The sequence below is a fragment of the Rhinoderma darwinii genome, chromosome 12, assembly GCF_050947455.1.
Source record: "Rhinoderma darwinii isolate aRhiDar2 chromosome 12, aRhiDar2.hap1, whole genome shotgun sequence".
In the NCBI taxonomy this organism is placed as follows: domain Eukaryota; kingdom Metazoa; phylum Chordata; class Amphibia; order Anura; family Rhinodermatidae; genus Rhinoderma; species Rhinoderma darwinii.
This window is the reverse complement of record NC_134698.1, coordinates 31,645,128-31,717,216: the sequence shown is the minus strand read 5'-3', so window position 1 is coordinate 31,717,216 and position 72,089 is coordinate 31,645,128.

The window sequence follows — 72,089 nt, the reverse complement described above, 5'->3', positions numbered from 1 at the left end:
ATATTAGCAGTTTTTAATCTTAATGCTGGGACAATGGGGACCCTGAGGCCTCTGGGAACTATCTTGTTCTTTAAATAGTTTTCCAGACTCTGGATCTCCCACCAACTTCTAGTGTAGTCTTTATGCAATCTATTAAGGTTTTTAAAGGTAGATTTAAGAGACGCACCCTGAACTGTATACACCAGTTCACATTCAGAGAAAACACTTTTAGCCTCACTCATCCACCCTTCTGTGTTTAAATCTGAGAGTGCAAAGGCTGCCATACCCAGATAAAACAAAATAATTGACTGTATAAATTAAATATAGTTTCACTGTATAGTTAGATAGAATCTAATTGTGCTCCCACAATATAAAGAATTTTAATTATAAGGTTCACTGAATGACAACTGAGTAAAAAGATATCTTTAATAGTAACTAGTTTAAAAACAGGGGTAACACACCACTGTGACATAAGCCCCACCGTGAAAATTTAAAAAATGTATTAAACAAAGAACCACTGAGTTATTATGATACCTATATCTCTGTGTATAAACGATATTTGTAGGAATCAGCATATACCCAGGGCACAACAGTAGTACAAGCCCTAATTGAAGCATAGGTGTCCGACAATTCCGGATCTCCTAACGCTGGGTTTCACACAATATATTGTCCCCAATGCACACATTCCTTAGACATTAGACGACCCTACGCGTTTCAGATACTCATCCTCAGGGGTCCGTATCTTGGTAACTCTGGCCTCATCACCAGCGATATTAGTATTCAACAGCGGATATTCCGCTGTGCGTCACGGGAAGATGCACGTATCGATGTCAATGGCATACTCCATTGCAGGCGCTAGGTTACTATAAACGCTAAACTCCACCCATCGTATTCAGCGGCAAAACATGAATTGACCAATCACAACACCCACCCAATTCGTGACACCTGCCCATGTGACCCCCCGCCGTCAGCTGACAGCCCGGGGTCATCATCGGCCGCATCAAGCCGAACGCGCAGGCGCAGTGGAAGCCAAGGACGTGTCGCCCGGACTGCCAAACACGAGGAGGTAAGCGCTAAGAGATAATGTATTATAAGTATATCTTGCGGCACAGTGTACCACCGCAAGTGGGCAACCTCACAAAGCAACTCAAGAGTAAAAAACACATATGAGGTGGATGAAATTGCTGAAGTCCCTATTCCTTAGAAAAACTGACAGAACGATCTCTTTGTATGTTGGCTAATTAGTATAGCCATCTCAAATAAGTAATGCACAAATGCAGATAAACACTCACCCACCCCAAGGTAAACCACCTATAGGGGGATGGTATCACACATTTTAGATAAAACATGTATAATTAGTCTGCTCATTTAGACCTGCTGGCTGTATACATTCAAGTCTATGGATCCACTGCGCTTCCTTCCGTAAAATCAGGTTATCCCAGTCCCCTCCTCTTTTGTGAGGACATATTGTTTAACCATAATTGTTACACCATTTTAAAGGATAACCCCACAGCACTATTCAAGAAGGAGTTGCTGAGCATTCTGAGTGATGCAAAGAGCAGATCCTTGATTAGTGCAGGAGAGTTTGGGTTCTTGTACCCACAATTTCCTGTTATGGCGTGTTTCTATAGCCTGCCCAAAATCCACAAAGGGTATCCTCCCTTACGTGGCAGACCCATTGTTTCAGGCATTAACAATTTAACTCAAAATGTGAGTACTTATGTTGATCAGGTGTTGCGCCCCTTTGTCTTAAGTCTTACATCATATGTACGTGACACCATGGATGTCTTGAAACAAATTGATGGTATTTCTCTGGAGAAAGATACAATCCTGGCTAGTCTGGATGTTGAGGCTTTGTATTCATCTATACCTCACAAATGTGGCTATAAAGCGATTGAGTACTATTTGGGATCAAGAGGTACACAGTTTGCTGCTCATAACCAATTTGTTTTGCAGTTATTACAGTTTGTTCTTGAAAAAAATATATTTATTTTTGAAGATAAGATCTTTCATCAGCAATGTGGAACTGCAATGGGGAGTCCTGCTGCTCCCACCTATGCAAATCTATTTCTTGGCTGGTGGGAGGAGACAATTGTTTTTGGTGACAATTTTGTCAATTGGACTTCATCCGTTGGATTATGGATTAGATATATTGATGACGTGCTTATTCTCTGGAACTCTACAGCAGATGAGTTCCATAGGTTCGTAGCAGCCCTCAACAAAAATGATGTAGGACTTAGGTTCACATGTGAGATCAGTGAGAAAGAACTGTCTTTTTTAGACTTGAAAATCACAAAAACGGAAGGAGGTACAATCCGCACAAAGGTACATCGGAAAGAAACAGCAACTAATAGTTTTTTGCAATGGAATAGCTGTCATCCTTATTCCCTCAAACGTGGCATTCCGAAAGGCCAATTTATGAGAGTACGTAGGAACTGTAGCTCTATGGGTGATTTTGAGTGCCAGGCCAAGGAACTCAAAATAAGATTGAAGGATAGAGGCTTCCCCGAGAGTGTCATTAGAAAGGCCTATGAGGGAGCTAGGGATGCAGATAGGCAATGTCTTCTGGTCCCTAAAAAACGGAAAGAGGAACAAGTTACCAGACTCATAGGCACCTATGACTCAAAACAGAATGACATTATGCAGATACTGAATAGGTATTGGCGTATTCTCAGTTCTGATATAGATCTAGCAGACCAGATCACACAGAGGCCTTCTGTCACGTATCGGAGAGGGAAAAATATAAGGGATAGAGTCATGCACAGCTGTTTTGACCCCATTTCACCTAGGGGTACATGGCTGGATAGACAAATACCAGGCACTTTTAGATGTGGTAGTTGTAAAGCCTGTGATTTCATTCTTAAAGGGAATAGCTTTACCTGTGTTGTCACACAAAAACAATACACTATTCGGGACTATGTCAATTGTAAGACAGCTGGAGTAGTTTACCTTATTACATGCCCATGCCCCCTAAACTATGTGGGTAAAACAGCACGACAATTTCGTCGTCGTATTAGGGAGCATGTTGGAGATATTATTCATGGTAGGGACACCCCAATATCTAAGCACGTGCATGCAAAACACCAAGGCCAGGCAGCAGTGTTAAAATTTCAAGCAATTGAACTTGTCAGACCCCCCAAAAGAGGAGGGGACTGGGATAACCTGATTTTACGGAAGGAAGCGCAGTGGATCCATAGACTGGAATGTATACAGCCAGCAGGTCTAAATGAGCAGACTAATTATACATGTTTTATCTAAAATGTGTGATACCATCCCCCTATAGGTGGTTTACCTTGGGGTGGGTGAGTGTTTATCTGCATTTGTGCATTACTTATTTGAGATGGCTATACTAATTAGCCAACATACAAAGAGATCGTTCTGTCAGTTTTTCTAAGGAATAGGGACTTCAGCAATTTCATCCACCTCATATGTGTTTTTTACTCTTGAGTTGCTTTGTGAGGTTGCCCACTTGCGGTGGTACACTGTGCCGCAAGATATACTTATAATACATTATCTCTTAGCGCTTACCTCCTCGTGTTTGGCAGTCCGGGCGACACGTCCTTGGCTTCCACTGCGCCTGCGCGTTCGGCTTGATGCGGCCGATGATGACCCCGGGCTGTCAGCTGACGGCGGGGGGTCACATGGGCAGGTGTCACGAATTGGGTGGGTGTTGTGATTGGTCAATTCATGTTTTGCCGCTGAATACGATGGGTGGAGTTTAGCGTTTATAGTAACCTAGCGCCTGCAATGGAGTATGCCGTTGACATCGATACGTGCATCTTCCCGTGACGCACAGCGGAATATCCGCTGTTGAATACTAATATCGCTGGTGATGAGGCCAGAGTTACCAAGATACGGACCCCTGAGGATGAGTATCTGAAACGCGTAGGGTCGTCTAATGTCTAAGGAATGTGTGCATTGGGGACAATATATTGTGTGAAACCCAGCGTTAGGAGATCCGGAATTGTCGGACACCTATGCTTCAATTAGGGCTTGTACTACTGTTGTGCCCTGGGTATATGCTGATTCCTACAAATATCGTTTATACACAGAGATATAGGTATCATAATAACTCAGTGGTTCTTTGTTTAATACATTTTTTAAATTTTCACGGTGGGGCTTATGTCACAGTGGTGTGTTACCCCTGTTTTTAAACTAGTTACTATTAAAGATATCTTTTTACTCAGTTGTCATTCAGTGAACCTTATAATTAAAATTCTTTATATTGTGGGAGCACAATTAGATTCTATCTAACTATACAGTGAAACTATATTTAATTTATACAGTCAATTATTTTGTTTTATCTGGGTATGGCAGCCTTTGCACTCTCAGATTTAAACACAGAAGGGTGGATGAGTGAGGCTAAAAGTGTTTTCTCTGAATGTGAACTGGTGTATACAGTTCAGGGTGCGTCTCTTAAATCTACCTTTAAAAACCTTAATAGATTGCATAAAGACTACACTAGAAGTTGGTGGGAGATCCAGAGTCTGGAAAACTATTTAAAGAACAAGATAGTTCCCAGAGGCCTCAGGGTCCCCATTGTCCCAGCATTAAGATTAAAAACTGCTAATATAAAAGAAAGGTGGGAACAGGAGATTACAGGGAGTTCACTTAGGCTGATGCAGATTCTGGTAGAGGAGGAAAAAATTCAGTTCGACTTTATTAGTGCTGAGCTTAAAAAAGAGATTGAGGCAGCCAAGTCCTTGGTAGATACCCCTGGTTTTGATAAACGGGATAAAATTCTTCAACAAACTTTAGAGAGATTCACCAATCATCTTAAGGAACGCAAACACTTCCAATTCCAGAGAGATCTACAGGAATTTAGGGAGAAAAAAGCGTATGATTTTGTCCATACACAACAACAACAATATCAACAGACCAATAGGGGGCCGAGGGAATCTGACCCTTCCACATCAGAGAGTGAAACCACAGACTCTGAAAGAGTGGGCCCATTTTTCGGTGGTAGCGGTGGGAAACAAAAATTTAGGGGAGGAGTTAGAGGTAGAAATAGAGGCCGTGGTAGAGCCTCTTCTAACAGTGGCAATAATTTTTTAGCCAACAATCCTCCCATTTCCCGCTATATGCTGAGGGGACAAAAGGATTAATGAAGGGAAAAAATATGGATAGACTACAAATCATTAACCTATCTGAATACAAATTGAGCACATCAGAGAACACATTATTAGAGAAAGGACTTTCCTTTGTCCCCACAGTTAAATTTGACTCTTTCTCGTGGATAAAAGATCTTAATTTATTTGCTCGTAAACTCAAATGGATCAAATTTTTCAAACACCACAATAGAAAAAAATGTATGGAACTAGGGTTGGAAGAGTCTGATATGGAAGGCCTTGCAGCCTTGGAGGGGTTATTAGAGGACTCTGGAAGAGCTCCAGGTCTAGGTCCCTTTACCAACCTAAAAATGAAGAGTAGAAAGCTGCCACCTATAGGAGATTTTACCAATGTGGATTTATTTGTGGATATGGTGGGAGATGAGATTAAAAATCTTAGTCAGGATAGTAGGGGCATGGATAACAATTTGTCCTGGTCCGAACGACTAGCTCTGACCACTCTAGAGAAAAAACAGAACATCGTTTTAAAAGCATCTGATAAAGGTGGGAACATTGTGGTCATGAGTAGGGATGATTATAAAAAAATGTGTGAGGACATATTGTTTAACCATAATTGTTACACCATTTTAAAGGATAACCCCACAGCACTATTCAAGAAGGAGTTGCTGAGCATTCTGAGTGATGCAAAGAGCAGATCCTTGATTAGTGCAGGAGAGTTTGGGTTCTTGTACCCACAATTTCCTGTTATGGCGTGTTTCTATAGCCTGCCCAAAATCCACAAAGGGTATCCTCCCTTACGTGGCAGACCCATTGTTTCAGGCATTAACAATTTAACTCAAAATGTGAGTACTTATGTTGATCAGGTGTTGCGCCCCTTTGTCTTAAGTCTTACATCATATGTACGTGACAGCATGGATGTCTTGAAACAAATTGATGGTATTTCTCTGGAGAAAGATACAATCCTGGCTAGTCTGGATGTTGAGGCTTTGTATTCATCTATACCTCACAAATGTGGCTATAAAGCGATTGAGTACTATTTGGGATCAAGAGGTACACAGTTTGCTGCTCATAACCAATTTGTTTTGCAGTTATTACAGTTTGTTCTTGAAAAAAATATATTTATTTTTGAAGATAAGATCTTTCATCAGCAATGTGGAACTGCAATGGGGAGTCCTGCTGCTCCCACCTATGCAAATCTATTTCTTGGCTGGTGGGAGGAGACAATTGTTTTTGGTGACAATTTTGTCAATTGGACTTCATCCGTTGGATTATGGATTAGATATATTGATGACGTGCTTATTCTCTGGAACTCTACAGCAGATGAGTTCCATAGGTTCGTAGCAGCCCTCAACAAAAATGATGTAGGACTTAGGTTCACATGTGAGATCAGTGAGAAAGAACTGTCTTTTTTAGACTTGAAAATCACAAAAACGGAAGGAGGTACAATCCGCACAAAGGTACATCGGAAAGAAACAGCAACTAATAGTTTTTTGCAATGGAATAGCTGTCATCCTTATTCCCTCAAACGTGGCATTCCGAAAGGCCAATTTATGAGAGTACGTAGGAACTGTAGCTCTATGGGTGATTTTGAGTGCCAGGCCAAGGAACTCAAAATAAGATTGAAGGATAGAGGCTTCCCCGAGAGTGTCATTAGAAAGGCCTATGAGGGAGCTAGGGATGCAGATAGGCAATGTCTTCTGGTCCCTAAAAAACGGAAAGAGGAACAAGTTACCAGACTCATAGGCACCTATGACTCAAAACAGAATGACATTATGCAGATACTGAATAGGTATTGGCGTATTCTCAGTTCTGATATAGATCTAGCAGACCAGATCACACAGAGGCCTTCTGTCACGTATCGGAGAGGGAAAAATATAAGGGATAGAGTCATGCACAGCTGTTTTGACCCCATTTCACCTAGGGGTACATGGCTGGATAGACAAATACCAGGCACTTTTAGATGTGGTAGTTGTAATTCTGTGATTTCATTCTTAAAGGGAATAGCTTTACCAGTGTTGTCACACAAAAACAATACACTATTCGGGACTATGTCAATTGTAAGACAGCTGGAGTAGTTTACCTTATTACATGCCCATGCCCCCTAAACTATGTGGGTAAAACAGCACGACAATTTCGTCGTCGTATTAGGGAGCATGTTGGAGATATTATTCATGGTAGGGACACCCCAATATCTAAGCACGTGCATGCAAAACACCAAGGCCAGGCAGCAGTGTTAAAATTTCAAGCAATTGAACTTGTCAGACCCCCCAAAAGAGGAGGGGACTGGGATAACCTGATTTTACGGAAGGAAGCGCAGTGGATCCATAGACTGGAATGTATACAGCCAGCAGGTCTAAATGAGCAGACTAATTATACATGTTTTATCTAAAATGTGTGATACCATCCCCCTATAGGTGGTTTACCTTGGGGTGGGTGAGTGTTTATCTGCATTTGTGCATTACTTATTTGAGATGGCTATACTAATTAGCCAACATACAAAGAGATCGTTCTGTCAGTTTTTCTAAGGAATAGGGACTTCAGCAATTTCATCCACCTCATATGTGTTTTTTACTCTTGAGTTGCTTTGTGAGGTTGCCCACTTGCGGTGGTACACTGTGCCGCAAGATATACTTATAATACATTATCTCTTAGCGCTTACCTCCTCGTGTTTGGCAGTCCGGGCGACACGTCCTTGGCTTCCACTGCGCCTGCGCGTTCGGCTTGATGCGGCCGATGATGACCCCGGGCTGTCAGCTGACGGCGGGGGGTCACATGGGCAGGTGTCACGAATTGGGTGGGTGTTGTGATTGGTCAATTCATGTTTTGCCGCTGAATACGATGGGTGGAGTTTAGCGTTTATAGTAACCTAGCGCCTGCAATGGAGTATGCCGTTGACATCGATACGTGCATCTTCCCGTGACGCACAGCGGAATATCCGCTGTTGAATACTAATATCGCTGGTGATGAGGCCAGAGTTACCAAGATACGGACCCCTGAGGATGAGTATCTGAAACGCGTAGGGTCGTCTAATGTCTAAGGAATGTGTGCATTGGGGACAATATATTGTGTGAAACCCAGCGTTAGGAGATCCGGAATTGTCGGACACCTATGCTTCAATTAGGGCTTGTACTACTGTTGTGCCCTGGGTATATGCTGATTCCTACAAATATCGTTTATACACAGAGATATAGGTATCATAATAACTCAGCGGTTCTTTGTTTAATACATTTTTTAAATTTTCACGGTGGGGCTTATGTCACAGTGGTGTGTTACCCCTGTTTTTAAACTAGTTACTATTAAAGATATCTTTTTACTCAGTTGTCATTCAGTGAACCCTACGTGACAGAGCAAAGAAAAATTATGAAGGAAGATAAATCGCTATGTGTAACACGGCGGAGCAGCTAGTAGGATTGGATGACAGTAGGAATGTAAAAAAGGGGGGCATAATGCCAATGAGTGGAGAGTGTGAGTTTAAATATTTGAACACCATATAATGGTTGTCATTGGATATGACTGGGATAAACATATCCATATACCAAGTGGATGATGATCAAATAATAAAAAGAAGGAGGCAGGAATCAAAATACTAGGTTGTATGTCAGTGGGGAGGAATCCTCCAGCTCACCTGACACAATGGGACGTGTCATTTACCCGATACTAAGGCGAAATTTGTGCACACCGAAGACAGAATTACAACTTCCGGTTTGCGTTCCAGTGGTCTTACTAACCGTGGAACGCAATCAGCGCTGGATTCTACTACCCCCCGTCTTTTCGTTGTATGTCAGTATCAGTGATAACATGAACACTTCGTAAACAATTATATAATATACCCAGCGCTGGATTCTACTACCCCCCGTCTTTTCGTTACTAGTTTGACAAAAATGTCAATATGTGCATATTGTGCAAATGGAGGGGTCATCCGTGATCTGAGACGTAAGGAAGAGAAAGGGCAAGTGGCTGAGCTGATTCTATATACATTTTCATCAGACAAGTCCTCAAGGATTTGTAGGGTCCTACGTTCGTTGGAATCTTAACACGGAGTCATTATTCGAGACCGTCGATTCCTCGCAACACGTGGCTTTCATCGCCAACTGTGGGTTCTTTCCCCTGTGGCAGATGTTCTTTCTGTATATATATGCCCAAGACAAAGGATTTTAATAATCCCCTAGACGGTCATAACTATACCATCAGACATTTTATTAATTTTCAGAGTAGTGGCGTTGTATATGCCGCCAGATGCCCTTGCCCCAAATTGTATGTTGGCAAGACCATCCAACAACTCAGGAGAAGGATCTCTGAACATGTCAGTACCATCAATACGAAAGAGGACACTCCCCTCTCCAGACATGTGAGATCCTTCCATGAGGGCGATCCTAAGGCCCTCCAATTTTGGGGCATCACCCAGGTAAAACTGGGTCCTAGGGCTGGCAACCTAGACAAGAGGCTTTTACAGGAGGAAGCCCGTTGGATACACAAGCTGAATTCCCTCAGCCCCAACAGACTCAATGAAGGCTTTACCTTCATGGGCTTTTTGTAGAAATTTACCTTTGTATTATGACATTACTGTCAGACTGACAGTTTACAAAATACAGTAACTACAAATTATATATATACACCATGTCCAAAACTTCTGATGTATATCTACATATATTATATAATTGTTTACGAAGTGTTCATGTTATCACTGATACTGACATACAACCTAGTATTTTGATTCCTGCCTCCTTCTTTTTATTATTTGATCATCATCCACTTGGTATATGGATATGTTTATCCCAGTCATATCCAATGACAACCATTATATGGTGTTCAAATATTTAAACTCACACTCTCCACTCATTGGCATTATGCCCCCCTTTTTCACATTCCTACTGTCATCCAATCCTACTAGATGCTCCGCCGTGTTACACATAGCGATTTATCTTCATTCATAATTTTTCTTTGCTCTGTCATGTAGGCACTGATGTGCTGCGTTTAAGGCATATTAATATATAGCACTTCTATTAGTAATTAAACTTTTACAAGTTATCTCCACCTTTCATACTTACGATTTGTATGGCAGACGGCGGCGGCATTTGCAGTCATTCGTTTAGACTGCTACACGCATGCGCGTGATGCATGCGATGATTGGACTCCGTTCTGTTGCATCTCATTGGCCGCTTACTATGTCAATCATTTGACATGGAGGCCTGTCATATGGGATGAGCCATGATTGGTGCGGAGGAGTGATGACGCTTTCATGTGCAGTAAGCACAAGTTTATATAAGGAGGAGGAAAACAAACGCGCGCTCAGTAGCCCCGAATTATCCCCTGAGGACGCTGCTTGTGCAGCGAAACATGTCGGGGGGGCTATCGCTATTATAATATTCACTGACGGCTCAGCGATCCTTTTCACTTCAGTGTGACTGCATGAATAAACGGCAGTCTGCAGCTGCCGAATTAGCCTGTCACACTGTTTGTAGCGATGTGCTATATACACTCATTCGACCTCCTATGATATGCTGGCCGTCCTTTGAAAACAATTTTAACTTCTGCTTGTTGTATGTCCTTTATTTAGATACACTAATAAAAGTTATATTTTAATTGATACAATCTTAACAGTGGTTGGGAAATTGGGACTTTTGTGCTTAGGCACATTATTTGTTGCTGTTAATATATCCCTGCCAACCACTAGGGGTCTCCCTTTGTCTCTCTCCGGGCCCTATATCTAAACCTACAGTGTGGTAGGCTTATATACAGGGCCCAGCAGACAGGATCACGCATGGGCCATGTATCTAAGCCTACCATGTGATTGGCTTAGATACAGGGCCCAGCAGACAGGATCACACATGGGCCCTGTATCTAAGCCTACCATGTGATTGGCTTAGATACAGGGCCCAGCAGACAGCATCACACAATCTGTGATCCTGTCTCATGGGCCCCCTAAGCCTGCTACATCGTAGGCTTAGGGGTTGTGCAGTCCCTAAACATTGATGGCCTATACTCAGGATAGGCCATCAATAGCTGATGTGTCGGGGTCCATCTCCCAGGACCCGCAAATCAGCTGTTTTGAAGGGGCCGCAGCACTCGTACGAGAGCTGCTTCCCCTTCATTTCACTACTCGCTCACACTGTGAATCGCCGACACCGATTCACAGTGTGACCGGAATGAAGTGACCAGAATGAAGGGGAGCAGCTCTCGTACGAGTGCTGCGGCCCCTTCAAAACAGCTGATTGGCGGGTCCCGGGAGTCGGACCCCGCCAGTCAGGGCTAATCTTACCTTCCACTTCAGCCGCGGCGGTAGTTCTGTCGTCTCGATGCTGTGCGCGGCGCATAGCGTTGTGACGTCATGCGCTGCGCACAGCACTTGACGTCAGGACCTCCGCTGGGATCCGGAACCAGGAAGGTAAGTACAGTCTGTTACTATAGTAACAGGGGCCCGTGGCCCGAGTTACCATAGTAACTTTTTATTGATGTGGTGTGGGCCCCCCTGGCTTCGGGGCCCGGTCACAATTGCGACCGCTGCGGCCCCTATAGCTACGCCAGTGTACACGCTCCAAATCAACTTGGTGCCTGCATTAAAGACAGCTGTCTTAAATGGTCACGTGTATAAAAGACTCCTGTCCACAGACTCAATTAATCAGTCTGACTCTAACCTCTACAACATGGGCAAGACCAAAGAGCTTTCTAAGGATGTCAGGGACAAGATCATAGACCTGCACAAGGCTGGAATGGGCTACAAAACCATAAGTAAGACGCTGGGTGAGAAGGAGACAACTGTTGGTGCAATAGTAAGAAAATGGAAGACATACAAAATGACTGTCAATCGACATCGATCTGGGGCTCCATGCAAAATCTCACCTCGTGGGGTATCCTTGATCCTGAGGAAGGTGAGAGCTCAGCCGAAAACTACACGGGGGGAACTTGTTAATGATCTCAAGGCAGCTGGGACCACAGTCACCAAGAAAACCATTGGTAACACCTTACACCGTAATGGATTAAAATCCTGCAGTGCCCACAAGGTCCCCCTGCTCAAGAAGGCACATGTACAGGCCCGTCTGAAGTTTGCAAATGAACATCTGGATGATTCTGAGAGTGATTGGGAGAAGGTGCTGTGGTCAGATGAGACTAAAATTGAGCTCTTTGGCATTAACTCAACTCGCCGTGTTTGGAGGAAGAGAAATGCTGCCTATGACCCAAAGAACACCGTCCCCACTGTCAAGCATGGAGGTGGAAACATTATGTTTTGGGGGTGTTTCTCTGCTAAGGGCACAGGACTACTTCACCGCATCAATGGGAGAATGGATGGAGCCATGTACCGTCAAATCCTGAGTGACAACCTCCTTCCCTCCACTAGGACATTAAAAATGGCTCGTGGCTGGGTCTTCCAGCACGACAATGACCCGAAACATACACCCAAGGCAACAAAGGAGTGGCTCAAAAAGAAGCACATTAAGGTCATGGAGTGGCCTAGCCAGTCTCCAGACCTTAATCCCATCAAAAACTTATGGAGGGAGCTGAAGATCTGAGTTGCCAAGCGACAGCCTCGAAATCTTAATGATTTACAGATGATCTGCAAAGAGGAGCGGGCCAAAATTCCATCTAACATGTGTGCAAACCTCATCATCAACTACAAAAAATGTCTGACTGCTGTGCTTGCCAACAAGGGTTTTGCCACCAAGTATTAAGTCTTGTTTGCCAAAGTGATCAAATACTTATTTCTCTGTGCACAATGCAAATAAATATATATAATTTTGACAATGTGATTTTTTTTTTTTTTTTTATATATAATCTATCTCTCACTGCTAAAATTAACCTAGCCTAAAAATTCTAGACTGTTCATGTCTTTGACAGTGGGCAAACTTACAAAATCAGCAAGGGATCAAATACTTATTTCCTTCACTGTATAATAGCACTATACACTGCACTCCTGAATATAATAGTACTATACACTGTGCTCCTGAATATAATAGTACTATACACTGTGCTCCTGAATATAATAGTATTATACACTGTACTCCTGAATATAATAGTACTATACACTGTGCTCCTGAATATAATAGTATTATACACTGTGCTCCTGAATATAATAGCACTATACACTGCACTCCTGAATATAATAGTACTATACACCGTGATCCTGAATATAATAGTACTATACACTGCACTCCTGAATATAATATTACTATACACTGTGCTCCTGAATATAATAGTACTATACACTGCGCCCCTTAATATAATAGTATTATACACTGTACTACTGAATATAATATTATATTCAGGGGCGCAGTGTATAATACTATTATATTCAGGAGCATAGTGTATAGTAATATTATATTCAGGGGCACAGTGTATAGCACTATTATATTCAGGAGCACAGTGTATAATACTATTATATTCAGGAGTACAGTGTTTAGTAATATATTCAGGAGTACAGTGTATAGTACTATTATATTCAGGAGTACAGTGTATAGTACTATTATATTCAGGGGCACAGTGTATAGCACTATTATATTCAGGAGCACAGTGTATAGTACTATTATATTCAGGAGTACAGTGTATAGTACTATAATCATTGTATGATACTATTATAGTTAGAAGCATAGAGTGTGGCATCATGAGAGCAGGGAGATTTGACAGCTCCCTGCTCTGTAAACTTATTCCGATGCCGCGACGTAAAAAGTCTATGGCATCGGAATAAGGCCCGTTAGTCACCGACGTAGAAACACGATGGGCCGGTCACTAACGGGTTAAACAGCAACTCCCAGCATATCCTAACCATTGTTCAGGCTATACTGGGAGCTGTCGTTTTATGATGTACAAATTTATATGGCAGGGGTTTAACTGAATTTGCAAATGATCTCTGTACTGAACTGTATTTGTTCTGGTGCTGTATATATGTACTGAGCTTGGTTCTGGGGCTGTATATATGTATTGAGCTTGGTTCTAGTGCTGTATATATGTACTGAGCTTGGTTCTGGGGCTGTATATATGTGCTGAGCTTGGTTCTGGGTATGTATATATTTACCTTCTCTTTAGGTAAAAGTATATGTTAAATCTACTTTTACCTAAAGAGAAGGTAAATATATACATTAAAAAGTAAATCCAAAAAACCATGGAGGAATCTCAGTTTTTTCCAATTCACCCTTTACATGGTGCCAATAAAAACTATAATTCCTCCTGCAAAAAAATAATCCTTCACACACCACTCCTTTGACGTAAAAATAAAAAAGTTATAAAGCTCCTGACCACTTCAGTGTCTCAAAGTATTCTGCTTTCTTTCTTCTATATGGCTCATTCCGCTGTTATAGCTAAATTAAAACCGTGCCAGGTCTGTGGCCGCCTAAACAGAAATCTGCAAATACATACAGTACAGCATCCTCGGAGTTCGGGGGGGGGGGGGGGGGGCAGACCTGAATATGTGCCCGGGGCCCATGGTACCCTTAATCCGCCCCTGCTAGTGATAAATGTGTCCCCCTGGCCTGTACGTTACATACTGGTGATAACTGTGTCCCCTAGGGCTGTACGTTACATACTAGTAATAATTGTGTGTCCCTAGGCCTGTAAGTTACATACTAGTGATAAATGTGTCCCCTAGGCCTCTACGTTACATACTTGTGATAAATGTGTACCCTTGGCCTGTACGTTACATACAAGTGATAAATGTGTCACCCTGGCCTGTACGTTACATACTAGTGATAAATGAGTCCCCTTGGCCTGTACGTTACATACTAGTGATAAATGTGTCCCCTAGGCCTGTACATTACATACTAGTGATAAATGTCTTTCCCTGGCCTGTACGTTACATACTAGTGATAAATGCGTCCCCTAGGCCTGTAGGTTACATACTAGTGATAAATGTGTCCCCCTGGCCTGTACGTTACATACTGATGATAAATGTGTCCCCTAGGCCTGTACGTTGCATACTAGTAATAATTGTGTCCCCCTAGGCCTGTACGTTACATACTAATGATAAATGTGTCCCCTAGGTTTCTACGTTACATACTAGTGATAAATGTGTACCCTAGGCCTGTACGTTACATACTAGTGATAAGTGTGTCCCCTAGGCGTGTACGTTACATACAAGTGATAAATGTATCACCCTGGCCTGTATGTTACATACTAGTGATAAATGTGTCAACTAGGCGTGTACGTTACATACTAGTGAAAAATGTGTCCCCCTGGCCTGTACGTTACAAACTAGTGATAAATTTGTCCCCCTAAGGCCTGTACGTTACATACCAGTAATAAATGTGTCTCCTAGGCCTGTACGATACATACCAGTGATAAATGTGTCCCCTAGGCCTGTACATTACATACTAGTGATAAATGTGTCCCCCTAGGCCTGTACGTTACATACAAGTGACAAATGTGTCACCCTGGCCTGTACGTTACATACTAGAGATAAATGTGTCACACTGACCTGTACGTTACATACTAGTGAAAAATTTGTCAACTAGGCGTGTACGTTACATACTAGTGATGAATGTGTCCCCTAGGCCTGTACGTTACATACTAGTGATAAATGTGACACCTATGCCTGTAAGTTACATACTGGTGATGAATGTGTCCCCTAGGCCTGTATGTTACATACTAGTGATAAATGTGTCCCCTAGGCCTATACGTTATATACTAGTGATTAATGTGTCCCTCTAGGCCTGTACGTTACATACTAGTGATAAATGTGTCCCCTAGACCTGTACGTTACATGCTAGTGATAAATGTGTTGCCCTGGCCTGTACGTTACATACTAGTGAAAAATGTGTCCCCCTGGCCTGTACGTTACATACTAGTGATAAATGTTTCCCCTAGGCCTGTACATTACATACTAGTGATAAATGTCTTTCCCTGGCCTGTACGTTACATACTAGTGATAAATGCGTCCCCTAGGCCTGTAGGTTACATACTAGTGATAAATGTGTCCCCCTGGCCTGTACGTTACATACTGATGATAAATGTGTCCCCTAGGCCTGTACGTTGCATACTAGTAATAATTGTGTCCCCCTAGGCCTGTACGTTACATACTAATGATAAATGTGTCCCCTAGGTTTCTACGTTACATACTAGTGATAAATGTGTACCCTAGGCCTGTACGTTACATACTAGTGATAAGTGTGTCCCCTAGGCCTGTACATTACATACAAGTGATAAATGTATCACCATGGCCTGTATGTTACATACTAGTGATAAATGTGTCAACTAGGCGTGTACGTTACATACTAGTGATGAATGTGTTGACCTGGCCTGTACGTTACATACCAGTGATAAATGTGTCCCCTAGGCCTGTACGTTACATACAAGTGATAAATGTGTCACCCTGGCCTGTACGTTACATACTAGTAATAAATGTGTCACACTGACCTGTACGTTACATACTAGTGATAAATGTGTCAACTAAGCGTGTACGTTACATACTAGTGATGAATGTGTCCCCTAGGCCTGTACGTTACATACTAGTGATAAATGTGACACCTAGGCCTGTACGTTACATACTGGTGATGAATGTGTCCCCTAGGCCTGTACGTTATATACCAGTGATAAATGTATCCCCCTGGCCTGTATGTTACATACTAGTGATAAATGTATCCCCCTGGCCTGTACGTTCCATACTAGTGATAAATGTGTCCCCTAGGCCTGTACGTTACATACTACTGATAAATGTGTCCCCTAGGCCTGTACGATACATACTAGTGATAAATGTGTCCCCCTAGGCCTGTACGTTACATACAAGTGATAAATGTGTCACCCTGGCCTGTCCGTTACATACTAGTAATAAATGTGTCAACTAGGCGTGTACGTTACATACTAGTGATGAATGTGTCCCCTAGGCCTGTACGTTACATACTAGTGATAAATGTGTCCCCTAGGCCTGTATGTTACATACTGGTGATGAATGTGTCTCCTAAGCCTGTACGTTACATACTAGTGATAAATGTGTCCCCTAGGCCTGTACGTTACATACTAGTGATAAATGTGTCCCCTAGACCTGTACGTTACATACTAGTGATTAATGTGTCCCCCTAAGCTTGTACGTTACATACTAGTGATAAATGTGTCCCCTAGGACTGTACGTTACATGCTAGTGATTAATGTGTTGCCCTGGCCTGTACATTACATACTAGTGAAAAATCTGTCCCCCTGGCCTGTACTTTACATACTAGTGATAAATGTTTTTCTCTGGCCTGTACGTTACATACTGGTGATAATGTGTCCCCTAGGTTTGTATGTTACATACTAGTGATAAATGTCTTTCACTGGCCTGTATGTTACATATTGGTGATAATGTGTCCCCTAGGTTTGTATGTTACATACTAGTGATAAATGTGGGCCCCTGGCCTGTATGTTACATACTAGTGATAAATGTGTCCCCTAGGCCTGTACGTTACATACTGGTGATAAATGTGTCCTCTAAACCCGTACGTTACATACTAGTGATAAATATGTCCCCTAGGCCTGTACGTTACATACTAGTGATAAATATGTCCTCTAAACCTATACGTTACATACTAGTGATGAATGTGTCCCCTAGGTTTGTACGTTACTTACATACTAGTAATAAATGTGTCCCCTAGGCCCATACGTTACATACTAGTGATAAATATTGTCGTCTAAGCCTGTACTTTACATACTAGTTATACATACTAGTTATAATTGTGTTCCCTAGGCCTGTACCTTACATACGGGTCCGCCCCGTTTCTTCCGCACTGGTTGCTAAAATGACAGCCGGTTCGCAGAAGCGGGTGAAGCGGGAAGCCGGTACAGGTCCCCTGCACTCAATTGTATCCACGTCCTTAGGACGCGGATACAATTGAGTTGACTAGCGCTGCCCTGGCGAGTCACATGATGCCTCGCCATTCGGCGCTTTAGTGATGATGCAGTCAGCACGATGACGTCATCGCGCCGCTGCATCGTTCCACTGGAGGAGGACTGACATCACTGGAGGATGGCGTGGCAACGGGACATGTAAGAATGAGTTTTTTTCCTTCTACTGTGGGCAGCGTTGGGGGCCTTATCTATAGGGGACTATACAGGGAACAATTACTACAGAAGACTATATAGGGAACTAACTACAGGGGTCGGTAGGGAACTAACTACAGGGGATTATATAGGGAACAGTAACCACAGGGGATTATATAGGGAACAGTAACTACAGGGGATTATATAGGGAACAGTAACCACAGGAGACTATATAGGGAACTAACTACAGGGGTCTGTAGGGTACTATATAGAGAACACTAACTACAGGGGATTTTATAGGGGACAGTAACTACAGGGGACTATATATGGAACAGTAACTACAGGGGACTATATAGGGGACAGTAACTACAGGGGACAATATAGGGAACAGTAACTACAGGGGACTATATAGGGAACAGTAACTACAGGGGACTATATAGGGACTATATTGGGAACAGTAACTACAAGGGACTATATAGGGAACTAACTACAGGGGACTAGATAGAGAACAGTAACTACAGGGGACTATATAGGGAACAGTAATTACAGGGGATTATATAGGGAACAGTAACTACAGGGGACTATATAGGGAACAGTAACTACAGGGGACTAGATAGGTAACTAACTATAGGGGACAGTAACTACAGGTGACTATATAGGGGACATTAACTATAGGGGACAGTAACTACAGGGGACTATATAGGGGACAGTAACGACAGGGGACTAAAGAGGGAACAGTAACTACAGGGGACTATATAGGGAACAGTAACTACAGGGGACTATATAGGAACAGTTACTACATGGGACTATATAGGGAACACTAACTACATGGGACTATATAGGGAACACTAACTACAGGGGACTATATAGGGGCCCTTATCTACATGGAATGCCTCAGGGGCCCCTTATTTACGAGGAACGCCACATGGTGCCCTATCTACAGGGAATGCCACATGGGGCCCTATCTACAGGGAATGCCATGAGGGTCTCTATCTACAGGAAACACCACAGGGGGCTCTATCTACCGGGGACACCACAGGGGACTCTATCCTCAGGGGGCTCTATCCACAGGGAACGCCACAGGGGGTCCTGTCTTCCGGGGGCACTGTGTGTGGTGCATTACTTTACAGTGTTTGACACAATTTTATTAAGGGGCACAGTGTATAGTACTATTATATTCAGGAGCACAGTGTATAGTACTATTATATTCAGGAGTACAGTGTATAGTACTATAATATTCAGGAGCACAGTGTATAGCACTGTTATTTTCAGTAGTTCAATATATAGTACTATTATATTCAGGAGTACAGTGTATAATACTATTATATTCAGGAGTTTAGTGTATAGTACTATTATATTCAGGAGTACAGTGTATGGTACTATTATATTCAGGGGCACAGTGTGTAGCGCTATTATATTCAGGGACACAGTGTATAGTGCTATTATATTCAAGGGCACATGGTATAGTACTATTATATTCGGGGACATAGTGTATGATACTATTATATTTGGGGGCATAGAGTGTGGTACCATAACAATTTGCTCTTCGTTTATAGGTGCAGAAATGTTGAATAAGTGAGCTTCCGAAGACATCTGAGCAGCAAATTGACCCATTTCCGCAGAAATGGGCCATGGCCAGGAGGCATCACAAAGTTCTGGACCAGATGGAAAAGTAAAGAGAACGACTAGAATTTATGAGAAGTCGTCACCGGTGAGTCACTAAATGTAAATGTTTATTCTCCCTGTGACTGCTCAGTACTGTAATCGAAGAAAGGAACTGCAGCACTCAAGATAATCCAAAGAAGCATTGCTTGATAAAGACCCATTCATGGGTTGAAACGTTGCATTTTTTTTAATGCTTGGTGAATAAATCAAATACACTTCTTTGGATTATCTTGAGTGCTGCAGTTCCTTTCTTCGATTGCACATTGATTGTCTCCCTTGGACCTGGGATTCTTTGCTGCGTGCACCACCCATGTTTGGGGAGTTGCCCTTTCACACTGAAGATTTTTTTTGTGGCTGTGCTGCTATTATCCTGAATATCTGCTTAGTACTGTAGTCACTGTATGATCTGCAGCGAGATGATGTGTGTATCGTTCTTTTTTGTGAAACAGCAACTCCCAGCACATCCTTACCATCGCTCTGCTATACTGGGAGCTGTAGTTTTATGCCGTACAAACTTATATGACAGGGGTTAAACTAAATTTGCAAATTATCCCTGTACTGAGCTGTATTTGAACTGGTGCTGTATATATGCACTGATCTTGCTTCTGGTGCAGTATGTATATATATATACTGTATATATATATCTATCTCTTGGTTCCGGAGTTATATTCATCACAACAACCAAGCTCAATACATGTATACAGCACCAAAGAGAAGCTCAGAACATATATACAACTCCAGAATAAACTCTGCATATAAATACAGCACCAGAACGAAGCTCACTACATATATACAGCACCACAACAAAACTTAGTACATATATACAGCACCAGAACAAAGCTCAGTACATATATAAAACACCAGAACAAAGCTCAGAACATATATACAACTTCAGAACTAAGCTCCGCATGTAAATACAGCACCAGAACCAAGCTCAGTACATGTATACAGCACCACAACAAAGCTTTGTACATATATACAGCACCAGAACAAAGCTCAGTACATATATACAGCACCATAACAAAGCTCAATACATATATACAGCACCAGAACAAAGCTCAGTACATAAATACATCACAAGAACCAAGCTCAGTACATATTAACATCACCATAACCAAGCTCAGTGCATATATACAACACCAGAACCAAGCTCAGAAAATATATACAACTCCAGAACCAAGCTCAGTACATATATACAAAACCAGAACAAAACTCAGTACATAAATACAACACCACAACAAAGCTCAGTACATAAATACAACATCAGAACAAAGCTCATACGTATATACAGTACAACAACCAAGCTCAGTATATGTTATTATTCTACATTATATGTAGAATTGTTATTGCGAATGTTGAAGCGTTATACATATAATTTCAAATCCTTATGCAATGTTTTGAGGAAAAAAAATTATTCGAAAATGTTTCATATCATCATGTAAATTCAAGTAGTGAGTGATGGATGCTGTATATGGAAGCTGGGATATGATATCATAATACCCCGCAAGACGTAAACCTGTCTTAATGAATAAAAGCAAAAAAGGACACGGCGCCAGAAAGAAGTGTAGGAGATGTGAGATTTATCAGGGAATAATATTTGCTTCCCTTTCGAAATATGCAAATACTGGCATGTAAATGCAATGCGGTGCAAACTGCTGCCGATCCCCAAATGCAAACACCTTACGGAGTTGCCTTACATGTAAGATGCATAGAAACAAAAATAAAAAAGAGGGATACTTGTAGGCGCTGCTTGGTTGATAAAAGTTGGTTTATTGCATAAAGGCAAGGTAAACAGAGTGCTATGCGTTTCAACGCCGGACTGGCGTCTTCCTCAGGCAGATAACACATACAGTAAAAGAACATGTATATATATACACAGTCTAATGAACAATGATAGGCTCAATTCAGACATGGCAGTAAAAAAAAAGCGCCAAAAACAGGAAAAGGTCAAAGGTCACGGAGAGACTGGTATTTACATAATTGATAAAAACAATGCGGCATACGAATAGTATTACATAACGTGAACATAAACAGATCATCTGATAGGTGCGATGACCGTTCGTTATATTTGATACATGTTAAAAAATGGATATCATATATTGAATTAAATAAAAACATTTTCGGGTGGAGATCATAAATGAATGAATATAAGTGGTATAAATGTAAACCATATGAGAGAATCCTTACTGTATGTCGGATGGGGGGAAATAATCACGCCTACGTGTGCCATGAACCTTGCGGACCGTGGAACTCACTATGGAACGCACCCACAGCCATGACAACCATCATGGCAGCTCATAAGGGCCAAATGTCAATGGAGCGCACAGTGAAACGCAAACCGGACCACACGAAGCAAGATACAGACGAGAGATGAATGGTAGGTGCAGAATTATACTTGTATGTTAATAATCAATTCTAATATGTGCTTTATGGTCATCGCAATTATAAAATACTCCGTGGGGGGAGATTAACGTATGGCATATAATAATAAATAATATAATAAAATAATAACAGTTTTACTAATAAGTATAAAAATGAAAATACAGATATAAATATATGCCGGGAAACAATTGGTTTGGAAAACTGAATAATAATACATGATATACTGGTATGTTAATAATAATACAGTTGCGACTAGAGATATTATTAGATTGACAACAGAATAATACGTGCCAAGGGGAGATTGTTTGGAGAACAGGACACTTGCTGAGGTACAGTTGCTAGGACAGAGGATATTATTGATTGGGCAACAGTATAGAGGATTAGGATTGCCGAATTAATCTAATGCAGATTCTGTGATGTCGTCCATTAGGAGATAAGGTCCCCAACTTATAAATCCAGAAGTTCTCCCTCTGTTTGAGTCTGGTAAATCTGTCAGATAGTTCACACGGTATGTTTTCATGCGGAGTGACCGTCAGAACATCAAAGTTGCATTTGTGTTTCAGAGCGCAATGTCAGGACACGCTATGTTTTGGATAACCATTTTTTACATTAAATCTATGTTTATTAATCCTATCTCTGAGGGTTTGGGTTGTGCGGCCTACATATTGGAGGTTGCACTTGCATTGTAAGAGGTAGACCACATAGCTGCTACCACAATTCAAAAAACTTTTTATTGCAAAACTTTCATTAGTTACCACAGAGGTAAAATTGGATATCTTGGTATTAATGCTCAAGCAACATAGGCATCTTGTTTTCCCACAGCCGAAAGAGCCATAGGTAGTCATAGGTGTTTTGCGGGGGTGCTGTTGGACAGTGCACAATTTACTCGGTGCAATAAGGTTCCTCAAGGTTTTGGCCCTCCTATAAGTAATCTTGGGTTTGGCTGGAATAAGATCTTTCATGTATTGGTCATTAGTAAGAATGTGCCAATGTTTTTGCTTCGTGTGGCCCGGCTTGCGTTCCACTGTGCGCTCCATTGACATTTGGCCCTTATGAGCTGCCATGATGGTTGTCATGACTCCCACATGCCTATGCAACTCTGGCTGTGGGTGCGTTCCATAGTGCGTTCCACGGTCCGCGAGGTCCATGGCTCCCGTAGGCGTGATTATTTCCCCCAGTTTCCCTTACATACAGTAAGGATTCTCTCATGTGGTTTACATTTATACCACTTGTATTCATTCATTTATGATCTCCACCTGAAAATGTTTTTATTTAATTCAATATATGATATACATTTTTTAACATGTATCAAATATAACGAACGGTCATGTATCAAATATAATGATGATCTGTTTATGTTCACGTTATGTAATGCTATTCGTATGCCGCATTGTTTTTATCAATTATGTAAACACCAGTCTCTCCGTGACCTTTGACCTTTTCCTGTTTTTGGCGTTTTTTTTACTGCCACGTCTGAATTGAGCCTATCATTGTTCATTAGACTGTGTGTATATATATATATATATATACATGTTCTTTTACTGTATGTGTTATCTGCCTGAGGAAGACGCCAGTCCGGCGTTGAAACGCGTAGCACTCTGTTTACCTTGCTTTTATGCAATAAACCAACTTTTATCAACCAGCTGCTGCCTACAAGTATCCCTCTTTTTTATTTTTGTTTCTGTGCATCGTAAACCTGTCTTGACAGTGTGTGGTTGTTGAACTGACAGCTTAACCCCTTCAGGACTGAGCCTGTTTTGGCCTTCAGGACGAAGCCGATTTTTCAAATCTGACATGTGTCACTTTATGTGGTAATAACTCCGGAATGCTTTTACCTATCCAAGCGATTCCGAGATTGTTTTCTCGTGACATATTGTACTTTATGTTAGTGAAAAAATTTGGTTGATAAATTCAATATTTATTTATCAAAAACACCAAGATTTGGAGAAAATTTGCAAAAATTAGCATTTTTCTCAATTTAAATGTATCTGCTTGTAAAACAGATAGTAATACCACACAAAATAGTTACTAGTTAACATCACCCATATGTCTACTTTATGTTGGCATCGTTTTTTGAACATTCTTTTCTTTTTCTAGGACGTTACAAGACTTAGAACTTTAGCAGCGATTTCTCATATTTTCAAGAAAATTTCAAAAGGCGATTTTTACAAGGACCAATTCAGTTCTGAAGTGGCTTTGAGGGCCTTATATATTAGAAAGTTCCCATAAATCACCCCATTTTGAAAACTGCACCCCTCAAAGTATTCAAAACAGCATTCAGAAAGTGTATTAACCCTTTAGGCGTTTCACAGGAATTAAAGCAAAGTAGAGGTTAAAGTTACAAATTTCATTTTTTTTTTACAAAATTCATTTGTAATAAATTTTTTTCTATACCACAGAAGGTTTTACCCGAGAAATGTAACTTATTATTTATTGCCCAGATTCATCAGTTTTTAGAAATACCCCACATGTGGCCCTAGTGCGGTCATGGACTGAAACACTGGCCTCAGAAGCAAAGGAGCAACTAGTGGATTTTGGGGCCTCCTTTTTTTTAGCATATATTTTAGGTACCATGTCAGGTCTTGTGGGGCCAAAACAATAAAGACCCCCAAAAGTGACCTCATTTTGGAAACTACACCCCTCAGGGAATTTATCTAGGGGTATAATTAGCATTTTTAACCCACAGTTTTTTTGCTAAATTTATTTGAATTAGTTTGTGAAGATGAAAATCTACTTTTTTTCTGAAAAAACTTAGAAATGTTTAATTTTTTCAAGGAATAAAAGAGAAAAAACACCCCAACATATGTAAAGCAATTTCTCCTGATTATAGCAATACCCCATATGTGGTAATAAACTGCTGTTTGGACCCACAGCAGGACTCAGAAGGGAGGGAGCACCATTTGGATTTTGAAATTCTGATTTTGCTGGAATAGTTTTCAGTGCCATGTCGCGTTTGAATTGCACTGGAGGGAACAAAATAGTGGAAACCCCCGGAAAGTGACCCCATTTTGGAAACTACACTTATCAAGGAATTTTTCTAGGGGTAAAGTTAGCATTTTGACCCCACAGTTGTTTTGCTGAATTCATTGGAATTATTCTGTAAAGTTAAAAATCGACTTATTTTCAGAAAAAAGGTACCGATTTTTAATTTTTACAAGGAATAAAGGAGAAAAAGCACCCCAACATTTGTAAAACAATTTCTCCCGATTAGGGAAATATGCCATATGTGGTAATAAATTGCTGTTTGGACCCACACCGGGGCTTAGAAGGGAAGGAGCGCTATTTGGCTTTTGGAGCTCAAATTTAGCTGAAATGGTTTTTGGGTACCATGTTGCATTTGCAAAGCCCCTGAGAGCCCAAAACAGTGGAAACCCCCCAAGTGTAGGAAATTACACCACTTAAAGAATCTATCTAGGGATATAGTGGGCATTTAGACCCCACAAGTCTTTTGCAGGATTTATTAGAATTAGGCCATGAAAATGAATATCAACGTTTCTTCCACTAAAAAGTTGAATTTTTTTCAATTTTACAAAGGATAAAGGGGGTAAAAGCTGCCCAACATTTGTAAAGCAATTTCTCCCGAGTACGGCAATACCCCACGTGTGGTCATAAATGGTTTTTCATTAGAAAGTAATTAACCCTTTCTGGACTGATCCATTTTTTATCTTTTCCTTTTTAATTTTTTCCTCCCCGCGTTCCAAGAGCCACAACTTTTTTATTTTTCAGTCAATAGAGCAGTATGAGGGCTTATTTATTGAGGGACGAGCGGTCGTTTTTATTGGTACCATTTTTTGGTACATACAACTTTTTGAGCACTTTTTATTACATTTTTAGGTAGAGCGAAGGTGACCAAAAAAACAGCGATTTTGCCGTTTTAAATTCTTTATTTTTCACGTGAGACGCTCCATACATCACCCCCCACACTAAGACATGCTATGTTGGGGTGCGCGAAGGGGTTAATGCGCAGCGCATGGTGAGGAGTGAAAATTAAAATTTTCCACTCATATGCCATTTTAGTGTACTATATGTTATGCCCAGTTTGTGCCACTGAAGACAAATACCTCAAAATATTAACCGGGTTCTCCTGGGTATGGCGATGCCATATCTGTGGACGTAAACTGGTGTTTGGGCACGCTGCAGGGCTCAGAAGGGAGGAACGCCATTTGGCTTTTGGGGCGCAGATGTAGCTTGGTAGTTGTTCTGTTTGGGGTTTTACTGGTGTTTCAGTTTGTAATGTGGGGGCATATGTAATCTGTGCGGGGTACATCAGGGTACATGTTATCTGTGCGGAGTGAATCAGGGTATATGTAATCTGTTCGGGGTACATCAGGGTATAATAAGAGGGTATAATAATGCAGTAAATAAATAATAATCCGCAGATATGTGGCCGGTGTCGCACTGATAAATGGCGCCCAATCTTATCTGCTTTTGGAACACTGCACATTTTGCATCGCCATATTCTGGGAGCCAGAACTTTTTTATTTTTTCACCACCGGAGCTGTGTGAGGACTTATTCTTATTCTTTCATTGGTACCATTTTGGGGTACCAGAAATTATTTTGATCACGTTTTATTCCATTTTTTGGCAAGCAAGGTGACCAAAAACCATCAATTCTGACAATGTTTTTTATTCGTTTTTTTATGGCCTTCACCCTGGGCTATAAATGACCATTATACTTTATTCTGCGGGTCGGTACGATTGCGGCAATACCAGATGTATATAATTTTTTTTATGTTTTGCAGCGTTTGTGCAATACAATCACTTATTTATAAAATAAATACATTTTTGTGTCACCATATTCTGAGAGCCATAAAGTTTTTATTTTTCAGTCAAAAAAGCGGTGTAAGGGCTTATTTTTTGCGGGACGGGATGTAGTTTGTATTGATACCATTTTGGCATACATGCGACTTTTTGATCACTTTTTATTGTATATTTTGGGAGGGTTGGTAACCAAAAAATTGTGATTCGGACACTGTTTTTCATTTATTTTTTTCGCGGTGTTCACCGTGTGGGAAAAATAATATTACAGTTTTATAGTTGGGGTCGTTACTAACGCGGCAATACCAAATATGTGTACTTTTTTTAACGTGTTAATTTTTTTCCTATAATAAAAGACTTATTATAGGAAAAAAAGCATTCTTTGTTTATGTCACTTATAACTTTTATTTTTACACTTTTTAAAAACATTTTTATTATCTTTTTTTTACTTTTTTTACTTGTCCCACTAGGGGACACTTAGACCTGCAGCTCTGATCGCTGCTAGAACACATTACACTACACACGTAGTGTAATGTGTTCTAACTGTCATTGTGACGTAACTGTCACACTGACAGGAAGCATCGGAGGACCGGCCGGAGGCTGATCCTCCGAGGCTTCCGTACATGGCAATCCGGAGGTCATTGTCTGGCCTCTGGTTGCCATGATAAGGATCGCCAGCCCCCGCAAATACATGTGGGGGGCTGCCGATCCGCTGTAAACCTCTTCGATGTGGTGATCGCAATCGACCACCGCATCGAAGGGGTTAATTGCCGATTTCAGCGGCGACAGGCCGCTGATCGGCAATGGGGAGAGCAGGGCTGACACCCTGCACAGTTAACCGCCGCTGCGGTGTAGCGCCGCGCGGCGGTTAACTGTTAAAATTGCGGACGTAACTGCACGCCCAGGTGCGCGAAGTTACTGCTCACCTGGACGTACAGTTACGCCAAGGTGCGGGAAGGGGTTAAGGGATGTTTGGTTTAAAATGTAAAAAATATTTACAATCATTTTATATACCATTATCACTCAGTCAGTGTCCATACACCTCTTGCAGACGACCGAGTTCGGGCCGTGAAAAATGGTTTGAGTGTCGGCCACATTTCCTGGCCCGACCACGGGACAGGTGAACGGGACTCCTGGCATCATAGACATTTTATGATGCCATGAGTCCCTTTCACCTGTTCCATGGTTGGGCCGGGAAATGCGGCCGACACTGAGACCATTTTTCACGGCCCGAACTCGGTCGTCTGCAACTGCACTTACAGTGCAATTGAATAATAGTGCTTGTGTGATGTGATGTACATATAATTTTTTTGTAATAGACAATATTGGCAAACCGAAACTTACACATATGCACACACATTTTATATAAACATTATTGTAGAATTCCAAAATGAGGTATTGGTTAACCCCTTCTCGCTTTGGCCACTTCGGTAATAACTGCGGAATGCTTTTACCTATCCAAGAGATTCTGAGATTGTTTTCTCATGGCACATTGGACTTTATGTTACTGGCAAAATTTGCTCGATACATTCAGTATTTAATTGTGAAAAACACCAAAACTTAGTGAAAAATTGCAAAAATTTGAATTTTTCAAAATTTAAATGTATCTGCTTGTAAGTCAGTCAGTTATACCACACAAAATTGTTGCTAATTAACATCCCCCATATGTCTACTTTAGATCGGCATCATTTTTTGAATATCGTTTTATTTTTCTAGGACGTTACAAGACTTAGAACTTAACTGCAATTTCTCACATTTTCAAGAAAATTTCAAAAGGCTATTTTTACAGGGGCCAGTTCAGTTGTGGAGTGGCTTTGAGGGCTTTATATGTTAGAAACCCCGAATAAGTCACCCCATTTTAAAAACTTTACCCCTCAAAGTATTCAAAACAGCATTTAGAAAGTTTCTTAACCCTTTAGTTGTTTCACAGGAATTAAAAAAAAAAAAAAAAAAATTTCAAATTTCCTTTTTTTTGCAGAAATTTATTTTTAATAAATTTTTTTGTAACACAGAAGGTTTTACCAGAGAAATGCACTAAATATTTATTGCCCAGAGTCTACAGTTTTTATAAATAAAAAAGGAGCACCATGTGGATTTTGGGGCCTCCTTTTTATTAGAATATATTTTAAGCACCATGTAGGGTTTGAAGGGCTCTTGCGGTGCCAAAACAGTGGAAATCCCCCAAAAGTTACACCATTTGGGAAACTAGACCCCTCAAGGAAATTATCTAGGGATATAGTGAGCATTTTGACCGCACAGGTTTATTGCAGAAATTATTGGAAGTAGGCCGTGAAAATTAAAATCTACATTCTTTCAAAGAAAATGTAGGTTTAGCTAATTTTTTCCATTTCCACAAGGACTAAAGGAGAAAAACCACAGCCACATTTGTAAAGCAATTTCTTCCGATTAAAACAACATCCCACTTGTAGTCCTAAATGGCTGTTTGAGATAAATAGAGAAAAAAGTGGATAAAATTTTCCAGCGCTGTCCAATTGTTGTGGAATTGAAGCATTCAATCCAAGGCAAGAAGTTTAAATAAGATATATGTTTAATGGATTATCCATTAAACATATATCTTATTTAAACTTCTTGCCTTGGATTGAATCCTTCAATTCCACAACAATTGGACAGCGCTGGAAAATTTTATCCACTTTTTTCTCTATTTATCTCGATCTACTGAGGGAGCCCTGACAGCCCCTGCACGGATTTACCAGCTGCAGTCCTTTGAGACCATACAGGATTTTCTGGGTGTTGTGCTCCTAGCACAACACCACAAGGTAAGCACAACCGCTTACCCCCGACCCTTTGTCACTTTAAACAAGAGATGATGCACGATGTGCGCCGGGTGTTTTTTGTTTTTTTCTCTTCTTGTCTATAGATAAATGGCTGTTTGGACACACGGCAGGGCATAGAAGGGAAAGAGCACCATTTTGCTTTTGGAGTTCAAATTTAGCAGGAATGGTTTGCGGAGGCCATGTCGAATTTGCAATGCCCCCGAAGGGACAAAACAGTGGAAACCTCACACAAGTGACCCCATTTTGGAAACGACACCCCTTGAGGAATTAATCTACGGGTGTAGTGAGCATTTTGACCCCACAGGGGTTTTATAGATTTTATTAGAATTGGGCAGTGAAAATAAAAAAAATCCTTTTTCTTCAATAAGATGTAGATTTAGCTCACAATTTTTCATTTTCTCAAAAAAAAAAAAGAAAAAAAAAACCCACAACGTTTGTAAGGAAATTTCTCCTGAGTACGGCAATACCCCATATGTGGCTATAAACTGCTGATTGGGCACACAGTAGGGCTCAGAAGGGAAGGAGCGCCATTTGGCTTTTGGAGTGCAGATTTTACTGGATTGGTTTCTGTGCGCTATGTCGCATTTGCAAAGCCCCTGTGGGATTAAAACAGCGGAAACACCCCACAAGTGACCCCATTTTGGAAACTACACCCCTCAAGGTATTCACCTAGGGGTGTAGCGAGCAATTTAACCCCGCAGGTGTTTTGCAGAAATTTGTAAAGTATCTGCAAGACACAGCTTCTGTGTCGACGCCCGTGGTTAATCAGTCTGCATCTGCTCCTAGGTCTGTTAGAGTAACTCGATCTGCTACCACTCAGGCTGGTAGGCTGAGGAGTGGGAGAACCTATCACAGCCTGGCCAGACGGTTCTAGCAACCGCCCTCGGTCTATGTATACCTTCATTTGCTTCTTGTCTTTGCTTGTGATTCTCTCTGTTTCCTGGCTCTGCTGTTCCAGCTATTACTATTTGACCTCAGCTTCATTTTGACCCTGGCTTTGCTGACTACGCTCCTGCTCTACGTTTGGTACCTCGTACACTCCTGGTTTGACTCAGCTCGTTCACTACTCTTGTTGCTCACGGTGTTGCCGTGGGCAACTGCCCCATTTCCCTTAGCTTCTGTGTACCCTTGTCTGTTTGTCTCTCGTGCATGTATTGAGCGTAGGGACCGTCGCCCAGTTGTACGCCGTCGCCTAGGACGGGTCATGTAAGTAGGCAGGGACTGAGTGGCGGGTAGATTAGGGCTCACCTGTCTGTCTCCTTACCCCGTCATTACATAATCACAGGCCCGTATACCTTTTCTACCCTGGTTCCTACTACTATGGACCCCCTTGAGACCCTGGCTCAGCAAATGCAGGGTCTCTCTCTACAGGTCCAAGCCCTGGCTCAGAGGTGCAACCAGCTAGTGCCCTACACCTCACCTCTTGAACCCCATTTCAAGTTGCCTGACCGGTTCTCAAGGAACCGGAAGACTTTTTTCTTCTTTCGGGAGAGTTGTAGACTCTATTTCCGTCTAAGGCCCCACTCCTCAGGTTCTGAGAGCCAGCGAGTGGGTATAGTTGTCTCCCGGCTCCAGGACGGCCCCCAAGAATGGGCCTTCTCCTTGGCTCCTGACGCCCCTAAACTTTCCTCTGTTGACCTTTTTTTCTCCGCTCTCGGTCTCCTCTATGACGGGACTGACAAGACTGCCTTTGCCGAGAGTCAGCTGGTGACCTTACGTCAGGGTAAGAGACCCGTTGAAGAGTACTGTTCTGACTTTAGGAAGTGGTGTGTAGCGTCTCGCTGTAATGACCCTGCCTTGAGGTGCCAGTTTAGATTGGGTCTGTCGAACGCCCTGAAAGACCTGTTAGTTAGCTATCCCTCTTCTTACTCTCTAGATCAGTTTATGGCTTTAGTGGTACGTCTTGACCGACGTCTCAGAGAACGACGACTTGAACGTTTTTGTGCCTTCTCCTCTGGCTCCCCCATGATGGCTCCCGAGGTTCCGTTGCTTCGTCCTTCCACGGAAAACTCGGATGAACCCATGTAACTCGGGGCCTCCGTGTCTCCCCAACAACGTAGAGAGCTCCACAGGAAGAATGGTCTCTGCTTCTGCTGTGGGGATGACAAGCATCAAGTGAACAACTGTCCTAGGCGTAAGAATAAGCAGCCGGAAAACTTCCGCGCCTAAGTGACCATCGGGGAGGTTGCTTGGGCGCACAGGTATTTCCCGTAAATATGAAACCTAGTAAGATCTTGCTTCCCTTTCAGGTCTCTTTTGAGGGTAGGTCTGCCACATTTCCCTTAGCTTCTGTGTACCCTTGTCTGCTTGTCTATCGTGCACGTATTGAGCGTAGGGACTGTCGCCCAGTTGTACGCCGTCACCTAGGACGGGTCGTGCAAGTAGGCAGGGACTGAGTGGCGGGTAGATTAGGGCTCACCTGTCTGTCTCCTTACCCCGTCATTTCAAATTAGTGTGCAGTCGATGTTGCAGAGTGCAAATTTGATTTTTTCCATAGATATGCCAATATGTCGTGCCCAGCTTGTGCCACCATAACAAGACAGCTCTCTTATTATTATGCTGTGTTTCCCAGTTTTAGAAACACCCTACATGTGGTCCTAATCTTTTGCCTGAACTATCAACAGGGCTCAGGAGTGAGAGAGTACCATGCAAAATTGAGGCCTAATTTGGCAACTTACACAGTAATGGTTCACAATTGCAGTGGGTCTGATGTGAAATAATAAAAGAAACCGTTGAGAGGAGACCCCATTTTGGAAACTACACCCCTCAAGGCATTTATTTAGGGGTGTAGTGAGCATTTTCACCCCACAGGTCTTTTCCATAAATGATTGCGCTGCAGATGGTGTAAAGTAAAAATATTTTTTTTTCCCTAGATGTGACATTTCAGTGGGAAATATGTCGTGCCCAGCTTATGCCACTGGAGATACACACCCCAAAAGTTGTTAAAAGGGTTCTCCTGGGTATGGCGATGCCATATATGTGGAAGTAAACGGCTGTTTTGGGCACACTGTAGGGTTCAGAGGGGAGGAAGCGCCATTTGGCTTTAGGAGCGCGGATTTTGCTTGGTAGTAGTTTTGTTTTGAGTTTTACTGGTATTTCAGTTTATAATTTGGGCGCATATGTAAGCTGGGCAGAGTACATCAGGGGCATAGTCAGGTGGTATAATAATGGGGTAAACAATAAATAATCCATAAATATTTTTTACGCTGTGAAGCAATCCTTTCTGCACGGGCCGGTGTTGCACTGATAAATGGTGTCTTAACTTATCCCCCCTTTTGTCCACACTCTGCACCTTTGCAGTTTGAGGAATTTTGCTGGGAAGTGTTGCCCTGGTATAATGCGGGCACCCTCACTTCCAGCAGATGTGTTTGAGTCCTCCCCTTCCTGGTTCCCTAATTTTAGGGCATTGATAAATTGCCACTTGAAACAGAAGGAATGTTCCCCTCAGGCCGGCACAACTGCAAATTTTTCTTTCCTGACTTATTGGAGCCTTAACTAATTTGATTTTTTCATAGACGTAGTGGTATGAGGGCTGTTTTTTTGCGGGACGAGCTGTCGTTATTATTGGTACCATTTTGGGGTACATGCGACTTTTTGATCACTTGTTATCCTTTTTTTTGGGAGGCAAGGTAATCAAAAAACAGCAATTCTGCCATAGTTTTTTAGTTCTTTTTACACAGCGTTCACCTTGCGTTATAAATTACATGTTACCTTCATTCTGCGGGTCAGTACGATTCCAGCGATACCAAATTAATAGAACTTTTTTATGTTTTACAACTTTTTGCACAATAAAAAAGAATGTATTTTTTTTGTCGCCATGTTGTAAGAGCCATAACTTTTTTATTTTTTCGTCGACGGAGCTGTATTAGGGCTTGTTTTCTGTGAGACGAGCTATAGTTTTTATAGGTACTATTTTTGGATACATGCAACTTTTTGCTCACTTTTTATTTAAATTTTTGGAAGACAAAGTGACCCAAAAAAAAGCAACGGCGTTCACTGCGAGGGACAAATAACATAATATTTTTATAGTTCAAGTCGTTACGGACGTGGCGATACCAAATATGTATGGTTTTGTTTATTTTTTTCAATAACAAAGGACTTGATAAGGGAACAGGGCGATTGTGTTTTATGTTATTACTTGAAACTTTTATTTTCTTTTTACATCTTTTTTTTAACTTTTTTAAACTTTTTTGACACTTTTTTGACACTTTTCTTTAGTCCCACTAGAGGACTTGAAGGTCCAACTGTTTGATTGATGTTCTACCTATGTAGTGCAATGTATTAAAACTTTAAATTATTCACTGACAGAAAGCCGATCATGCTCCGTCGCCGGTCGGGGCCTAATCGGCTTCTGTAATGGCAGACAGGAGGCCATTGTTAGGCATCCTGTTGCCATAGTAGCAGTCGCCAGCCGTGCCATCACATGGCAGGCCGCCGATTTGCTACAAACCTCTTTGATGCAGCGATCGCATTGGATCGCTGCATCGAAGGGGTTAATATCAGGAATCGGAGCTAGCTCTGGTTCCCACCGATACATCGGGGTGTCCGCTGTAACATAGCCGATGGTACCGGAAGCCTTTTAGGCCCCGCCGCTGAGCGGGGCATAGGAGGCTTCCATTGCTGACTGACCGGGAGGTAAGTATTAGGCCTCCGATCGCCTTTGCAGCCACCGGCAACCCAGCGATCAGGTTAATTGGCCGGATCGGATGCAAGGTCCGGTCCTGGCCGATACCTCAGGGTGCTAGCTGTAACATACAGCTGTCACCCGGCGGTGATGGTGCGGGCTCAGCTCCTGAGCCCGCACTATCACGCGACATAATGGTACTGCGCTTTGCGGGAAGCCCTGCCCGACAGCGCCGTATATATACGGCGGATATCGGGAAGTGGTTAATATTGCAAAAACAGTTAATTTTTATCCAGCTCACCAGCCAAGTAGATGCGTGGAGGGTGCAGGACTGCACCAAATTGTAGCAGAAAGGCAAGAATGTAAATATTGTTGACAAATTTCAGACATTATTTTTATGAAAAAAATATCAAAAATGGCAGTGACAATGGGTGAGTAATGCCTGTATATAATTTTTGGAAAATTATGAGTACATCTACATAAAAATTACATTCTGCTCCCCTTTAAAAATATTAAAGCTCGCGACCCATGTCAAGGGTCCTCATTTTCTTGCGAGTCCCTAAACTAACCAATAAAGTTACTAAAAAAAATAAAATAAATCTTTAACATTCTGTTGAAATTAAAGATTTAACCAAAACAAAAACAAATTTAAGATCCACCATGAATATAGTCATGCTGCCATGGAACTGCTCCCTCAGGACTCAATGAAATAGTAGGCAAATAAATCCCTGACTCCGAGTCCAGAAGTTCCAGGCCTTCCATGTAGACTTTGATCTATAGCGATTGGTGATGTGGTCATAGTTTGAAGAACATCAGCATCAAAGGCAGCATCATGTATACATGTGAAATTATGTATAATGACACATGCTTGTATGACACAATTTATATTCTCTGGATGAATTTGAATACTGTACATCAACACTCTCCATTTATTAGTTAAAATGCCAAAGGCACACTCAACAAATAGACGTGCCCTGGTGAGTCGATAGTGAAAATGCATCTACGAGCATCTAAACCTCTTTGAGGGAAAGGGCGTTACATGGTTGTTCAGTCCAAAACCCTCATCAGCAACAATAACATAAGGGGCGGGTGGTCCAGAAAATCCAGGAAATATGCAGGGTTCCATTAGGCCAACAGCACTACCGAAAAATATTGTTTGTAGTTGTAGAAACGGGATCCTGAGTGCGGCTTATTCACACTTATGTGCTTCCTGTTCATTGCTCCAATACAATTTGGAAGCAGCAGATTCCATGAAGCCATTTTAAATGGACAGCCACTGTTGTGCGGTGGGATGAGGCATCACTGTGACCTTCAGTCCTTGCCCTATGACTTGACAGGTAGAACTGACAATCATCGAAATAGTAGAAATTCCAATAGGAAATTTAAAATGGAGCGAATGGAAGCTATTTCCAATGGCCATGAATTTAAAATATGAAATTAAACAAAAACAAAAAATTAACAAAACTCATAAGTTAACAAATAACCACACAATATTTAACGACTCATCTATCAGAAACATGTTGTATCGGAACAACATTACCTGTGCATTAAAATGTTTTTGTAATTCAAATTAAAAAATCAATAACCTTATTAAATTACAATAGTAAGGGCCCAATGGGGGCAGGTGGGACAAGTTAAATAGTTTTATCCATTTAATATTAGATTTTTAACAGTAGGTGTGCTTACCTTAAGGTCACAATGAGTCGTTTCTCCGAGGAAATGCTGTGCCGCATGTTTGTGTCCAGAAATGCTGTGCGGCTCAGGTACAGCCAAAGGGGAGGCCCCATGACAAGAGGAAGGGGAGGAGCCGAGGGACGCGAGGCTGCTGGGTTGGATGGCGCTCTGATTTGAGCGCCAGTCCAACCAGTAGCAGCAAAAGGAGCAGTTGTCCCTATGGTCGCTCCGGCTTCTACACACAAGCGCCCCTCCTTCCTTTATTACCCGCAATGTCGGACGTCCCCAGGCTCCTGGAGCAGTTCCTTTCCAATGGCTGGCGAGTGGGGCTCCCTCTGGTTGAGGGCCCTGCTGGCTGGACAGGTGGGAGAACCGGCGGTGGTCGGTGCGACCGTGCCCTTGGCAGAGGGATCCCAAGTGAGGGTGAGGGGGAGGCGGCTGGGGGATCGCAGGACCGCAATCCCCAGACGGTGAATCTGCGGTGGTCCAGGCGGCAAGTGAGGCTAAGCCCTGATGCTACACCCAGGGTCCGGCGCAGGGTTGGGAACCCCTCTAGGGAACCTGGAGGCCAGGGCCTTGTGCCCTCTCATCCTGGGCATAGGCCCCAGTCAGGAATCCTGTCTCCCGGCTGGAGCCAGCGGGGTCAGGGGGTCGGGTCCCCAGGAGACGGGGGACGCCCTCAGGCCCCAGTAGGACAATTTTGCCTGGATCTACGACAGGCCAACCTGGCGACGCTCCAGCCCGGTGGACTGCCTGTCTCCATGAGGAAAGCACCAGGATCTCCAAGGGCCACAGGCGGTGGGCGGTTCCACACTGCCGCGTCGATGGAAGGTCGACCGCCGGGGAGAGCTCTGTAAATGGCAATTTTTCCAGCTTGGGTGGAGGGCGGCGGGAGCGGCCTTCCAGGTTCATCTACTGAATGCAGGACACAGGCGGAGGAAGATCCTGGTGATGACGATGTGCTTCGCAGAGGTCGGCTGGAAGATCCTGGTCTTCCGGCTGGTGGGATCACAGCTCCTGCGTAGCCTGGTGAGTCTAACTCATTGCCCTACTATATTCCCGCTGTCTTTAGGTCCCTGGGGCGGGGTGAGGTGTCCCTGTGGGCGGGTAGTTAGGGAATTCTGTAGCGGGGGTCAGGACAATAGTTTCCATGATTTGTTGGGTAGTGTGCAGGAATTGTTGTCGCGGTGCGAGAATATTGGGTTGTTGGGGAGTCCGTCACCAGTTGCTGCGTGCGCAGGCGCCACAGGAGTGTCGCAAAGGTCTGGGGGGACAGCTCTGGGGGCAGGGAGATGGAGTTCAGGAGTCCAGGATGGCGGTTCAGACGGATAAGGATGGAGATGTTGATCGGGTACGGTTAGACGATAAGGCAAAGGGGGAGGTTTACGTTTGCTTTGAGGACCCCCTGGGAGCGCATTTAAAACCCGAGGTAAAGGAAAAAATATGGAAGGATGAGTACATCGAGATTTTTTCACTCTTACCCTTAGAGAAGTTTAATTTAGACAAGCCAAAAAGGGTGGAGAGTAAGACAAGGAAATGCGTAGGTACAGATTGATACCCCAAACCTTTCCGAACTGGTTGCAAGCGTTTGCCATATTAGCAAGTATAATTGGGGAGAAGTGCCGGATAATTGCTCTGGCCTTTTCTGCTACGGAGGGATGACCTGGCTCCAATACGTTGAGCAATTCAGACAGCGTAAGGCAGTCCGCCCGAGTATGCGGTGGGATCAGAAGTATATTGGCCTATGGCCGGGGGTTCCTGCCAGTGTGGACAACAGGGAGGGGGAGGACAGTCGGGCGGGGCAGCCAGCAGAAAAATGGGTTTATGCTGGCAGTTTAATGACGGCCAATGTAAATTCTGAGGGGGTAGCAAGTTCAAGCACTCCTGTTCCGTTTGCGGCGGAGCGTCCCATGGGTCGTCCCGTTGCTTCAAGAATGGAAAAGTAAAGGGGGAATTACAAGTGGGCATGGGGGAGACGCCGGTGAAGCTGTCAGAGATGTTTTTTTTTTTTCTTTATCAACTATTTTTATTAGAATAGGAAACAGCATACAAAACATCTCAGAATATGTCAAATACTTTACAATATGCTTTTGCAAAGACATGAAGAGATAATTTTAGGAGACAAGCTGGCAGAGATGTTGCCTTATTTAGATAGGGACCCTGATAGGGAGAAGGTGAAGTTACTGGAGTTAGGGTTTAGGGACAGTATTTGTATCCCGCACATGAGGTACCCGTTTCATTGCGTAACTTAAAGTCAGCTTGCGAGTTCCCGTTAATAGTGGCTGAGAAGTTGATCAAAGAGGTCGGGCAGGGGAGAATGGCGGGCCCGTTTATTTCACCCCCTTTTCTGACATGGTGGTTTCCCCTCTCGTGGTGGTCCCCAAGAAGGAACCTAACAAGTTTAGGATTATTAATCGCCTGTCGCATCCAAAGGGGGCTTTGATGAATGATGGCATTGATCAATCGCTCTGTTCGGTGGTTTACACCTCCTTTGATGTGGCAGTTGATTGGGTTAAGCGGTACGGCAAGGGGGCGCTTATGGCAAAGACGGATATCGAATCAGCTTTCCGGTAACTTCCCGTTCATCCCGAGAGCATTTAGCTGTTGGGTTGCTATTGGGAGGGGTGTTATTTTGTTGATAGATGTCTTCCGATGGGCTGCTCGATCTCCTGCGCTTTAGTTCTTTCTTGGAGTGGGTTATTTGTGAGGTGGCGGGGGTGACTTCAATCATTCATTACTTGGATGATTTTCTTTCTGTTGGGCCAAGGGGTTCCCCGGTGTGTAGGAATCTGTTGTCGACAGTAGAGTGTGTGTCTAGCCGGTTCGGGGCTCCACTTGCGCCTGCTAAAACCGAGGGCCCCAGGTCAGTGATGGTGTTCCTGGGTATCACCTGTGAGGGTTTAGCATAAGGAGAGGTTGGTACAGCGGTTTCTTTGTAGCCAGAGACAGGGACACCGTGCATTAAAAGTCATAACAGGGCTTTGCCTGTGTTTTTATTCTTGTCAAAGAAACAGCCTCTTGTACAACAAGGCAAAATACAAAATAAATCCTGCTCGTCTGAGCACTAACTAAACAAGATATTATCTAACTATACCAAGTGCCTTCCTACCAGGCACTGGACACAAAGTAACACAGGTTTTTACTCACATAGAATACAGGCTAATCCAGCGTTAGTAGTCTCCAGTCTGAGTCAGGGGTGAGACTCACACACTCTGTGTCTGCACCTTTTTATACACAGGCTGCAGGTGCAGCTAATTGAGCAGCAGCCTTGTCCTACAAACAGAGATGGACTAGGGATTGGGGAACCCGCCCTGCTCTTCTCCAATCCAACTCCAGGCCCTTTTTCCGGCTTTTCCTTAAGCCGAGATTGGAAAGCTAGAGCTTTCTATTGCAAAAACTACTCATTCCCTGGAGCCTAGGATACATATGACAGGATTCTAGGGGAAATGTACCTTCCCTCAATGACTTTACTTGTCACTGTCTCACATACCCTCTTCCTCTGTTCGAGCCCGTGGGATCGGACACATTTAGCTACAAGGCAGTATGTCCTAGACAAAGCGTCAGCATTGCCCTGCAGTTTTCCTGCTCTGTGTTCCACAGTATATTTGAAGTTCTGCAAAGTAAGAAACCACCGTGTAACTCTTGCATTTCTCTCTTTAGCTTGACACATCCACGTAAGAGGAGACTGGTCTGTAACCAACCTACACCGACGACCCAATAAATAATATCTCAGGGACTCAAGTGCCCACTTAATTGCCAAGCACTCCCATTCAACTATGCTATAGTTTTTCTCAGCCGGGGTAAGTTTTCTGCTCAAATAGGTCACAGGATGTTCCTCACCACCCACCTCTTGTGACAAAACTGCTCCGAGCCCCACATTAGAAGCATCAGTTTGAACAACAAACTCCTTTTTGAAGTCAGGAGTGACTAAGACTGGTTGGTTACACAGGGCCAGTTTCAACTCTTGAAAGGCGCTTTCAGCCTTCGTATCCCACTTGACCATGACAGACTTACTTCCCTTGGTAAGATCTGTCAGGGGCGCTGCTGTGCTGGCAAAGTTTGGAATGAACCTGCGGTAATAACCTACAATTCCTAAAAAAGCTCTGACCTGCTTTTTGGTTGCGGGCTGGGGCCAGTTTTGGATAGCCTCAACTTTGTTGACCTGTGGCTTTATCACCCCTCTCCCAATTATGTACCCCAGATACCATGCTTCCTCCAAGCCTAAGGAACATTTCTTTGGGTTTGCCGTTAACCCCGCGGCTCTGAGGGAGTTTAGTACTGCTTGTACTTTTGGTAAGTGGTTTTCCCAGTCATCACTAAAGATTATAATGTCGTCCAGATATGCCGAAGCATACCGACGATGGGGTTTGAGGACTATGTCCATTAACCTTTGAAAGGTCGCTGGAGCCCCATGTAGCCCAAATGGTAAACAAATATATTGAAACAGACCATCCGGGGTGATGAACGCAGTTTTCTCTTTGGCGCCCTCCGTGAGGGGTACTTGCCAATAGCCTTTGATTAAATCAAGTGTTGAAAAATACCTTAAATGGCCCAGTCTCTCTATTAACTCGTCAACTCTTGGCATTGGGTATGCGTCAAACTTTGACATCTCATTTAACTTGCGGAAGTCGTTACAGAAACGCAATGACCCATCTGGTTTCGGAATCAATACAATGGGACTTGACCATTCACTTTTTGACTCTTCAATAATCCCAAGGTCTAGCATTTTCTTGACCTCCTCAGATATGGCTTCAGGGACTCTGTAGGGTTTCAAGTGGACCCGAACCTGAGGCTCGGTCACAATGTCATGTTTTATTATACTGGTCTGTCCTGGCAGTTCTGAAAACACGTCTGTGTTTCTCTGCACAAACTCTTTTGTCTCCTGTTTCTGTGGCTTTGCGAGGGATTCTGACACATACACATCTGGGTTAGGACTATAGGGGGTCCTTACTGCCACGAGGGTCTCTCTTTCTTTGCATGGCTTAATTAAGTTTACATGGTATAACTGCACTGTCTTCCTTTTACCTGGTTGGTAAACTTTATAATTTACATCCCCCACCTTTTCAATTATCTCATACGGCCCTTGCCATCTAGCAAGAAATTTGCTTTCTACGGTTGGCACTAAGACCAACACTCGATCACCAGAGTTAAAATGTCTAACTTTAGCAGTTCGGTTATACACCCTGCTCTGAGCATCCTGAGCTTGCTCCAAGTGTTCCTTAACTATCGGCATGACCGCAGCGATTCGGTCTTGCATCAACGTGACATGCTCAATTACACTCCTATAAGGTGTGGACTCTTGCTCCCAGGTTTCCTTGGCTATGTCCAGGAGACCACGGGGTTGTCTGCCGTATACAAGTTCGAAAGGAGAAAACCCTGTGGATGATTGAGGAACTTCACGTACAGTGAACATCAAATAGGGCAGAAGACAGTCCCAATCCTTCCCATCCTTACTAACCACCCTCCTCAACATGCCTTTTAATGTCTTATTGAATCTTTCGACAAGACCATCAGTTTGAGGGTGATATATAGAGGTACGCAGGTGTTTAATTTTCAGCAGTTTACATAATTCCTTGGTGATTTTGGACATAAAGGGAGTTCCCTGATCGGTAAGGATTTCCTTAGGTAATCCAGTACGGGAAAAGATGTAAAACAACTCTCTTGCAATGGCTTTTGAAGAGGAATTTCGCAAAGGGACTGCCTCAGGGTAGCGTGTGGCATAGTCCAACACCACTAGGATATATTGATGTCCTCTAGAGGATTTGACTAAAGGGCCGACCAGATCCATGGCAATTCTTTCAAAAGGGATCCCAATGATAGGCAAAGGCACCAGCGGACTCCTAAAATGTGGCATAGGAGCCGTTATCTGACACTCCGGGCAGGACTCGCAATACGGCTCATGTAACCCACAGGGAAAGAATTGTGCATATAGAATGACTGTGCCCAGATGCATATGAAAATACTGCCTATCCACACATACAATATGTATGAACAGGCTTGGGAAAACTTCAACCTATAGCCCGACACTTTCACGAGCATCATTCTTGTAATCCCAGGGGTTTTGAGGTACGTGGAATAGATAGAATTTCTTTGGGTTATAGAGGTGGTTATGTACGTCTGGCATTATTGAGAAAGGAGATGAGATGGATTACGCTTCTTAATACCATGGCACCATTCGGTCTAAATGAGGCCACTAGTTTCAAGCCCTTTTTATAATTTACAGCTATGCGTGAATTTTAATTTTCTAGGGTGGCTTTTTGTTTTGTTTTTATTTACATTAATTTTTTGTTTTACAGAGTGTTCATGCAATTTTGTGGGACTACTTTCATATGTACCTTACCGGACTGGAGAAGCTACCAAGTTACTACTACCATTACCTAATCTTCTCTTGACCAATGAAGAATTAGATATAATTGTTTGTTATCTGCCTATTGTACATCTATTTTTATTATTTTTTGTATGTATACTACTGTTTTAGTAGTTCTAGACACTTTTGTCTGCTATTTGTCTATTGCATATTGATTATTTTTGGTATGTATATTATTACCTTAGAACAACTAGATATTACTGTTTGTTATTTGTTTGTTTTTTGTATATTTATTATTTTTCGCATGTATATTATTTTTTCTTTTACATATTTTATATATATATTTTATTTTATTATTTTTTGTATTTATATTATCTTTGTATATATTTTATATATATATTTTATATTTATTATGATGAATTTTTCACAATACAGTTTTTATTGTATAATATTTTGCATGTATATCTTTGCTTTCCTTACCACTTCACATTTTTCATCACATTTTATGCCCATATTATATATTAATTTTTGGGTCATCTTACATTCTGTGACTTTTCTTTATCACGTTATCACTTCAGTTCCCTATTCATTTTATTTTATTGTATAATAAATTTTTTCCGAACTTATAGTTGGTGCGCATTTCCTGTTTAGTGTCTCTTTTATATTTATTATCCGTTCACCTTTCTTGCACATCTTGTATCTAGCACGATTTTTATATTAACTTTGCCACTATTTCTACTTGACATTTTTATACATGATTGCATGTGCTGTACATTACTTATGTAACAAACACATATTTATTTATTTATTACTTTGATCTATTGGTCATCTGTATCCCTTTGGGTTATTCTCCATAGTAGTCCCATTTATGTAATTCACTAACCTGTCTCGTTTCTATCATTCTGGTTTCCTTTACTGTGGTGTGTGTACAGACGCTGGTTTGCGCACGCGCCGTGCGACCCACATCCGGGAGTGCCGCTTAGCGTCTGGCGCTGCCATGGTGACTCTCGGCTGAGGTCATCATGCGGCGTCTGGTCATCTGACGTGCGGCGCGTCCCGTGATGTGTGTGTCGCTCGGTGGGCGTGTCCAGCGCCGATTTGCACCCGTCACGGGTGAGGTTAACCACAGTCCATCTCCATATAAGCCGCCCTAATTTTATGTTATTTAGCCTCCTGACGAAGCCGGTCTGCTTGGCGAAACGCGCGTCGAGGCGCTATTCATCCTTCCGTTCTAGGTCGTTGGTTCCGCTCTCCATTATGTCTCAGGGTACGTGCTGGCATCGGGTTCCTGTATGATAAATTTACTGTTTATTTCTATCTGTCACTACAGTCTCACCTTGCCTGACTATTCCTGCCCAGTTATTTTGTTGGGATTTTCATACATATTGTATGTGTGGATAGGCAGTATTTTCATATGCATCTGGGCACAGTCATTCTATATGCACAATTCTTTCCCTGTGGGTTACATGAGCGGTTCCTGACTTCCCTTGGTTGGCTGACTCTGCATGTTAATGGTCTTTTACATCTGACCGCACTGTCTTCATCTCCATATGTGGTTCATTCGTTTTTATATTTTGTGTTATCTGTTGTATCATTTCTAATAAAGATTGTGTACTTTAGTATATTACTTAGTTCATTATTATTATTATTATTATCTTTTGGGCTATGTCCCTTTTTTGTTCGCTTTAGGTTGTCTAGGACTCGCAATACCTCTGAACTTCCGTATATACCCCCGGCCAGAAGAATCATTGTAAGATACGTTCTCTGGTCTTTTCGCAACCTAGATGTCCACCCAGCACGTGTTTATGAGCCAGGTCCAACACCGTTCTACGATAAGGTTGGGGTATCACCAGCTGTTCAACAACCTCCCCACGTACGTTATCTATCCGATACAGCAAATCCTGGTTAACCGCCATGTGTGGAAACACCTTATCAGCCCCTGGATGTTGAGGCACTCCATTTAATACCTTAGTATTTTCCCTGGCTTTTACCAATGTGGGATCGCTAAGTTGAGCGGTCCCAAAATTGTTACGTGATATATTTAACTCTGGTATCTCAGAAATTTCCTCCTGCTCATCTGTTTCACCAGCAAAAACAGCCAGAGGAAATTTATCAGGCTCAGTGGTCACCCCTACTGCTGGCACCTCAGCATCTTCGTTAAAGGGTTCTGGGCTAATCACAGCGCACACATTAATATCATCATTAACATTTACAGTGGAGGTTACATCTTTCTTCCTCGACAAGTCCCAGAACACTGGGAAGTCTCTCCCAAGGATCACACTGTGCATCATGGACTTGACCACACCCACTTCATGGCAAGCGGTTCCACAGGAAGTCTTTAGCGTGACCAAAGCGGTGGGGTATTCTTTAGTGTCCCCATGGATGCACAGGACCCCTATACTATGTCCGCTGAATGTTCCAGGGTCTATCTAGCTGGCATGCACTAGGGTAACCAGACTCCCAGAATCCAGCAAGGCACTCACAGTACACCCTTCCACTTTTACGACACACATTTGTTGCTCAGTCTCGTAAACAGTCTCAGCAGAACAAACAGGACGTGCAAACAAGGATATTCGCCTTGCTGCATCACACTCCATTGGCTCAGTAGTCAGGGGACAATTGGCAGCAATATGCCCAGGTCCATAACACCGCCAGCACTGTATGCGGCCCCAGTCCCCAACTTGAGACCCTGGTCTGGCCTTCAGTGCCTCTCTGGGATTTCTTCCCTCCGTCTGCTCCCCTTCTGAGCCACCTCCCTTAAAGACATTTCTCACCCCTCTAGTAAATGGAACAGTCTTACCGGGTGCTCCGCACGATTTGCTGTTCCTGGGGTTAGAACATCCAGGCGGTACTTCTTGGAGTAGATCCTGAGTAGCTCTGTACCTTTCAATCAGGTTCACCAGCTGTTCCGCATCTGTAGGATCTCCTTGACTGACCCAACGCTGAACCTTCGGTGGTAAGGAGCAGATGTATTTGTCAAGCACCACTCTCTCCACAATCTGCGCAGGGGTTGATTCCTCTGGCTGTAGCCATTTCCTTGCAAGATGGACAAGATCATACATTTGTGATCGCGCAGGTAGGTGTTCCACGAAAGTCCAGTTGTGCACCCGTCGAGCACGCACATTCATATTAATACCCAGACGGGCAAGGATCTCACCCTTCAGCTTGGAGTAATCCTTGGCATCCTGCTCATTGAGATCAAAGTACGCCTTTTGCGGCTCTCCGGTTAGGAAAAGTGCCACCACTGCTGACCACTGATCTGAAGGTAACTTCTCTCGTTCTGCCACTCGCTCAAACACCATGAGATAGGCCTCAACGTCGTCGGTGGATGTCACCTTCTGCAGAGATGTCTGTACCGCTGCACGAGTGGTTTGGCGCAAACCATGAGGCCCCGCTGACCTCTCCACTGAGGCCTGAATTTGGTCTTGCAAATAGCGATTAATTTGCTGCTGTTCTTTTAAAGCCAGTCTGTGGGCTTCACCCAGCAGAATATTGGTTTCAGCCTGTGCACGCATGGCTTCCTCATGCACCATTCGCTGAGTCACGCTGGCTTCTTGCAGAGCTGTGCTTATCTTCCCCTGGTTGATATTAGCCTGAATCAGCTGTTTAAGTATTTCATCCATTTTAACAGTCTCTTTTAGCCCTGTTGCCGCCTTCACCCAAGACATACACTTCCAAGCACTCTCGGGGAGAAAAAATTGTGTTGTTGCCCTTAGCAACGATTTTCCACTTGGAGCAGCAAAAGTCCTTTTAAATAGGTGTATGTCTCTTTAAGACAGTGCCCGCATCGGCCACCATATGTGAGGGTTTAGCATCAGGAGAGGTTGGTACAGCCGTTTCTTTGTAGCCAGAGACAGGGACACAGTGCATTAAAAGTCATAACAGGGCTTTACCTGTGTTTTTATTCTTGTCAAAGAAACAGCCTCTTGTACAACAAGGCAAAATACAAAATAAATCCTGCTTGTCTGAGCACTAACTAAACAAGATATTATCTAACTATACCAAGTGCCTTCCTACCAGGCACAAAGTAACACAGGTTTTTACTCACATAGAATACAGGCTACTCCAGCCTTAGTAGTCTCCAGTCTGAGTCAGGGGTGAGACTCACACACTCTGTGTCTGCACCTTTTTATACACAGGCTGCAGGTGCAGCTAATTGAGCAGCAGCCTTGTCCTACAAACAGAGATGGACTAGGGATTGGGGAACCCGCCCTGCTCTTCTCCAATCCAACTCCAGGCCCTTTTTCCGGCTTTTCCTTAAGCCGAGATTGGAAAGCTAGAGCTTTCTATTGCAAAAACTACTCATTCCCTGGAGCCTAGGATACATATGACAGGATTCTAGGGGAAATGCACCTTCCCTCAATGACTTTACCTGTCACTGTCTCACACACCATTGACTCGGAACGCATAGAATGTCACCTTCCCCTGGAAAAATTGCAAGAGTTGAGGCTGCTGGTGGCCAGAACGCGGCACATGTGGAAAATCCGGCACCTCATCATTTTGTCCTTTTGGTCCGAGAACATCGGGACGACTTAGAGGTGTGGTCAGAGTTCCTGGGCCAGTACAATGGCCGATCAATTATCATGGCGCCGGTCGTTAATAGTTTTTGACTGGAACCTATTCACTGATGCATCAGTGTGGGTTTTGGGGCATACTGTGGAGGGCAGTGGTGTGTGGGTCAGTGGCCCGACACGTGGGTCGAGGAGGGTTGGGTTCGTAACCTGGAATTGTTTCCCATTCTCGTAGCGGTTATTTTATGGGGTGAGCGTTTTAGGAACAGGAAGGTACGGTTTCACTGCGACAGCATTGGGGTGGTGATGGCAATTAACGTTTCATCGTCTTCTCCCACAGTTTTGTTTGTTGCGACATTTAGTCCTATTCTGTTTGCCTTTAAATTCGTGGGTTACTGCAGTGCATGTCCCGGGGGTCAACATCTGAACTGCTGATTCTCTTTCTCGCTTACAGTGGGATCTGTTCCGGCTTTTGGCCCCGGAGTCGGAGAGTCTCGTTTGTCCTCTGCACTTGTGGGATATGGTCTGCAAGGAGCGAGTCCGCTGATTCATCCGTCGTTGGCTCCAGGGACATGGTTTGCTTACGAGGCAGCGTGGAGATATTTGGAGGAGTGGTTGAGTGAAATGGATGGGATTGTAACGGATGACGATTGGATGGTTGCCTTGCTTGCTTTCTTGGGCTATGTATCGGCTGCGGGTTGGTCGGTCGCTAAAGTTAATAGTTTTGTGGTGGGCTTGGCTTTCGGCTGCAAATGGCAGGGATGGCGAGACGTCACCAAGGATTTTCTGGTCGGCCAGGCCCTGAGGGGGTTTAGACGGGGGCAGGCGGTGTCGGATAGACGTCGCCCGGTGTCGTTTGCATTGCAAGAACGATTGGGTTATGCGGTAGATGGGGTGTGCACCACCGGGTATGACACAGATTTGTTTAGATTGGCTTTTTCCTGGCGCTGCGTATTGGGGATCTGGCATCTCCTAGTGGCTCGTGACCTGGTGTTTGTTATTGGAGGATGTTACACAGCTGGAAGGGCGGGTGGAGTTCTGGATTTGCCGTTCTAAAACGGATCAGTCAGGAAGGGGAAAATGAGTGTTGTTGGGTACAGTGCCGGGTGTGATCATGTGTGCTGTCCACTCCTTGAGGGTTTACTTACGGGGGGGCTGATGTAGTGTCCGGTCCATTGTTGCGTCATGTGGCTCTGGGTTTTCTGTCTCGATTTCAGTTCACGACTGTTTTGCATAAGTTCTTGATGTCCATTGGCCTGGAGGCTAGATCTTTGTGCCACATTCTTTTCGGATTGGAGCGGCTTATGGGGGTTGGGACCTGATGTGGTGCTCCGTATCGGGAGGAGGGGGGAATCTCTGTCATACGTTTGCCCCCACTTGCTTGCATACGGGCGGGGGTTGGGGCAAATATTACGATGGTTCGCGCTGCTGGTTTAACCCTTTCTTGATTTCCTTTTAGATCATTCCCCATCCCTAGTGTGGATCTTTGGGAACTCATATGTCCATTGGGGGTGGTGGTTTGGGCGGAGGTTCGGCCGGACGGGCGCCAGCTGGGTTCTGCGAGGTTGGTGGCCACGTTGCAGTGGCTCGGATTCCAGGGCATGTCGTCGGCAAGGGTGTTACCAGAGTTCCATCATTCGGCAGGGCTGGATAGGGAGCCGGATGTCCTGGTGCTTCATGTTGGGGGGAATGACCTGGGTGCCCGTCCTTTTCGGGAACTGATTCGTGACATATTCTTCGATCTGTTGCGACTATGGTCCTTTTTCCCCTGAGTGGTTGTGGTATGGTTGGAGATCGTACCTCATAGATCGTGAAGGGCAATCAGGTCGGTGTCGGCAATTAATATTGCGCGAGTGAATGTGAATCGGGCTGTGTCTGCATTTGTGGTGAGAAATGGCGGGGTATTTGTGCGTTACTATCATTTTGAGACTGGAGTGGAGAATTTCTCATTGGCGGATAGTGCGCTTTTGAATGCGGTGGGTGTGGATCTGTGGGCGTTGAGGATCCAGGAAGGAATCGAGCGGGCTATATTGTTGTGGGGTAACTCACATATTTGAGGGGTTTAAGATAGCTCACTGTGGCGGGGCTCCTTGGAGTTGGTCAAAATTTGGTGGGGGAGGGATTTATAGTAGGGCTGGTCCCTCCCAAATTATGTTATGGGGGATCTGGTGGATTTGGGTTCCTGCTGGGTGGGGTTCCGAGGAGAAAATACATGTTACATTTTAGCCATCTGCAGTTGGTCATGGTGCCGCTGAGCCTGTGTTCTGGATGGCTGGAGTAAAATTGCACTTTTAAGGGCAGAGCTTCAAGGACCTCCTTCCCCAACCTTATGTCAATTGTGGTGATTTATTTCTTGTATATCTATTTGTTGAATTGTTATGTTGTTTGTTAATAAAATGGCAGCTGTGGGGGGGGGCGGAGCCTGACCACTGAACGTGATGGCAGCATAACTCAGTGCTCCTCACAAGCCGGCTAGGTTCCTTAGAAATAACGAGGCACAACTTTATTACGATGGTCAAAACTGGAAAGGACACAACCAGGGACACCTCTGGCACCCCAGGATTGCAGAAACAACAAGCTGACCTGGGTAAATTCCTTCAAAAGAAGGATTCACAAACAGCCGCCGGAGCCACCAAGATGGCGCCATATCCAGAATCCGAGGACTCGGATGCAGACAGCAGGAGTGGCGCGATGGCGTCGGCCACAGAATCTGGTATGATTACCAAGTCATTCCTGAGGAAAACTTTTCAACAAGCCATAACACCAGTGATGAAAGAGCTAACTGAATTCAGGTCAGATTTTAAGCTTATGGGACAGACTTGATACACTAGAATCAGCAGTGTCTGAGACAGTAAACCACTCTGATTGAGAACATGGAAAATAACATTAGGCTGAAAGGCCTCCCGGAATCTTATGCTAATGAGGCATTGCCCTCCATTGCGCGGAAAATCTTTACCTTGCTACTGGGCGCAGAGAGGGCTGAAAAAGTGGTGATTGAACTAATTCATAGGGCACTACGCCCCAAACCCAGACCAGTGATCCTCCGAGAGACATAATTTGTGGACTCTTAAGTTACGTGGACACAGCAGCTATTTTATTAGCTAATAAAGAGAAACAGAGTCTAGCATTTGAAGGTTCTAATATTCAATTACACCAAGATATAGCAGCGTCCACACTGGCAAAAAGACGCATAACGCGACCGTTGCTTGCGAAACTACATGAACTCAAATTGCCCTACACTTGGCTTTTCCCTTTTGAGCTGGCTATCCTTAAAGACGGAAGACAAATTCTGATTCATACTCCAAATGATCTTGAAGAGGCTTGAGAACGTTTAGGAATCCAACCTATACATATACCGACTTGGCTACCGGCTCAAACGGACATTACCCTTCCGGATATACCAAAGATGGAACCTTGGTCGGTGTATTCCAAACATCGATCTCCACGAGGAAAGAAGCACAGCAGCATCAGGAGATGTCACAACTTGAACTGCCATGTATTTGTATAGCGCTTGGTTTCTCTTACAAAAGTCCTTAATCCATATGATTCATTTTATTGATTCATTTTCTTGATAATATTAGATGTATGACAGTATGTCTTCACTGGTTATGGTCGTCATTCTCATTCAATTTCTTAGTTATATGACTCCATATACCATGGTTATGTATGTAAACCTAGGAGAACTGTTTATCTCCAGAATCATAGCAAGGAGTTGCTTGGTTGCGAATCGTCTGCTGAGGATTGATGGGTCATATTCTTAGTGAAAGAAAATGTAAACCTGTTCTTGAGCTAGGTGTGGTTCATCGATCATCCGTAAACACAACAAAACTTTACCAAAAGTGTCAAGTAGGTTTTTTCTTTTTTCACAACTGGGTATACTCTTTATTATTTAGTGCCGATATAAGATAGTTTTTTCAATTCATTATTATACTATGGATCTGACCTAGGCCCCGGCTCAGGAATTTTCTCCTTCCCCCATGCAGCGATGCGCTGGCAACAGATTTAGGTTGGTAGTCATATCTCTTCTCACCTTTATATATTGTGTCGTACAATTTAAATTGCCATATATGTCATCAAAATGCTGCAGTTCTTTATTACTTGTAAACCTTATATGTTGTTTGTGGTGCCTAATTTTCCTGCTTTTTTATTCCTTTCACCTGTTATTTTATACCCCCTTTCACACTAAACGATACCCTAGAACACTGTTAAGGATAGTATTCCCTATAAAAAAAATGGCGACAGTCTAGCTGGTTACTTATAACACTAATGGGTTGAATACCCCTAAGAAGCAGAATCAGGTAATAACGTTGTTAAAAAAGGAACAAGTGTCTATAGCTTTTTTGTAGGAAACTAATTTTAAAGTACATAAGGTACCAAAATTACCCACTAACTTTTTCTCTTCCTGGTTCCATAGCTGCAGCTCGGGCTCTACTTCAAGAGGAGTCTCCATTGCACTTCATAAGGACCTACCATTCATTTTATCGGCTAGACATGACTCGAGGGATGGTAGAGTGTTATTTATAATAGGTAAATTGGGAATACTTCCCTGCACATTAGCGAATTTATATGTACCCAACACATCTTAAGTCTCATGGCTACTTCACATTTTAGAAGAATTACGAGCCTTTGCTAAAGGACCAATTATTATAGGAGGAGAAATAAACCTAACACTTAACCCAGAGATAGACTCTTCTATACAAAAATCTACCCTACCAAAAGTAGGTCGTAGAAAATTGCTAAACAAGTTACAAGAACTTAACTTACTAGATACATGGAGAGTAATGAATTCTATGACATCTGATTATACATTGTATTCTCATCCTCATGGTTCACAGCAGAGACTGGACTACCTGTTCATTCATGCTCACTTTATACCATCCTTAAAGTCAGCAAGCATTGGCCAAATAAAGGTTTCTGACCATGACCGGTGTTTATTACTTTGGTGGTTTCCACATTACCTGCTAGAGAATGGACATGGAGGCTAAATGAGGCCCTCCTGGATCCCCCAGACCAAGTCAGTTCCTTGACTAAATATTTAAAGTCATATTTTGAGGTTAATGTCGCAGATTAATGGGAGATTTTCACATCTACTTTGAGTTATTATAGTTCAAAATTTATTCCTATAGGTAACAAGTATAAACCACTCAAATTAAAACCCACATGGCTTACACCTTCTGTGAAAGGGGCAATACACGACAAAAAAAGGGCATTTAAAAAATACAAATCTGAGGGTACAGCCGTAGCCTTTGTAAAATATAAAGAGCTTAATAAAATCTGTAAAAATGTAATAAAATTAGCAAAAATACAAAATGAAAGGCAGGTGGCCAAGGATAGTAAAACAAATCCCAAAAAATTCTTCAAGTATATAAATGCTAAAAAGCCAAGGTCTGAACATGTAGGACCCCTAGATAGTGGTAATGGGGAGTTGATCACAGGGGATCAAGAGAAGGCAGAGTTACTAAATGGGTTCTTTAGCTCTGTATATACAACAGAAGAAAGAGCAGCTGATGTAGCCGGTGCCAGTGCTGTTAATATATCAGTTGATATACTGAATTGGATGAATGTAGATATGGTCCAAGCTAAATTAAATAAAACAAATGTGCACAAGGCCCCGGGACCAGATGGGTTACACCCTAGAATTCTTAAAGAGCTTAGTTCAGTTATTTCTGTCCCCCTTTTCATAATATTCAGAGAATCTCTAGTGACTGGTATAGTGCCAAGGGACTGGCGCAGTGCAAATGTGGTGCCGATTTTCAAAAAGGGCTCTAGGTCTTCCCCGGGTAATTATAGACCACTAAGCTTAACATCCATCGTGGGGAAAATGTTTGAGGGGCTATTGAGGGACTATATACAGGATTATGTGACAATAAATAGCATTATAAGTGACAGCCAGCACGGTTTTACTAAGGACAGAAGTTGTCAAACTAACCTAATCTGTTTTTATGAAGAGGTGAGCAGAAGTCTAGACAGAGGGGCCGCTGTGGATTTAGTGTTTTTGGACTTTGCAAAGGCATTTGACACTGTCCCCCATAGACGCCTAATGGGTAAATTAAGGACTATAGGTTTAGAAAATATAGTTTGTAATTGGATTGAGAATTGGCTCAAGGACCGTATCCAGAGGGTTGTGGTCAATGATTCCTACTCTGAATGGTCCCCAGTTATAAGTGGTGTACCCCAGGGTTCAGTGCTGGGACCACTATTATTCAACTTATTTATTAATGATATAGAAGATGGGATTAATAGCACTATTTCTATTTTTGCAGATGACACCAAGCTATGTAATATAGTTCAGTCTATGGAAGATGTTCATGAATTGCAGGCAGATTTAAACAAACTAAGTGTTTGGGCGTCCACTTGGCAGATGAAGTTTAATGTAGATAAATGTAAAGTTATGCATCTGGGTACCAACAACCTGCATGCATCATATGTCCTAGGGGGAGCTACACTGGCGGATTCACTTGTTGAGAAGGATCTGGGTGTACTTGTAAATCATAAACTCAATAACAGCATGCAGTGTCAATCAGCTGCTTCAAATGCCAGCAGGATATTGTCGTGTATTAAAAGAGGCATGGACTCACGGGACAGGGATGTAATATTACCACTTTACAAAGCATTAGTGAGGCCTCATCTAGAATATGCAGTTCAGTTCTGGGCTCCAGTTCATAGAAAGGATGCCCTGGAGTTGGAAAAAATACAAAGAAGAGCAACGAAGCTAATTAGGGGCATGGAGAATTTAAGTTATGAGGAAAGATTGAAAGAATATATATAACCTATTTAGCCTTGAAAAAAGACGACTAAGGGGGAACATGATTAACTTATATAAATATATTAATGGCACATACAAAAAATATGGTGAAATCCTGTTCCTTGTAAAGCCCCCTCAAAAAACAAGGGGGCACTCCCTCCGTCTGGAGAAAAAAAGGTTCAAGCTGCAGAGGCGACAAGGCTTCTTTACCGTGAGAACTGTGAATCTATTGAATAGCCTACCGCAGGAGCTGGTCACAGCAGGGACAGTAGATGGCTTTAAAAAAGGGTGAGATAATTTTCTAGAACAAAAAAATATTAGCTCCTATGTGTAGAAATTTTTCCTTCCCTTTTCCCGTCCCTTGGTTGAACTTGATTGACATGTGTCTTTTTTCAGCCGTACTAACTATGTATCTATGTAACTATGTAACTATAGTACACGCCCCCTCCTCCTGTCTCGTAATCCACACCTCCTCTTTCTTCACTCTTGGAGCTCCCGCACTGAAGATCATGGGAGGAGGAGGAGCGGAATTCCTAATCTATGGCCGAGGATTACGCTCCAGGAGAAGTCCCTGACTTTTCCTGCAGCGGTCCCCTACTCCTGAAACTGAATCCCCGGACACAGCGGCTGATGATGTGGCCGGGGATTCCGCTCCAGGAGAAGGCAGGAGAAGTCCCTGCCCTCACTGTCCATATATGGACACAGTGACGTCATGGACTTCTGAAGCGGAACCCCCATCGCTGTGGCCGGGGATTCCGCTCGAGGAGATGTCCCTGCCTTCACTGTCCATATATGGACACAGTGACGTCAGGGACTTCTGAAGAGGAATCCCCACCGCTGTGGCGGGGATTCCGATCCAGGAGAATCCCCTTACTTCACTGTTCATATATGCCCATTACCTACAGGGGGGCCGTGTGGCATTACCTACAGAGGGGGCCGTGTGGCATTACCTACAGAGGGGGCCGTGTGGCATTTCATACAGGGGGGGCCATGTGGCATTTCCTACAGGGGGGGCTTTGTGGCATTACCTACAGGGGGGGCCATGTGGCATTTCCTACAGGGGGGCCTTGCGGCATCGCTTACAGGGGGGCCGTGCGGCATTACCTACATGGGGGGTCGTTCGGCATTACCTACAGGGGGGTCGTGCGGCATTACCTATAGGGGGGCCATGCAGCATTGCCTACATGGGGGCTGTGTGACATTGCTTACCGGGGGGCTGTGTGGCACTACCTACAGGGGGGCTGTGTGGCACTACTTACAGGGGAGCTGTGTGGCACTACCTACAGGGGTTGTGTGGCATTATCTAGAATGGGGGCTGTCAGGCATTGCTTACAGGGGAGCTATGTGGCACTACCTACAAGGGGGTACGTATAATTGGGGGACACAGACCCTGGATCCTGGGATGTCACAAAGCAGTCCACATGGGTGGGAACTGAAAAGTAAGGACATAGTATGAATTCTACAGATTCTCACAACACCTGACAACCTAGGGAAGGATCTGCAGATGCAAGTTATACACTCTGTAGAATTTGGTGAAAGAGCTGAAGAGCCAAAACCTGATGGCGCACAGCCCAGGAAGAACCAAGCTCCCTAGTAGAATGGGCCCAAACCTGGAATGGTGTAGAGCTCGCAAATAGCACACCGTAGCCATCGGGCGATTTGAGCCTTAGAAGCCGCCAAACCATTTCTGGTTCCTTATGGGATCAGAGTGGCAAAAGGAGGGAATTGACAGAGGTAGACCCGCAAGGCACTGACCACATCCAAATTGTGAAGAGAACATGTGTTAGGATGCATCGGAGACTGGCGGAAGGATGGCAAAACTATATCCTCAGTAAAAGTGGAGCGAGGAGAGCGTGGGCAAAAAAACCAAAAAAACAGGGCACAGCGAAGAGCACCGCCTTATCTTGATAGAGAGACTGATACGGAGGACAACAAGACATCAGCTAGGAAACCCTCCGAATGAAGGTCACTGTTCTAAGACACACCACTTTCCAGGTGAGCAAAAGCAATGAGATGTTCCGAAGACGCTCAAACTGAGCCGACTGCAATGTAGAGCGAATTAAAAACCGATCCCAAGATTAAGTTGGGGCCGATAGGGGGCACCACATGTGCAACCCATAAGGTTCTGACATCAGATCTAAATTGCCAGTGGCCAGTTGAAGGACAATAGACCAGGACATTTGCCCATTAAGAGAGCTGAGGGCAACTTTCTGATCCGTACACGCCAGGAGGGGGACGGGAGCAAGGAAAAAAAGCAAAAGAGAAAGATGCTGATCCTCGCACCACGAGAGAAGCCTTCCAAGTATGGTGACAAATATATGCCGAAGAAAGGTCTCGGGCCCACAACATGGTGCAGATATCCAACAGCAATAAGCCCAAAGCCGTCAGCACTATGGCTTTAACAGTCACACCGTTAAACGTTGCGACTGTAGATTCCAGTGGAACATATGCCTTTAACCCCTTCCCGCACCTTGACGTAACTGCACGTCGATGTGTGCAGTAACTTCATGCACCTCGACGTGCAGTTACCTCAGTGCTTTGACTGTTAATCGCAGCGTGGCATTACACCGCAGCGGCCGTTAACTGTGCAGGGTGTCTGTCCTGCATTCCCCGTTGCCGATCAGTGGCCCATCACCGCTGATTTAGGCAGTTAATCACTTAATTGCAGCGTTCGATTGCGAACGCCACACTTAAGGTGTTTATCGCAGATCGGCAGGCCCCATGTGAAATCACGGGGGCTGGCGATGGTACCCATGGCAACCGGATGCCAGACAATGGCTTCCGGGCTGCCATGTACAGAAGTCTATGAGTACCAGCCGGAGGGTGGTCGTCGTAGGCTTCCTGTCAGTGTGACTGTCACGTCGCAATGACAGTTGGATTGCATTACACTACGTAGGTAGTGTAATGTATTCCAGCAGCGATCAGAGCTGCAAGTCTAAATGTCCCCTAGTGGGACAAGTAAAAAAGTAAAAAAAAAATTAAAAATGTTTTTTAAAAAAATGTAAAAATAAGGCTGGGTTCACACGACCTATTTTCAGATGTAAACGAGGCGTATTATGCCTCGTTTTACGTCTGAAAATAGGGCTACAATACGTCGGCAAACATCTGCCCATTCATTTGAATGGGTTTGCCGACGTACTGTGCAGACAACCTGCCATTTACGTGTCGTCGTTTGACAGCTGTCAAACGACGACGCGTAAAAATACAGCCTCGTCAAAAGAAGTGCAGGGCACTTCTTTCAGACGTAATTTGAGCCGTTCTTCATTGAACTCAATGAAGCACAGCTCAAAATTTATGGCTGTCAGAGAAGCCTCGCAAAATTCGAGGAGGAGCTTTTACATCTGAAACGAGACAGCTGTTTTCTCCTGAAAACAGTCTGTCTTTTCAGACGTAAAAGCCTGCTACCGTGTGCACATACCCTAAGGGTATGTGCACACGTAGTGACCAAAAACGTCTGAAAATCCAGAGCTGTTTTCAAGGGAAAACAGACCCTGCTTTTCAGACGTTTTTTTACCAACTCGCATTTTTCGCTGCGTTTTTCGCGCCGTTTTCGCGGCGTTTTTTTATGTCCGTTTTTGGAGCTGTTTTCATTGGAGTCTATGAGAAAACAGCTCCAAAAACGTCCAAAGAAGTGTCCTGCACTTCTTTTGACGAGGCTGTATTTTTACGCGTCGTCGTTTGACAGCTGTCAAATGACGACGCGTAAATAACAGGTCGTCTGCACAGTACGTCGGCAAACCCATTCAAATGAATGGGCAGATGTTTGCCGACGTATTGGAGCCGTATTTTCAGATGTAAAACGAGGCATAATACGGCTCGTATACATCTGAAATTTGGCCGTGTGAACATACCCTAAAAGTTATAAGTGATATAAGTTAAGAGATAAGAACTGCTTTTTTTCCTATAATAAGTCTTTTATTATAGGAAAAAAAAATGAACACGTAAAAAAAAAGTACACATATTTTGGTTCACCGCGTTCGTAACAACCCCAACTAAAAAACTATAATATTATTTTTCCCGCACGGGGAACACCGCAAATAAAATAAACGAAAAGCAATGCCAAAATCACAATTTTTTTGGTCACCACCCCTCCCAAAATATGCAATAAAAAGTGATCAAAAAGTCGCATGTACGCCAAAATAGTACCAATAAATACTACAACCCAACCGGCAAAAAACCAAGCCCTTACACAGCTTTTTTGACTGAAAAATAAAAAAGTTATGGCTCTCAGAATATGGTGAAACAAAAAATAATTTATTTTGTAAATAAGTTATTTTATTGCGCAAACAATACAAAATGTAAAAAAAAGCTATTTACATCTGGTATCGCCGTAATCATATCGACCCGGAGAATAAAATATAATGGTCATTTATAGCCCAGGGTGAACGCCGTAAAAAATAAATAAAAATTATTGTCAGAATTGATGGTTTTTGGTCACCTTGCTTGCCGAAAAGTGGAATAAAAAGTGATCAAAAAAATCAAAATGGTACCAATGAAAACTATAGATTGTCCTGCAACACATAAGCCCTCACACAACTCGGGTGGTGAAAAAATAAAAAAGTTCCGGCTCCCAGAATATGGCGATGCAATATGTGCAGTGTTCCAAAAGCGGATAAGATCGGGCGCCATTTATCAGTGCGACACTAGCCACATATCTGCGGATTATTATTTATTTACCCCATTATTATACCCTCTTATTAGGCCCCTGATGTACTCTGCCCAGCCTACATATGCCCCCACATTATAAACTGAAATACCAGCAAAACACCAAACAGAACTACTATCAAGCAAAATCTGCACTCTCTAAAGCCAAATGCCGCTCCCTCCCTTCTGAGCCATACAGCGTGCCCAAACAACAGTTTACGTCCAGAGATATGGCATCGCCATACCCGGGAGAACCCGGTTAATATTTTATGAGGTATTTGTCTTCAGTGGCACAAACTGGGTACAACATATAGTGCACTAAAATGGCACATCAGTGGAAATTGTAATTTTCACTCTGCACCATCCGTTGCGCATTAAACCCTCCGTGCACCATGACTTAATAGCATGCCGTGGTGTGGGGGATGATATATGGAGCGTCTCACGCGCTGAGCCCACGCCATACACTGGGGGTGTCAGCTGTGTATTACAGCTGATACCCGGGACTAACGGACAGAAACAGCGATCGCACTGTTACAGGAGCCTGTAGAAATGACAATATACTGCAATACATTAGTATTGCAGTGTATTCTACCAGTGATCTAACGATTGTTGGTTCAAGTACCCTAGGGGGATTAATAAAATGTGTAAAAACAAAAGTAAATAGTTATTATTAGTGGAAAATTTTTTTATATTTAAAGTCCAAAAAGAAACCCTTTTCACATTTTTTCTCTAAAGTAATGTAAAAAAAAAAAAAAAAAAATACACGAAATCGGTATCGCTGCGTCCGTAAAAGTCCAAACTATTACAATATACCATTACTGAATTCGCACAGTGAACGCCGTGAAAAATAAAGAATTTTAAACTGCAAAATAGTTGTTTTTTGGTCAGTTTGGCTCCACCAAAAAATGTAAAAAAAAGTGCTAAAAAAGTCGTATGTACCAAAAAATGGTACCAATAAAAACTACAGCTCGTCCCGCAAAAAATAAACCCTCACACCACTCTATTGACGGAAAAATAAAAAAGTTGTGGCTCTCGGAAAGCAGGGAGGAAAAACGAAAAAGAAAAAGCATGGATCAGTTCGGAAGGGGTTAATTACCTTCTAATGAAAAACCATTTATAACCACATGTTGGGGTGCTTTTTCCTTTGTGAAATTGAAAAAGTTCAACTTTTTAGTGGAAATAATGTTAATATTAATTTTCACGGCCTAATTCTAATAAATTCTGCAAAAGATGTGTGAAGTCTAAATGCTCACTATACCCCTAGATAGATTCCTTAAAGGTAATGTGTCGCTAGAATTATTTTTTTTTTTTGTTAACAATTATTATTTGAGTGTTAACACATTGTTTTAATTTTTTTAATTTTTTCACAAGTCAGGAAATATTATAAATTAGATTCTAATTTATAACATTTCCATGTGCTGGGCACTAGAGGGAGAACTTCCCAAGATTGCAGCATGGTCAATGTGGTAAAGCAACCTCATTGCTTTATGCTGCAAATTTGGGGTAGACACACTCTCTAGTGTCCTCACACAATCCCCCCTCTCCTATTCTGGCTAGTGCCAGGAGAAGGAGGGGGTTTGAATCGTCGAACCTTCTACACTGTGTGCCGCCATTTTTTGAATCACTGCACAGTGTAGGAGGATTAGATACAGTGCTCAGCAGACAGTATAACACAAATATACACGAACGTAAAACACACATCACATACACAAACATAATTTACCTGCTCCCGCTGCCGCCTCCGCTCCTATTCCTTGCGTCGTTGCTTTCTTGAACATACGGCCGGAAGCCGAGGCTGGAAGTCGTCATCTTACTGTCCAGCCGCAACTTCCGGTCCACATGGAAATGGCGCCAGATTTCGCTCTGCCAAAGACCTTCCTTTTGGTCTGTGTGGGAGCGGCGCATGCGCCATTCCCACAAACACACGGCGTACGCTGCAGTGAATGGAATGGCTCCTGTTTACATTCTCTATGGGGTTGTATGTGCCGTATTCCATCTCTGTATGTGTCGTTAATCGACACATACAGAGATGAAAAAAACAAATGGCAGCCCCATAGGGAAGTAAAAGTAAGAAAAAAGTAAAAAGTAGAACACAAGAACACAAATAAATAAAATGTATTTTAATATCGTACTAAAAGCAATTGGATAAAAAAAAAAATAACAATTTCATGACACCTTCCCTTTAAGGTGTGTAGTTTCCCAAATGGGGTTACTTTTGGGGGGCTTCCACTGTTTTGGTCCCTCGGCGGCTTTGCAAATTCGCATGACACCCAAAAACTATTCCAGCTAAATTTGAGCTCCAAAAGCCAAATAGCGCTCCTTCCCTTCTGAAGCCCCGCTGTGGGTCCAAACAGCACTATATTACCACATATGGCGTATTTACGTAATCGGGAGAAATTGTTTTACAAATGTTGGGGGGCTTTTTCTACTTTATTCTTTATAAAAATTAAAACTGTCTACGTTTTTACAGAAAAAAAAGTAGATTTTTACCTTTATAGACTTATTATAATGAATTCAGCAAAACAACTGTGGGGTAAAAATGCTAACTTTACCCCTAGAAAAATTCCTTGAGGGGTGTAGTTTCCAAAATGGGGTGACTTTTAGTGGGTTTCCACTGTTTTCATCCCTCCAGGACATTGCAAATGCGACACGGCACTGAAAACTATTCCAGCAAAATCAGAAATCCAAAATCCAAAAGGTGCTCCTTCTCTTCTAAGCTTTGCTGTGGATCCAAACAGCAGTTTATTACCACATATGGGGTATTGCTATAATCAGAAGAAATTGTTTTACATATGCTGGGGTGCTTTTTCTCCTTTATTCCTTGTAAAAATTAAAAATGTCTGCGTTTTTACAGAAAAAAAAAATCGATTTTTACCTTTATAGACTAATTCTAATGAATTTAGCAAAACAAACAACTGGGGGGTCAAAATGCTAACTTTACCCTTAGAAAAATTCCTTGATGGGTGTAGTTTCCAAAATGGGGTGACTTTTTTTTTTTTTGTATAAACTCTTTTTATTGAAGCAGTTACATAGAAATACATTAGTCAATTACAACAACCATAACAGGCAGCATTTATGCCTGGCACATCAATATGTTATGCTTGAGAACAATATCTTCTCTCCATGACATCTAAAATTTTATGCCATAGCAATCCGATGTTTAATGTATATAATCAGTCTATCTTGTATGCTCAACTGCGATATGACAGACAACCAGACATACAAATAAACAAGTAAACATATCACCGTGACCGTGACTCATGCAATGTCCTTCCCTTACTGTAATTTAATTTTTCTGGACTCCCTTCTCTATCAACGAGTCCCACTCATGTTTTCCTTATCCTTGATTACCTAAAGCCTTGTCCCTATTCGCTAGCCAAGGCTGCCAGATTTTGAGAAATGAGTTCCTGTTTTTATTTTCCCACCCTGCAAGTTCCTCCAGCCGACATATTTGATGTATTTTGTTCACTAGTTGGTCCAATGATGGGGGTATTGAGCTCCTCCACAAGGTAGGGATCAATATTTTAGCCGCTGAGATTATGTATGTGGGAAGGTTTTTGGAGGATGGGGAGAACTCTTTTGTGGGTAACCACAGTAAAATCAATTCTTTTGTGAGTAACACTGGATTTGAACAAATTCTTGCAATCAGATTTTCTACTTCTTTCCAGAAGGGTTGGATCTCCCTGCATGACCACCATATGTGGGAAATGCTACCCACTTCCCTCTCACACCTCCAGCATTGATCTGAAGTAGATGCCCGAATCCTGTATAAGTAATCCGGCGTTCTGTACCATCGTGTTAGTAGCTTGTAAGAATTTTCTTGCATTCTAACACATCTAGAAAAACCATGTGAATGGCGCAAAATGTAAGATCTATCCTCTGCATCGAACAAACAACCCAGTTCCCTTTCCCATGCTGGTATAAAACCTGGCGTGTCCTTGCTCATATTTGTTATCAACTGTTTGTATATCTTAGAGAGACACTTTTTAGGGGGCGTATCCCATAGAGTGTAGTTTTCCAACCATGTGGGATCAGATTTGCTTGCAGCTACGGAAGCGAGAAACCTCTTACATGTGTGTGTGAAGTCTATCACTTGAAAGCTTGAAGGGCTACGAATTTTCAGTTCCTCATGTAAGGTATGAAGTGTAGGTGGGCCCATTGAGTCAAAAACTCTTTCTATCTTTAAGGACCTCAAATGAGACCAAGAATCAGGAATCTTAGAGCAAGTGGGGTTCACCAAACATGGAAGTATAGAGAGTGGCGCTAACATTGAGAACTTACTGTCACGTAGATGTAGTGCCGAGGAAGTGTGGCATACCTTAAGCATCCCCCATGTCATATCACTCACTACCGATGTTCTGGCAGGCAGCGTATTTCCGACCCAAAAAGCAGAAGTCTGATTGTGTATCAATAACCCCTTCTCTATAGCTACATGTGGCAATCCCCTTCAGCCTTTGCCAGTTGTGTCCATCTCCCCAATTGTATTGCATTGTAATACGAAATTAGGTCTGGCAATGCCAATCCTCCTTCAGTTTTTTTCCTTATTAATTGCTGATATGCGATTCTAGGCCTTTTATTATTCCACATAAATTCCGTGAATAAGCGTCTAAATTTTAGGAAATAATACTTCGGAATGTCAATTGGCAAAGTCTGAAACAGGTATAAAACTTGTGGTAGAATGAATGTAGTAAGGAGATTTTTGCGTCCTATCCACGACATATATGGGATGCGTAGTTTGTTCAAGAAATTTTTAATTTTGTAGTACAATGGGTCGTAGTTCCTGGCAAAAAGCAAGTTTGGGCTAGCCGTAAGTTTCAGTCCTAAATATTGCAGTTCGGATTTTTGCCATTTAAAAGGTGAACATGAGCTAATTGTCAATAAAATATTGTTAGGTAAAGTTATATTTAATGCTTCTGACTTTTCATAATTGATCTTGAAATTTGAAATCCAACCGAATTCTTCAAAAATTTGTATGAGATTTGGGAGGGCCACTACAGGGTTTGTTATGAGGACCAATAAATCATCCGCATATGCAGCTGTTTTGTGCTCGAATTGTCCTACTTTCAGGCCTTTAATAGAGGGAGTTTGTCTAATTTTAAGTAAGAGTGTTTCCATTACCAAAACGAATAACGTGGGGGACAGAGGGCAGCCTTGCCTTGTTCCATTTTGAATAGGGAAAGGATCTGAAAAGGTGCCGTTCACCTGTATTCTTGCTGTAGGATTTTGATATAAGGAGAAAATCATGTCTATAAGTGTTTGGGGGAAGCCAAATTTAGTAAGAGCAGCTTTCAGGAATACCCAATCTATGCGATCGAAGGCCTTCTCCGCGTCTGTCCCTAATAAGATCAAGGGAATTTTGTGTTGTCTAGCGTGGTATATAGCATGAACCGTTCTTATGGTATTAAATTTCCCCTCCCTCCCTGGAACAAATCCCACCTGTTCCGCTCCAACCAATTTAGAAAGGTAACCATTAATGCGTGTTGACAAAATTTTTGCCCACCATTTCAGGTCCGAATTTAATAGGGAAATAGGCCTGTAACTGCTGCACCTTTCCAGATCCTTCCCCTCTTTTGGTAGAATAGTAATGTTGGCCTCTAAAGCTTGTTTAGGGAAGGTAGCTCCATTCAGCAGGGCATTACATAGTGACAAAAAGTACGGCATTAATGTATTTTTACATTTTTTATAATAAATTATGGGCAGACCATCTGGCCCAGGGCTTTTCCCATTTGGTATGGACATCAGAGTCTTTTCAATTTCAAACATAGTAAATGGAACCACCAGCGAGGCTCGTTCTTCTTCTGACAAGGAGGGCGCTTCAATACATGTTAAGAATTTTTGTATGGCGTCTGCCTGTGGGGTCCTACTGGCCTGTATAGGATCCTTTTTAATATTATACAATTCCAAATAATAATTCCTAAATTCCCTGGCAATTAATTCTGTTGTGGTAAGTTTATGCCCTTCCTTGTTTTTGATGGATGAGATGAACGTTTTCCCTCTTTGTTTTTTAATGAGGTTTGACATTATTTTGTTCCCCTTATCCCCGTGTGCATAGGTTTTATACTTTAATAGTTGAAGGGTTTTCGCCGATTTTACATTAAGGATAATCTTTAATTCCTGCCTAAGGTGTCGTAATTCAGCTTGCGCTGACTCCAACTGTGCACATTTATGTATTTTTTCCAGTGAGGAGATTTTACCCAACACCTGGTTGATAGTTTTCATCCGTTCTTTCTTAACTCTAGACCCCAATGCAATGAGTTCCCCTCTTATAACAGCTTTATGCGTCTCCCATAGTATAGGCTGAGAAATAAGAGGATCATCATTAACCACAAAAAATTCCTTCAACCGGAGTTCTAAGGCGTCAAAATCTTTTACATTTTCTAGTAAAGTGTCATTTAGCCTCCAGTTCCACCCTCTCATAGGGAGGTCTGTCAGCTTAATTTTGATAAAGATCGGTGCATGGTCTGAAATGGTAATGTTACCTATTCCGGAAGATGTGACCGCCGGCAAGAAACGTTCTGAAATTAGCAAATGATCTAAGCGTTGTTATGACTTATGTGGGGCTGAATAAAAGGAATAATCCCGGTCGGACGGATGGTGTACTCTCCACACATCGATCAATTTCAACCTGGTTAACAGCATTTTTAATCTTCTGCGGGTCTTTTGGGTAATATGTGATGCTTTGGATGTGGAATCTAAGTTCGGATCTAAGACCATGTTAAAGTCCCCTCCTACTATAACCATTCCTTCAAAGAAGGGCTGAAGTGAATGCAATACCTTCGTCAACCACTGCGCCTGTCTCACATTTGGTCCATAAAGATTAACTAATGTAATTTTCGTGTTCAAAATAGTTCCTTTGAGAAATATATAACGACCACTAGGATCACTTTGTGTGGCTTCATGAACAAAGGGTATTGTGTCTCGTATCGCTATTGAAACCCCTCTCGAGGCACTATTATAAGAACAGTGATACCATTTGTCATAAGGCTTAGTAGGGAGTGAAGGGAGCTTATTTGATTTAAAGTGTGTTTCTTGAAAGAAAATGAGATCAGCACTTTCTCTTCTCAACATGTTGAAAATCTGACTTCGTTTCTGTGGGACGTTCATGCCTTTAACATTAAATGATAAAGTTTTAAGCGAGGCCATAATGAAGTAATACAGTGAGACAAACGCAGTGATGTCTAGGCACGGTCACGGTGTAAACATAAAAACTTAAACTATATACATCTATTCCTGTGGAACTATCCACCCCGCAGCGAAGAGATCCCAGAGGAAGGGCAGAAAAAATTCCCGCACATCCTCTAGTATCCACAATTGCCATCAGTATCTCCATCCCGGAGAAAGCACCTGGATAAGGGTGGGGATGAGGGGGAGGAGGGGGAGACTGGAATGCCAGAAAACAAGGTTCCACCTCCAGAAACTGTAGTATCCATTTTAAGCTCATCGACAATACTAAAGTAAGAATGGACTGTCCTCTCCGTCCAGCTCACTATATTAGTGTAAACCAGTATATCCATATTGCATCTCATTTTATCACAGTATAATCACTCCTAACAGCTCAACAATGTTCAACACTGTCTAATCGTGAGCAAATATACTATAACAATATCTAATACCACTGTATCTACCCCTATATAGCAGATAATAGTATACATATTATATGAGGTCATTTGAAATAGACCATTTACATATGTTATATAAGGTACAAAGGGATCTGCTGCTTTGAACAAAAGCATTTCAGTAAACACTCACGCACTCCCTAGAATTCACCACTTATGTAGTGATGGAAAATATTTTCATCGTTCATGATGAGCATTTCAATCAGCCAAAGCTGTCGTTGGGTGTTTCCGATATCGCGGAGACTTCATCCTGGACGCCACCTGCCATCCTGTTGGCGACGGTAAGTATGGAAGTTCTGGTATATCCGATGTTGCTTGTACAGGCAGCCATGATGGGATGTCAAGCGGTGAGATGCCCAGCTTTTCCCAGAGTTTAGGGAGGTCATCTGGGGAACGAATGATGCATTGTCGCCCTTCTATCATGGTCGCTAAACCGAACGGGAATAACCACCGCACCGGCAATTTCTTGACACGAAGCATGTCTGTCACTGGCTTTAAGATCCTCCTTTTAGCCAAGGTACTGGGTGCTATATCTTGAAAAAAGAGTACTTGTGACCCTTCATACAGATACTCCTGTCGTTCCCTCGTCGCTTTCAGCAGGCTTGATGTGTCTAGGAAACTCAGCAGGCCGCAAATCACATCTCTCGGCGGTTCGTTCGGCGTAGGCTTTGGTCTCAGCGCTCTGTGTACCCTCTCCACCACCCTCTTGTCGGCTCTCTCTTGACCCACGAGGTCAGCAAAGATCTGTGTGATTACTTGGGGCAATGTGTCTCCTGTTACTGCTTCAGGGAGGCCCCGCACTCTGATATTCCGGCGGCGGCTTCGATTTTCCTGGTCCTCAATCATCAAATGAGCGTTATTTATGTGAGTCTGATGTGAGACAAGCATGTTGGAAACGACAGCACTGTGGCTTAAAATAGAGGTTTGCGTTTCTTCTAGGGATTCCACCCTTTGCCCAATCTGTTTAATATCCCCTTTTATATCCGCCAACTCTTTCATTACAGGGGTGATTGCTTGTGTCAGTACCTTTTTAAAGTAGGAGCGTGATAGCGTGTCTCTGTCCCTCACCGGTTCTGAACAGGCTGCAGAGCTATCTTCCTCTGAGTCATCATCTCCAGCCTCGTCTGCATGCTGTGCCGGCGCCATTTTTTCCCGGGCCGCAGGAGAAGAAAGTTTTTTTTTCAGGTATTTGTCCATTTCGGACTGACTTTTTCCCTGTTTTGCAGGACCGGGTGAGTCTCTGCTCTTGTCCCTTGATGTTCTCACCATTTTGGTTGGTTATATCGTCTATAAAGCTGTAGTTTCTGAAGGTGAAGTGAGGAGCTCAAGAATTAAGCTGCCATCACGATGTGTCGTAACTCCGCCCCCCCCAAAATGGGGTGACTTTTGGTGGGTTTCCATTGTTTTCATCCCTCCAGTGCATTGCAAACACGACACGGCACTGAAAACTATTCCAGCAAAATCAGAAATCCAAAATCCAAATGGTGCTCCTTCTCTTCTGAGCTTTGCTGTGGGTCCAAACAGCAGTTTATTACCACATATGGGGTATTGCTATAATCAGAAGAAATTGTCTTACATATGTTGGGGTGCTTTTTCTCCTTTATTCCGTGTAAAAATTTAAAATGTCTACGTTTTTACAGAAGAAAAAGTAGATTTTTACCTTTATAGACTAATTCTAATGAATTTAGCAAAACAACTGTGGGGTAAAAATGCTAACTTTACCCCTAGAAAAATTCCTTGAGGGGTGTAGTTTCCAAAATGGGGTGACTTTTGGTGGGTTTCCATTGTTTTCATCCCTCCAGTGCATTGCAAACGCGACACGGCACTGAAAACTATTCCAGCAAAATCAGAAATCCAAAATCCAAATGGTAATCCTTCTCTTCTGAGCTTTGCTGTATGTCCAAACAGCAGTTTATTACCACATATGCGGTATTGCTATAATCGTAAGAAATTGTTTTACATATGTTGGGATGCTTTTTCTCCTTTATTTCTTGTAAAAATTAAAAATGTTTTCGTTTTTACAGAAAAAAAAGTAGATTTTTACCTTTATAGACTAATTCCAATTAATTCAGCAAAACAACCGTGGGGTCAAAATGCAAACTTTACCCCTAGAAAAATTCCTTGAGGGGTGTAGTTTCCAAAATGGGGTGACTTTTGGTGAGTTTCCACTGTTTTCATCCCTCCAGTGCATTGCAAACGCGACACGGCACTGAAAACTATTCCAGCCAAAATCAGAAATCCAAAATCCAAATGGTGCTCCTTCTCTTCTGAGCTTTGCTGTATGTCCAAACAGCAGTTTATTACCACATATGGGGTATTCCTATAATCAGAAGAAATTGCCTTACATATGTTGGGGTGCTTTTTCTCCTTTATTCCTTGTAAAAATTAAAAATGTCTACGTTTTTACAGAAGAAAAAGTAGATTTTTACCTTTATAGACTAATTATAATGAATTCAGCAAAACAACTGTGGGGTAAAAATGCTAACTTTACCCCTAGAAAAATTCCTTGAGGGGTGTAGTTTCCAAAATGCGGTGACTTTTGGTGGGTTTCCATTGTTTTCATCCCTCCAGTGCATTGCAAACACGACACGGCACTGAAAACTATTCCAGCAAAATCAGAAATCCAAAATCCAAATGGTGCTCCTTCTCTTCTGAGCTTTGCTGTGGGTCCAAACAGCAGTTTATTACCACATATGGGGTATTGCTATAATCAGAAGAAATTGTCTTACATATGTCGGGGTGCTTTTTCTCCTTTATTCCGTGTAAAAATTAAAAATGTCTACGTTTTTACAGAAGAAGAAGTAGATTTTTACCTTTATAGACTAATTCTAATGAATTCAGCAAATTAACTGTGGGGTCAAAATGCTAACTTTACCCCTAGAAAAATTCCTTGAGGGGTGTAGTTTCCAAAATAATGTGACTTTTGGTGGGTTTCCATTGTTTTCATCTCTCCAGTGCATTGCAAACGCGAAACGGCACTGAAAACTGTTCCAGAAAAATCAGAAATCCAAAATCCAAATGGTACTCCTTCTCTTCTTAGATTTGCTGTGGGTCCAAACAGCAGTTTATTACCACATATGCGGTATTGATATAATCGAAAAGAAATTGTTTTACATATGTTGGGGTGCTTTTTCTCCTTTATTTCTTGTAAAAATTAAAAATGTTTTCGTTTTTACAAAAAAAAAAGGTCAATTTTTACCTTTATTGACTAATTCCAATGAATTCAGCAAAACAACTGTGGGGTCAAAATGCTAACTTTACCCCTAGAAAAATTCCTTGAGGGGTGTAGTTTCCAAAAAGGGGTGACTTTTGGTGGGTTTCCATTGTTTTCATCCCTCCAGTGCATTGCAAACGCGACACGGCACTGAAAACTGTTCCAGCAAAATCAGAAATCCAAAATCCAAATGGTACTCCTTCTCTTCTTAGATTTGCTGTGGGTCCAAACAGCAGTTTATTACCACATATGCGGTATTGATATAATCGTAAGAAATTGTTTTACATATGTTGGGGTGGTTTTTCTCCTTTATTTCTTGTAAAAATTAAAAATGTTTTCGTTTATACAGAAAAAAAAGTAGATTTTTACCTTTATAGACTAATTCTAATGAATTTAGCAAAACAACTGTGGGGTCAAAATGCTAACGTTACCCATAGAAAAATTCCTTGAGGGGTGTAGTTTCCAAAATGGGGTGACTTTTGGTGGGTTTCCACTGTTTTCATCCCTCCAGTGCATTGCAAACGCGACACGGCACTGAAAACTATTCCAGCAAAATCAGAAATCCAAAATCCAAATGGTGCTCCTTCTCTTCTGAGCTTTGCTGTATGTCCAAACAGCAGTTTATTACCACATATGGGGTATTCCTATAATCAGAAGAAATTGCCTTACATATGTTGGGGTGCTTTTTCTCCTTTATTCCTTGTAAAAATTAAAAATGTCTACGTTTTTACAGAAGAAAAAGTAGATTTTTACCTTTATAGACTAATTATAATGAATTCAGCAAAACAACTGTGGGGTAAAAATGCTAACTTTACCCCTAGAAAAATTCCTTGAGGGGTGTAGTTTCCAAAATGGGGTGACTTTTGGTGGGTTTCCATTGTTTTCATCCCTCCAGTGCATTGCAAACGCGACACGGCACTGAAAACTGTTCCAGCAAAATCAGAAATCCAAAATCCAAATGGTACTCCTTCTCTTCTTAGCTTTGCTGTGGGTCCAAACAGCAGTTTATTACCACATATGCGGTATTGCTATAATCGTAAGAAATTGTTTTACATATGTTGGGGTGCTTTTTCTCCTTTATTTCTTGTAAAAATTAAAAATGTCTGCGTTTTTATAGAAAAAAAAGGTTGATTTTTACCTTTATAGACTAATTCCAATGAATTCAGCAAAACAACTGTGGGGTCAAAATGCTAACTTTACCCCTAGAAAAATTCCTTGAAGGTGTAGTTTCCAAAATGGGGTGACTTTTGGTAGGTTTCCACTGTTTTCATCCCTCCAGTGCATTGCAAACGCGACACGGCACTGAAAACTATTCCAGCAAAATCAGAAATCCAAAATCCAAATGGTGCTCCTTCTCTTCTGAGCTTTGCTGTGGGTCCAAACAGCAGTTTATTACCACATATGGGGTATTGCTATAATCAGAAGAAATTGTCTTACATATGTTGGGGTGCTTTTTCTCCTTTATTCCTTGTAAAAATTAAAAATGTCTACGTTTTTACAGAAGAAAAAGTAGATTTTTACCTCTATAGACTAATTATAATGAATTCAGCAAAACAACTGTGGGGTAAAAATGCTAACTTTACCCCTAGAAAAATTCCTTGAGGGGTGTAGTTTCCAAAATGGGGTGACTTTTGGTGGGTTTCCATTGTTTTCATCCCTCCAGTGCATTGCAAACACGACACGGCACTGAAAACTATTCCAGCAAAATCAGAAATCCAAAATCCAAATGGTGCTCCTTCTCTTCTGAGCTTTGCGGTGGGTCCAAACAGCAGTTTATTACCACATATGGGGTATTGCTATAATCAGAAGAAATTGTCTTACATATGTCGGGGTGCTTTTTCTCCTTTATTCCGTGTTAAAATTAAAAATGTCTACGTTTTTACAGAAGAAGAAGTAGATTTTTACCTTTATAGACTAATTCTAATGAATTCAGCAAATTAACTGTGGGGTCAAAATGCTAACTTTACCCCTAGAAAAATTCCTTGAGGGGTGTAGTTTCCAAAATAATGTGACTTTTGGTGGGTTTCCATTGTTTTCATCCCTCCAGTGCATTGCAAACGCGAAACGGCACTGAAAACTGTTCCAGAAAAATCAGAAATCCAAAATCCAAATGGTACTCCTTCTCTTCTTAGATTTGCTGTGGGTCCAAACAGCAGTTTATTACCACATATGCGGTATTGATATAATCGTAAGAAATTGTTTTACATATGTTGGGGTGCTTTTTCTCCTTTATTTCTTGTAAAAATTAAACATTTTTCGTTTTTACAAAAAAAAAAAGGTACATTTTTACCTTTATTGACTAATTCCAATGAATTCAGCAAAACAAATGTGGGGTCAAAATGCTAACTTTACCCCTAGAAAAATTCCTTGAGGGGTGTAGTTTCCAAAATGGGGTGACTTTTGGTGGGTTTCCATTGTTTTCATCCCTCCAGTGCATTGCAAACGCGACACGGCACTGAAAACTGTTCCAGCAAAATCAGAAATCCAAAATCCAAATGGTACTCCTTCTCTTCTTAGCTTTGCTGTGGGTCCAAACAGCAGTTTATTACCACATATGCGGTATTGCTATAATCGTAAGAAATTGTTTTACATATGTTGGGGTGGTTTTTCTCCTTTATTTCTTGTAAAAATTAAAAATGTTTTCGTTTATACAGAAAAAAAAGTAGATTTTTACCTTTATAGACTAATTCTAATGAATTTAGCAAAACAACTGTGGGGTCAAAATGCTAACGTTACCCATAGAAAAATTCCTTGAGGGGTGTAGTTTCCAAAATGGGGTGACTTTTGGTGGGTTTCCACTGTTTTCATCCCTCCAGTGCATTGCAAACGCGACACGGCACTGAAAACTATTCCAGCAAAATCAGAAATCCAAAATCCAAATGGTGCTCCTTCTCTTCTGAGCTTTGCTGTATGTCCAAACAGCAGTTTATTACCACATATGGGGTATTCCTATAATCAGAAGAAATTGCCTTACATATGTTGGGGTGCTTTTTCTCCTTTATTCCTTGTAAAAATTAAAAATGTCTACGTTTTTACAGAAGAAAAAGTAGATTTTTACCTTTATAGACTAATTATAATGAATTCAGCAAAACAACTGTGGGGTAAAAATGCTAACTTTACCCCTAGAAAAATTCCTTGAGGGGTGTAGTTTCCAAAATGGGGTGACTTTT